Source organism: Cibotium barometz, chromosome 46, assembly GCF_041138505.1.
Source record: "Cibotium barometz isolate CiBa-2024 chromosome 46, ASM4113850v1, whole genome shotgun sequence".
Lineage (NCBI taxonomy): Eukaryota > Viridiplantae > Streptophyta > Polypodiopsida > Cyatheales > Cibotiaceae > Cibotium > Cibotium barometz.
Genome location: NC_141091.1, coordinates 17,397,746 through 17,469,834, shown reverse-complemented (window position 1 = coordinate 17,469,834; position 72,089 = coordinate 17,397,746).

The following is a 72,089-nucleotide window of genomic DNA, read 5'->3' as shown; positions in this document are numbered from 1 at the left end:
ATTTGAAGATGCAATCCTAGCTGTTTAAATATCTCGATCGAGATATTAAATGAATCTCGACCGTCAAACATACCTTGATCGTGGTAATGACTTAAAATCTAAGCCATCCATGTACCTCGAATGAGATACTGAATTCAAATCTCAGCCGACGATCCTTCACCAATCCTAAAATTAAGTGCATATCTTGGCCGTTTGTCTCACTAACCCTAAAATTAAGTGCATATCTTGGCCGTTTGTCTCACCAACCCTAAAATCTATAGCGTACATCTTGCAAACCCTAAAGTGCATGACGCCACCGAACCTTGTTCGAGGTTACAAAACTGAAAAACTTTTTTTTTGCCTCATTGTCCGAAGTCGTTTTCACTCTCCTTACTCTCTTGATTTAGATTAGCATTAGTGGGTCCATTAGCATTGTTTTATAGCTTCATTAGTGCTACTTAGCACTAAGCATTAGACCTTTGTGTTAGGCTTAGGTTTTAGCATCGAGTCACACGAGGAGGGCCACGAGGAGGGTCGCTCATCTATTGTGGACCTCATCTCGCGGAGATAGACCACAAGTTAGCAGCTATCCGTATAGGAGTGCTAGAGACACACCGTCTACATTACATATCGTGGCATACTTGGAGGCGATGATTTCGTCCCTTCATAGCCTTCACGATATTGTTTATGTAGATGAGTGGATAGCCCACCATCGCAGTGCTCCTATGTCACATGGCCTGACATATCATCAGGTCTGTGATCTTGGTCCAATTAGGGATGGAGCCTACTTAGATATTTTCCTCGAGAGTTGTGGGATGAGGCTTGGGGCGGGCAAGCCCCTTACTATTTCATGGTGCACATATCTATAGTCGATATGTTGCCGCATATGGGAGGATGTCGCCAGATTCCCATATACTTCGCAAAGCAATCATATGCGGAGTTTGTCTTAGGGGAGGAGGTGGATTACACTAGCCATCGGCCTGGGGAAGGTGTAGGCCAAGGCCGTCTCTAGAACCAAGGTAGGCGGCCTCCACCAGCCCTTCGTGTAGCTCCTACAGATCCGGTGTTTGTGCCTATGTTGACAGTCGAGGCTCTTGGCACCTAGGTTGGCATAGACATACGAAGTACCATGGAGAGCATCCAACACGTGGTGCACTTTCACGATCGATACCGACGACAAATGTCGAGGTATTTACATATTTATTACTTCCTAAGTTTTTTTAGTCATTTGTTTACATGTTTGTATGTACTTTTCTATATTTTTACATGAGCGGCATGGTTGATTGTGTCATGTAGCATCCCACACCTACCACTGAGAGACTCACTCAGGAGTTGGTAGAGGCGAGAGGAGAGATTCACCACCTTAGAGCTGTATTACAGACGACAGAGGTAACTGTTTACAGAGGCACGGCATGTGAGAGACTTTGACATCCAGCAGGTAGGTTTCTCTTGTACATAAAAGAGTTATAATTAAGGTCCTAAGTTATAAATTTCTTTAAGTAATACCTAATGAGTGAGACTAATCAATTATTTTTATGCTTTAATTTTTGCGTAGGCTCAGATTGAGGTAGAGAGTTCTAGAGAGTTGAGATGCAGCAGCACATGATTATGGAGTGGATTTCATAGCATAGGGCAGAGCAGTTGATGCTGCATGTTCGAGAGTTCCGCAGATCCTTAGACACGTGACAGTGCCCTACTTGCCTTTATATCCATGGCCTATTACTATACAGAGGTTTCTCGAGATGACCCCTCCCTCAGGATGCACCACCATTCCTCCGTGATGCTTGCTGTGCTCTCTGTAGTATCGAGGACATTGATAGTACTGGTGTGCATATGCTCTGGGATGTGGACATTTTTTCCATTTGCCTTACATCACCCAGGAGCTAGTGCGCTTCTCAGCATGTCCCTCTTACTGTGCACGCGTCGACCTAGCGACATACAGAGTTTTGGGCATTGACGATCTTCACCCAAGCTTCGCTCGAGTAGATGCTAGGACTGGTAGGCCCGCTTGATTTTACCTCAGCTAACTGACTTGGGACTCGACATGCCGCCGATGATAGAGATTAGGAGCCTGAGGTGCCTCCAGAGATTGAGTGGAGTGCACATGAGTTTGATGCATACCAGAGAGTCCTTCACAAGAGTCCTTCACGAGAGCCAGATCACAACATACATGCATGTGGGTGGTGCTGGTCCTAGTGGCGCCTCGGGTGATGGTGCTAGCAGGAGTGCTGCTTCTCGAGCAGCGTGTCCTTACAGAGCAGAGGAGCTTACACGCACAGACTGGCAGACACGTACCATTGCTAATTATAGATTTTGGGTTTATAGACAGAGACGTCTTGCAGTAGCACGACGTAGAGGGACGGTGAGGGCTATAGCAGCTTATGGGACTCGTGAGCTCCCGAGTACACCGGCACCAGCACATGATCTTGCCTTTGAGGCAGACCTCCCCGCAAATATTCGACGACGTGCGCCGGCACAGCCTAGTCCTCGACGCGCATAGCAGCCTCGACGCGCACGTCGACCAGCAGTTAGAGATGACGATTTTGATTGGGTTGCCGTTGATAGTGACTAAACTCAGACTAGCTGGGTTAGCTCACTTACATTGTACTTAGATTTATGGGAAGTGACTAACCTCAGACTAGCTGGGGTAGCTCATTTTCATTATGCCTTGATCTTTTGAGTTAGTGGCTAAACCCATAGTAGTTGGGTTAGCTCACATTCTGATGTACTTATTTGATGTTTATATCATTATGAGTTTTTTCATTATTGAGTATCATTACATTTTAGTTGATGTTCTTGGTTTTTTTATTTTTTTTAACACTTTGGCTATCATATTGTTTGTTGAAAATCCCCATGCCATCATACACCTAAACATGCTCCGATGGGGGGGACCAAACTTTGCAAGCATGTGGGGGGAGCCCACCCTCCCATATGCTTGCAAAGTTTGGTCAGAGCATGTTTGGGCTAGTAATTATCGCCCAGTGTGGATTTTTCAAGTCTCTTGGTGCTTAAGAGGCCATGGAAAATCCGGGCCTTCCCCATAATATCGTACCCAAACATGCTCGGATAGGAACCAAACTTTGCAAGAATGTGGGGGGGCCCACCCCCACATGCATGCAAAGTTTGGTCATAATCAGAGCATGTTTGGATTGGTAATTAGCACCCAGTGCAGAGTTTTCAAGTCTCTTGGTGCTTAAGAGGACATGGAAAATCCAGGCGGCCTTCCCTATACCATATTACCCAAACATGCTCCGATGGGGACTAAACTTTGCAAGCATGTGGGGGGGACCCACCCTCACATGCTTGCAAATTTTGGCCATAATCAGAGCACGTTTGGATTAGTAATTAGCACCCAGTGTGGATTTTTTAAGTCTCTTGGTACTTAAGAGGTCATGGAAAATCCGGGCCTTCCTCATACCATCATACCCAAACATGCTCCGATGGGGACCAAAATTTGCAAGCATGTGGGGGTGGTGCCTCCCACATTCTTAAAAAGTTTGGTCATGATTGCAGCATGTTCGGGATAGTAATTAGCGTGCCCAGTGCAGATTTTTCAAGTCTCTTGGTGCTTAAGAGGCCATGGAAAATCCGGGCCTTCCCCATACAATCGTACCACCCAAACATGCTCCAATGGGAACCAAACTTTGCAAGCATGTGGGAGGGGTCCACCCCCACATGCTTGCAAAGTTTGGTCACAATCCGAGCATGTTTGGATTGGTAATTAGTGCCCAGTGCGGATTTTTCAAGTCTCTTGGTGCTTAAGAGGCCATGGAAAATCTGGGCCTTCCCCATACCATCATACCCAAACATGCTCCGATGGGTACCAAACTTTGCAAGCATGTGGAGGTGGGCCTCTCCCACATGCTTGCAAAGTTTGGTTATGATTGGAGCATGTTCAGGTTAGTAATTAGCGCCCAGTGTAAATTTTTCAAGTCTCTTGGTGCTTAAGAGGCCATGGAGAATCCAGGCGGCCTTTCCCATACCATATTACCCAAACATGCTCCGATGGGGACCAAACTTTGCAAGCATGTGGGGGGGACCACCCCCACATGCTTGCAAAGTTTGATCACAATCAGAGCATGCTTGAATTAGTAATTAGCACCCAGTGCGAATTTTTCAAGTCTCTTGGTGCTTAAGAGGCCATAGAAAATCCGGGCATTCCCCATACCATCGTACCCAAACATGCTCCGATGGGGTCCAAACTTTTCAAGCATGTGGAGAGGGGGTCCACCCCCACATGCTTGCAAAGTTTGGTCACGATCAGAGCATGTTCGTGTTAGTAATTAGTGCCCCAGTGCTTATAAAGTTTGGTGATTTTCAACAAACAATATGGTGATGGTGATTTTCAACAAACGGTATGATAGCCAAAGTGTTAAAAAATAAAAAAACCATGAACATCAACTAAAATGCAATGATCCTCAATAATGAGAAAACTCATAATGATATGAACATCAACTAAGTACATCAGAATGTGAGCTAACACAGCCACTCTGGGTTTAGCCACTAACTCAAAAGATCAAGGTATTTTGAAACTGAGCTACCCTAGCTATTCTGAGATTAGTCACTCCCAATAAATCTAAGTACAATGTAAGTGAGCTAACCCAGCTAGTTTGAGTTTAGTCACTATCAAGATAGAGATCTAGTCAGTAGCACCCTCTCTAGCTCTCAACTGCTCTAGAATGCTCTCATGGTCATCCACTCGAAGCCGTAAACGAGGGCGAGAACTGTGTGTTCAGCTCTGTACTTGATCAAGAGTGAGCCTGGTAGCAACCACTAGATGAGAGAACTAAAATGCCTCTAACTCCCACTTCCACTACTGGAACTCAAGACTCCCTTGATGAAGTTGAATCTGCTGGTAGAACCGGCCTGCCACAATCATGCTATAGGCAAAAAGAAAACCCATGATCATCCACTGTATCCTGGACAAGGATGCACTTTGGCCTAGTGCAACTCATCAGATAGTAGTCTACTCCCTCACTATTTCCCTCGCCCCGACAATAACAGCAAATCCATGATCATCCACTGTATCCTGGTCAAGGATGCACTTTGGCCTAGTGCAACTCATCAGATAGTAGTCTACTCCCTCACTATTTCCCTCACCCTGGCAATAAGAGCAAATACATCACCCTCCTATAGCAAATCTGTCAAGTCATCATAGCTGACCCCATGAATGCAGGACCTGTGTGCTCATCGGACGTGTGAAGGACGCTCGGGGGAGAGGAATGTCGGTTTCCATGCATCTACCCATCCTCTCGAGGCACAATGTGACCGATCGCCGTCTATACATGCTCCACAAAAGCATGCAAACCATCGTGTGTAAATCGTGGGGGCCGCCATGCACGTGCTCCTGATGGAATGTAAGCCGAAGCTGCCAGGTACTATGTCACAATCATGGGAGGCTCTACTGTCAATCATGCCACCATCCACATGCCAAAAAAATCTCCTGACAATCCGAGCATCATGTTTGGGATACAATGATGCTGCACTCCCACACAAATGTTGGGAGCACCACTCGACTACGTGGCCCACATCTCTGAACCGCTTAGCATCCTGCCGCCGCAGCTGATGATGCCTTAGGGCACGTTTCACACATGAGCCCGCACCATCATGCTCTCCCTTCCCATGAGACCAATTTTAAAGAATGACCAAATCACTGGGATACTAGACTGCACATGCCACCTATAAATCTATAAAACAAAGTCTTAGTTATTGTTTTCTTTAAGATGTTCTAGTGAATTTAGTTTAATTGACAAATATAAGATAACCATAAGTACTACCTGTAGAGCCAATAGAATTATTGTGCGACTTGAACTGTGCGCCAATAGAATTATTGTGCGACTTGAACTGTGCGCCACACCCATCTGACCAAACCTATCACTGGCCACGTATGATCCCACAACCATCTGACCAAACCCATCGCTGGCCACGTATGATCCCACAATCTAGTAAAAAATCGTCATGGAGACGAAAACAGTGTTGCACAAAATGTGCATCATGTGAACGATCATCTCACTGATATAGAAATGATACTCTCGAATAATGACACGGTTCTCGGGGGTACTCGCTATCCCATCTACATGGGCCTCTGCATGTCGATAGCTAATGTGGACCATAATAGCAACCTGGTGAGGTAAGCAATAGAGACGATTATGACACAAAAAATTAAATAAGTAATATAGCTCAAACACGAAACACATATTATGAAATATAACCACCATTACCTGCTCTGAGAAGTAATACTTAGATTGTATCTCCTGAAAAGGTGTGAAGGTGCAGTTCTCTGCAAAATCAATCACAGAGACAACCACACCAATAGGAAACTCTGCCAAGCATGCTCGAAACTGACGATCCTGCCACTTGGCACAATGACTCTACTGTATATAGGGGTAGATCTCCTCCCTAAATGTGGCTCTGAAGTGACAACGTGGTGTATGCTTGCCATGAGCTGCAACTTCTTGGACTGTCCCACTCTGGAGCTGGTGTGTCACATACTCATAACATTGCCATGGCACTATCTCTTGATCACTTGCATCAAGATCTACCATCTATAGATGTGCAAGTGAACCACATGATGTGCAACTGCTGTCCACATAAGGGATCCTATGGAACTGGGCATCCTCCGTGCATGCACACAAAAGAGAGTGGATAAAATCACGAGGACTATGAGGCAACTCTCTATGCCCACTAATAGAACGGAACACATCATACAAAAGTTTGAACTCAACATGGTAGCAACAAGAACATAAGTCACGCTAATGTGAGTACCTCACAAACCAAGGCTTACACCCCTCAAATGACCTTTGCCCAATTTTAAGCTCTGGATACAATGCCACAAATTGAGAATACAACTCTGTTTGGGTCATTTCAAGAAAGCAAGCACTGTGCTCAATGAACACTCCTCTTGTCACTCTCTTACACAAAGTTTTCTTAAAAACTGGCAAGGCGCGACAATTCTCCTCCCAAAAACTTTCTATCAAGGCTCTAGTGGTTTCATCTAATAGGCGATCATGCCTAGCTACACGACCACTACTCGCCCACAAAGCACCAACCTCATTGGCATCTAATAGACCCAACTCTAAGTGCGTGTGGTGCTATGGAAAGGATGCGAGATGTGGCACTCACTAGACCCAACTCTAAGTGCGTGTGGTGCTAATTACCCTTCATTTGGGAGCTACTTAACTGATTAGACATGAGAAGACAATGTACACGATATGCATAGCTATATCATGTATGACACAAAACATGAGTTGCATAATCATTCAGATGGTATGCTTAGGGGTGATCTCAATATGTTGCATAATCATTCAGATGGTATGCTTAGGGGTGATCTCAATCTGTTGCCAAGAAATGATGCATAAATGTAATCCATATGCCAATGTGTTTTAGTCTATGGGGGAATTTCTATAAAGTAATCTACATGTAGAGTTAAGGATGGTAATCTGTGAGACACATTGTACTTCAAGGTAGTATTTGGTGCCAACTACGAGCGAGGTTTCTTGCTACTTTGCCAAGGAAAGGGGATGATTTGGATCTTGGGTTTCGACATATTCAAATCTATTCCCCTAATGGAGTGGTGAAAAGAATAAGTAAATTGCATCGGTCATATATGTCACTTTCTCTTATTTCCACGAGGAGAGGACGGGTGGTATGTATATATTCCACATGCTAATGTGCGTATGCATGCAACAATTAAGACTCATAAATGTGTCACTCAGAATTCAAGCCAAGGGACATAGCTCACTATGATCGATTGGTATGTTTCGGGGAGGATTTACAAGGTGGATTAAATTTTACATTTTGATGGTTTCTATATTTTTACATTAGTGTAATTAATATAGATTAAGTTAACTTAATTTTCCTATAATTTAGGCCACTAGGTGTTAGACTTGATTGGCTGGCCACATTTAATGCATGCAAGCTTTTAGGCATCTAGCCCAAAAAGTCCAAAAGCCTCTCAATATCCATCCTTGAGTAACTTTTGAGTGGCTAGATGCATTTAATGTGTGCAGGCCCGAGGTAAAGATTTTGGAAATACTTTTTTCTGGCAAGTAAATGTAAACCGTAAGTTGAAAAGTATAAAGTAAAAATTAAAAACGAGAAAAGGCAAAAGGGAAAAAGAGAAAAGGTAAAAGGTCTAGGGACAAAAACAAATATACAAATTTTGTGAAAAGTGCACGCACAAGTTTGCCTAATATATGTTTTAGGCTGTTTGCGATTGTGTTGATGTAACTTGTGTAACACCCCAAAATTTTATTTTTTTACATAGTTAAGGAGCTTCACTATGGGAGCCAACACCTAAGGGCATGACTGACCCAAAAAAAGTAAACTATGTTTGTGCCAAGAGGGTTAAGAAACACTAGAAACGTGTTTTGGAAAAACTTTGGACAATCCAAAAAAAAAGTAAAAAAAATAAATTTCAAAATTTCTCAAACTTGCTCGGGCATCCATAGGGGCTTCAAACGCCCCATATTCACACGCACCTAGGAGATCTACTCCCAAAGATGTTATTTACTTGCCTTGAGGTAGTCAAGCTACATAAATAGCCAATCCAAAAGCAATCCTAGGCCCAATAAACAACATTGGTGGTGGACAAGTTCTCAAAGCTCAAAAGTTCCTCCCTAATAACTTAATTTGAGTACCCAAAGTCACCAAACTTTGGTAATAGTCAGGGATTTCACTCACGTAAACGAAAACATGTGAACATGTTAATAACACAAAAAATCTTGTGATCACATGTTATATTCACAAAGCTTTCACAAGGACCTAAAAAATCGAGCATAAAAAATCTTCTTAGGTGGCCACTGACCTGCTATTATGTGAAGATGGTAACATGAGAACATGTGAATAGCTTATTCCCATGTGTAGCCAAGCTTTTAAGGGGTTCCCAAATGGCAAGTGACCTGTTATTTTGTGAACGGTAACATGAGAACATGTGAATAACTTGTTCACATGTGTTATTATCACAAAAAATCTTGTGATCACGTGAATATTAAATCCCTGGTAATAGTGACCTGGTTGCATCTCCCAAAGAAGAAGGAAACCGAAAGCCCCAACAAAAAGTGGCCCATTGAGAGGAAAAGCACTCTAAGAGAAACTTGCACACAACAAAAGTATGGATTCCCAAGAACCTTCTCTCAAAGCTTAAGGATTTTATAAGGGCATGACATCATTATGGATCCCCAAAAGAAAGCCTAGTGATGCTGCCAATAAATGAGCCATGTCAGTACCCCTAAATTTAAATTGACCCCATCAATTCTAGTGACAAGAATATCTCAAAGCCACTTTGGATTGAAAAGGTAAGTAATTCCAAGCCTTGTATGATTCCCTACTGAAGACAAGCATTGCACACTGCACCAAGAATGACCTCTTTAATGGGACCTCACAAGTTAAAAATAGCATTGAATGTGAGTTACTTCTTTACAAACATTTACCTCCCCAAAAATAATGCCATAATATCTCAAAACCACTTTGGACTGCAAAGCCAAAGTAATGCCAAGCCTTGTAAGGATTTCTTAAAGATAAGAATTACACTAAGAATGAACTCTTTGATGGGACCTCACAAGTTAAAAATTGCATTGAATGTGATCGAGTTATGTCTTTACATGCATTTACCTTGCCAAAAAATAATGCAGATGTGTAAAAACATATGCAAGACTCTTGACTATTTCAGATGTCTTTGAGTACTTCTTCTGGGTGTGGAAAGCAAGTAGTACAGGAGAGCATGCTAAAAAACACAAGAAAATGTACTTGGAGGATGTTTGATCATCAAGACAAAGCATGACCTTGGATGACATCACTTACTCTTTCCATTATAGCTCCTCGGAATGCTTCATGGTCTTTCAAGGGTGAAAAAACTTGAGGAATGAGGAATATGTACAATGGCATCAAAGATGTGGGAGGACTTTAACAATGTAATCATATTATGATATCTCCATGGTGTCTCCAATTGACTCCTCCCAATTGATTGGAGTGTCTACACTTTAGCGGGAAACAACTCCTCTACCATTTGCCTCACGAAGAAACTTATCACAAGTTCACCTTTTCTCTACGCTTGATATTTCTAGTTATACCCCGAAGAATCTTCCACATCAAGAAACTCACTAAGCCCAAAAGTACTAATAGAACAAGAATGGTCAACAACAAAGTGTATTTTTTTATTCCATTGAAGACGAAGACTTTAGAATATGTTGTACAGCCTTATCATTGCTTCTCTAGGTGCAAGGAATGGATAAGTATAACAAGATTCCCAAAAAGCTTATATGGATCATTTACCAAGGCAAATAGGATGATTGAAGAGTGGCATGTTTCCCAAGGAGCTAGAGATTTACTCCAAGAATTATAAGCATATTGTCTACAACCCCTACATCTTATACACATTTCTCATGAGATGGTAGTAGTCCAAATCATTGATGTGACTCAATAGTCTGAGTTTAACACCTCTGGTCCCCATTTTCAGTAACATCCATGGCCATAACCTCTTAATAAACTAGAGCACCCCCAACCACAAAATCAATGGCAATCATTCCCATTTCATTTTCCTCTACATTGCAACCCATCTTTATTGCTATATCTTCCACTCCACTATATCTTGATCTACCCCCCGCCACATCGTCATTTCCATTACCCATCACTACACCCTCCTCATCCACCATTCCCTAGTTTCCACACCTCCCACCATCACCACACCCTCTTCAACCACCATTCCCCTTATTTCCACACCTCCCATCTCTGTATCACCCTTATCGACCCCTATCTTGTTTACCACCACTCCACCTATCACTATTGATGATAGCCATAAACATCCACTTCCCACATTCATACGTCTAATCAAGATGAGATTGTCTTGTAAATGTCGTCCTTGAAATTCCATAATATGGACTCCCCCTTACCCATAGAGTATAAATAACCCTATTACAAAGAAAACCTCGCCAAATCATCATCATCATCATCATCATGGATTCCACACATGAAGGATACATTGTCTGTAGAACAGGTTCTAGCTCTTTACTATGCTTGAAAGGGTTGTAGACTATCTAAGTTCCACAAGCAAATGGCTAGCTTAGCTGATGGGGTGGAGGGGTAAGCTTGAGGTCATGATGATACAGTACAATGATGGAGTCATGCACTAGAAATCTTAGCTCTGCAGCAACAGAGTAGGAATTAGAAGGAATGAAGATTGAAACAAAAACATGGATAACTCAAATAAAAAGGGGGAAGAACTACAAAATAAATGTGACAACCTTGAAAATGAAATGAAACAAATATGCATGAGGCACAAGACACACTCACCACATAGAAAAGTCGGCCTTGATTCTAGAGGTGTCAAGTCTTATGAAAAGGTTAGCAAAGGTAGAAGAGAAAAAAAGACCAAACCAAGGATGGAAACCAAGAACATGTTGTGAAGAGAGGTGGAGTGGAGGCACTAGACACACTCACCACACAGAAAAGTCAACCTTAAATGTGGAGGTGTCAAGTCTTATGGAAAGGATGGCAAAGGTAGAAGAGGAAAAAGACCAAACAAAGGATGGAAACCAAGAAGCTATTGAAGAGAGGTGGAGTGGCAATGGAGAGAGCTTGGAGAGATAGCCATTCAGGTAATGCACCACCGTTGCTCCCAAGGACACCGTCCATACCGAGGGAATTTATTTTAATAAGAAAGGATATTTTTCCCTCCAAAGATATCTAAAAACTGAATTACCTCTCTCTAGGTCAAAACAGGTAGAAACAAGATCTTTTATTATTTTGAAAAGGGGATTGACAGGGGAAGAAACTGGTCATCTTGAGGATCTAGGGAGGAATCTTACAATATGGATCTATTGGTTGATCTTGCTGATCTTCAATGGAGAGTCTATCTGGATTTTCTTATGTGATTATATTGCTGGGTACTATGAGCTAGGAACTATTAAAAAGGCCTCTGAGTGAACAGGTGGTGAGCGTTCTAGTTGCCAATGATGCCATAGGTACATCGATGAAGGAATGATTGGAAAGCACGGGTGATTCCTCTAGGATAAATTTTCTCTAACGTAGTCAAAAGCCTTAATTAACTGAACTGATCTGACCGAACCCGTAAGTCCCATAGTCAGATCAAGGAAAAGATTGCACTTGGATCATAGAAACCAACACTTTTTCCCTCATTGAGAGGCACAGCCGTTGATTCTTTTCTATAGAGCAATTTTTGTCCGGGATTTACTTCATCTATCGTACCATAACAGAATTGGGTCTCAATTTAGGGATCCATCAGTCCAGCCTAACCCCATCTAGTCTCGTGGGTTAGCCAACCGCCCAACCATTGTAGTGATGGGATCCAATTAAGATTTTGGTTAGGTTTTGTCCTGGGTACCAGGGAAAAGAGTTCCCAGGCCCCCTAGCCGAGTATTCATGTAAACTTAAAATTAGTCATACCACTTACACACCCAATATGAAATTGCCTTTTTCATAGAATTAGCTGTGTTTAAAACAATCATTTAATGAAATCATAGAGTCACTGATCATAATCCTCAAATTCTCTGGTTGAATCCTTAATTCCAATCATTTAATGAAATCATAGAGTCACTGATCATAATCCTCAAATTCTCTGGTTGAATCCTTAATTCCAATCATTCCTTCATCAGTGTACCTATGGCATCATTGGCAACCAGAACGCTCACCACCTGTCTACTCAGGGGGCCTTTTCGATAGTTCCTAGCTCATAGTAAGTGGCAATATATTCACATATCAAAATGGAATCTCCATTGACGATCAGCAAGGTCAACCAGCAGATCCATATAAAAGAGCCATGGACTCATTCGTTGAGGACCAGCAAGGTTAATCAACCAGATCCATGCCCGAATTCAGAAAACAACTCTCACTCCTTATTCCAATATCTTCCTCGATGCCCGCGTGGGTATCGTCGGTGACCCAGAGAGCCCGAGCACCGTATGGTCGGCACCCTCTAGGATCCTTTGCAAGTGACCTAGCGCTTCACTCATAGGCCACTTCCTTGGTCCCTCCTCCATTGTACCAGAAGCTCACCATTTTAATCGAACCGAGGCCGATCAAGACCTCCGCCGACCTTGCTGCGCGAGACCTCCTCCATTGACTCTCCATCAGCTGTTGCAACTTTATCAAACTAGGTCTCCATGACCTCATTCACAAGATGGTCAAAATGCTTCCCCAGCATACTTGACATAAAACAGTCATTTAAAAACAAGTCATAAATACAATTTCTATAACCAACTCTCATCTTTCCACATTGTTCCACATCAATTCTCATTTATTTCATATGTAACCAATTCTCGTCTTTCCACATTGTTCCTTATCAATTCTCATTTATTTCATATGTAATCCCATTCTCATCACATCATTTTTCATTTCATCGTATCTTTTCTCATTTATCCGCATCAAATCTCATCCACTCACATCTACCTATATCCACATCTCATCACATCACATTCATTCACATCTCATCCATTCAGACCACATCACATTCACTCACATCACATCTCACATTGGAAAGTTCTTTTTGAATTTCTATTTTAGGGGAAACCATTTTAGACACTAGGAGGATTTTTATATCCAAAAATATCTCAATTTTGAATTACCTCCCTCTAGACATTTTCTCTCTCTAGGTCAAAACACGGTAAAATAGGATCTTAGTATGCGTTCGGCATATGAGGATCTCAGAGATGCCGCACCACCTTCTGCCAACTTACGCCATCTACAACTGTGGGACGCAACATGGAACGAGCAGAAGGGAACGAGCAGAAGGTGAAGAGAAAACGTATGAAAGTTCTTTCTGCAGACACACTTCCTAAAAGAGTGCGCATCGCCCAAGATATAGCCACTGCACCGTGCAGACAACTGGATGTGACAGGGACGGGCGCAATCATGCGTACCATTTTCAATGAGCGATGTACACACCTTATCGCGGCGTTTTGCACGAGGCCTTAATCGAGGGGCAAACAATAGGGTCAGGAGCTTTTGGCACAGTGAAGGAGTATAAGGTCCAGGGCATCTCATTTCTTCCAGAGCACGTTACTTTTTGCGGAAAGCTTTACAAGGGAGAAGGCAACTCAAGATTTGAGAGCTTTCAGGTAGAGCAGGGCATGCAGGTTCTACACCTGTCCATCGTGCGATGCATAGCCTTCACCAAGGAATCGCCGTGGATCACTATTTTTCCGTTATATAACGGTGGCTTGCTGGGTGACATGCTCTTGGAGATTTCTTTCAGATACAGTGAGTTTACCAGAGCGATGTACCGCTTGGATCAGGGATGGAAAAAGCCCCCGCCTGCTGAAATACAATTAAGCCAGGTGCAGCTCGCTCAGATAAAGGAGGTGGCTTTGAATATGCCTCACATAATGCATGCCCTGGTGGATGGCCTAGCAGCCGTACACATGGCTAGCATCATTCACACTGACCTACATCCCTTCAATGTTGTGCTAGATTTTACAAAGGATTTAAAAGCACGCATTGGTATCATTGACTGGAGCCTTCTACTAAGAGTGCCCAAAAAGCGAGTATCGCTCAATTTTGTATTCGAAGCCAGTAAAAATCCAGAAAAGGTGGCAGAGGCTCAAGCTTATGCCGACAGGGAGCGGAACAAGCGACCATGGATAGCTCCAGAGATTTTTGATCCTCTCTTGGAAGATGCATACACTCCTGCGAGCGATGTTTTCGCCTTGGGATATTTATTAGAGGTGTTATATGACTTTTGGAGGAAAGTGCAAGAGTTGTGGATGGGCGGCAGTACTCACGACAAAGTCACCATGGACGCAATTATATATAAAGTCAGAAATTGGATGTGCTTGCCTAATCGCGATGAGAGAAAATCTCTCTTGCAAGTAGCAGAATTTTTTAGATCACTTAAGACTAAACCAGCAAGGGCGCAACGTCCGCTGGTGGAGCTTTCTGTATCATTTAATCCTATTATGTAATTGAACATGGTGTTTGCCTTACTTTGAAGAATGACCAATGTTTTCTAGTGTGTGCAATGTTTTGAAGTATTTTTGAATTCAGTGGATACTTTCCGAGTCTTTGCATTTCATCTTTCATCCCGTGGTGTTTAAAATTAAGTTTTTGAGGATAATGATGAATTTGTCGTACGTTTTATTTTATAGTTCATTAAAAGCCTAAAGTCATCTTTATTTGTCCTCTATTCGTGCAGACATGGGAGATGCACAAGCGAACGAGCGCCACGAGCTGGCTAAGAAGTCGTACGAGCGCATGAAATCCCTTGCACACGGATTGACTGCTCGTGAAGCGACTAGAACGGTGTGCCGGTTGTCAAAATGGGCAACCTCTTCTTATGCCCAATGGAAAGACATCAACAAACAAATAACCACAGATATGATTAAACATATATGGCCATGCCCAGATGGCGAGAACAAGAAGGGAAGGTGGAAGGTGTCACGGTGCAATCAAGACGACATCAAAAATAATACCGAATGAATATTCTTAGAAGTGTACAGTCGTCCTCTCCACAATGCAGACGCTCCACTGTATTTTGCCAAGATGCTGTATGCCCAGTTTGTCCTGCAAACGCCTGTGGACTTTGCTTCTAGAGAGGTCACTATCAACACCCACGATTTGTGTGAAGAGACAGTGACCTTCACAAGAGAGGAGCTTACTCTCATGGTGGAAGGGGCTGACCTTCACAAGAGAGGAGCTTACTCTCATGGTGGAAGGAGCTGAACGCGGTCAAAGACAACCGAGGGGCAAAGCTCACAGAGAAGGAGCAAGAAGCAGTGAGATTGTCACAGGCCCAAACTCCCCCCCGGCCAACAGAGAGGTTAAAGAGCAGCTCACCCGGCTTAGCCAAGATGTGCACGTTTAAATCCTATGCATCAAGGGAATCATATTTCACATTTTTTGATGCATCCTGAGCTTGTGGGGGCTGCTAGCGGTGCTACTAGTTCCTCCACCTCGCAATGTCCCGTGTGCTACAAACCATTCGACGGTTGGAGCGGCCACTATGTTCTACCATGTGGCCACTACTATCACTTGATATGCTTGGTGAGATAGATGCAGAATGTGTCCACATGTGCATTGTGCGGCATAGCAATTAACCGTGGTATTTATGCTATGTTCGGTATGGCTAATGAATACAAACCACCGAGGTCACCCTCTTCTACTCCTAGTGTACTTTGCAATCTCTTTCAAGACGAAAGCTAAATGTACAAGCACTTCTTGCGTAATGGCAATCTTTGTGTAATGACAAATTGAAATCTTTCATTTGAGTTGATAATTCATATAATGAACTTAATTTTAAGGAACTTCAAGTTCCTTCTTCCCCTATGTCAACATCGTGCTCTAAAATCCTTTCACTGTCTACTCTCCCATCTGCTTGATTGAGCTCATCCGAGTCAATGCTCAGATTATCTTCTATCTCAAGGCTAGTGCACAACGTAGGTCCAACGTCAAAGTGCTCGTCTTCTACATCATCACAATCGTACATCCATCTGGGCATATCTTCTTCATATTCTTCTCTTTCAATGTGTCGCATGATTTTTTCATTGTAATACATGTAAACAAGTTTATCAGCTCGGTCTGTAAGAAGTCGATTGCGAATAGTGCTGTAATATATTTGTACATACTCCAGTTTCTTTCTGACCAAGCCTGAGTTCGAAGAACACTGGCCTAGAACCTTCATCGCAAGGTTGCGCAACAAAGCATAGTGCTCACCACCATTCATCATCCACCACTTCCATGCAGGTTGCTCTTTAGCCATTTGTTGAACAAGGGAGTTGGAAAATAGACCTTCTTTCAATTGAAAATAGGACATCTCTTTTATACATTTTACACGATCATCAACATTGTCATAAAAAGTGTTAACCACTGTGTAGAAATCCTAAACCACCTCAACGTTAGACATCAAATCCATATTCCAGTATTCAGGATCTAGCACATAAGCAGCACTGTGTAATGGTGTGTGCGCTCCAATCCATCTGGCATGGAAGTACTTCAATAGGACTTTTCTTTATCGATTGGAGAATGGTACACGCCAATGCTTTTCAACCACCGAATGCTCTAATTTCTCAAGACACTCTAAACTCCGCTGGACAGTCCACCATTGCATCCATACTTTTCCAAGATTAGGCGCTCTTTGATCAAGATTTCGTATCGCATACATAACAGGCATCATTAAGTGGTACGCATCCATTACACTGTTCCACCAGGTTTTCTTCGTGAGCGCCGTCTTCAAGACTTTGATTTTCTCTTTCACTCTTTTAGTCTGAGTGCTCTCCCAATCATGAAATGCCAAACATGTAAATGTTTCACAAACTGCATCTTTCTTTCAAAGAAGAGACTCGAAAGTATAGAAGTGAGTGCAAAACCTGGTCTCCCCGCAAGAAGCTTTAACATAACTAACATGTGAGGCCGAAAAATATCTAACAGTCTCTGTCTCTTGAGCATAAATCTCACAAGCTTGCGAACAGTATCGACGATTGAGGCAAACCATTTGGTATCATCACTTTTATACCAATCTTTCAATACAAGATTCAAACTATGAGTATTGCAGCCAGACGGGAAAACATGTGGATACTGCCGCTTTAAGATTTTGGATGCATTCTTGTTTTTTTTTGCATTGTCCATAACAATTTGGACTACATTTTTGGCACCCACTTCTTCTATCACAGAGGCAATGATACCAGCAATATACGCCCCAGATTTTATTGCACCAGCCGAATCCACGACACGCTTAAAAGTCTCACCTCTAGGTGAAACAACCATTATATTAATTAATGGATTTCTTTGTACATTGGACCATCCATAGCTGACTATACTACATCCAGAAAGCTCTATGTTGCTAAGAATTATTCTATGTACACGTTCTTTCACTTGAGCATATAGCATTTCTCCAATAGATGATACGAAGGCGGTGAAAACCCTGATCCAAATTCACCGATTTTCTTCCATGCTCTCTTCCAATGCTCACTCTCCACCATCACCATAGCACTCCCTGAAAAGTAGATCGCTTCAGCAAGGGCGAGCTGTGCATCATCAAACAGACCGTTACGTAAGCTTTCCTGCAATGAAGCTTGATGCATGGGTATGTTAAAGTGACGCTTGCAAGAAGATGCACTAGGTAGATTACTTTCTGGTTGCACATTAAAGTTTGGAGTACAAGTCGACGATGCTTCCGAAGTTTGATGATTAGAACAACAATGTTCTTCCTGCCTCGATACATTGGCAGTAGATGAGAACAGTTTCCTTGCATCTTTCTTCTGCATTTCGTCTCTTAAACGTTTGGCCACTGCAGGTGCAGAGGGGTGGGTACATCCTCGGCCTTTTTTCTTCACTCCACCTAAAAAGTGTTCTCTTAATCGAGGCGCCCCACTTGATTTTACTGCGTGGCATAGCTTACACTCCCAATCTATGAATCGGTTACCGATGTTAATTGCATATTGCCACTCTATCCCAGGTGCCTTTTTTTTTCTGCTATTCTGAATTTGGGCTCTATTAGAAGTATCGCTAGGTCCAATGTTTTCTTCCATCTCAAATAACCTATTCAAGCAAGCCTACAATAATGAATACACAAACGAAGTAACAACAAAGCCACTCACATATTACAAATTATATATCACCACAGAAACATAGAAGCCTTAAAAAACCAAGTGATTACAGACAAGCTAAAATGTAGCCAAGCAAAAATCTGAAACTAGTTTGAATCTATTTAAACCAGATAAGAAGGAAAACTATTACAGACTTAACTTAAAGAAATCAACGCTTTTTTCCTAACCGAAATCAAGCACAGCTCTTGATCTAGTCATTTGAGAAGTCTTCAGTTTTTTATTTAACTACTCGAATTCTAAGCGTATTCCTATTATTTTGATTTCATTATTAAAACTCCACTGATTCTAGCCTAACCCCATCCGGCCCATGGGTTAGCCACCACACCCAACCACTGGAATCGGTAGAACCAGAAAATTACTCACCCACCCATAATTGAATGCCTTTCTTAACTTTTGCTCTCGAATACAGATACACACACACTCCTCTTTAAAACTTTAACTTATAAAACAATCCATTGACAAAAAGTTATTGGTTACAGATATCATAACTCAAAATTTCCATCCACTCCCTTATTTCTTTTAAAAAAAAAGTATCACTCTAGACTCTCCATTGAGACCAGCTGGTTAGCAATGAGATCCAGTAACAAATTACAATAATCATTTGTCCATCATACAATCTTCCACGACATATGCATGGGTGTCCTAGGCACCGCGATCCTATGCATCGCTTGGTCAGAACCCTCCAGGATCCTCTGTAGGTGTCCTAACCTGGGCAGACTTTGTTGCGTGAGCTATCCTTTGAACACTCCTCGCCAGCTGCTGCTGCTGCACCCGAACTTCCCTTAGAAAAACATATACCAAATGCTCCCTTCAGCATTCTGGCGTAAGATAGTCCTTTAAGAAAACAGGGTTTCTATGCAAGTTTTGAGTTTGATTTTCATTTGAATACAAGAAGTATTTCTTGAATCAGTATCCCCAAAACTTCTTGATCGTAACTCTGAATTCCGTAACATAATTCCTCGAATTCTGTAACTTTGATCCACAGATCAATTCGAAGGGTCTCAAACTTAGTTTCAGATTTGGCGGGAGATTTGAGTGTATTTTTCTAAACTGGTTACATCTTCTTTCCTCGAAATTGATGAAAGAGTTTGGTCTTGGTCATAGTCTGATTCAGGGTTCGAGTCGAATAGGATTTTTCTTGAACTATCTTTCTCGAAAAGGGGTGATATTTCGGTTACTATTTTACTGAATTTCTTTCTTTCAATATTCAATTATCTCATTTCTAAATTAGTTACAAATTTCAATGAGGAATAAATTAATCATTTATCTCAATATTTTGACTTCGATAGATTTTTAAAATTTTCTTTTTACAAACCGTGTGAATATAAAATGATAGAATTTACTCTCTTAGAGTATTAAATTATTAATTTATCAATTTCTCATAGAATTTAAACATAGACTTTAAGAGAATTCTAATTTTTATATAAAAATTCTTTATGCATAAAAATCAACCTCAATGGGAATAACACTTTTATAAAAGAAAATCCTTTTATGCATCTATTTATGCATAAAATCAATTTTAATAGGAATAACACTTTTAAAATAAAAAGAATTTCTTTATGCATCTATTTATGCATAAAAATCAATTTTTACAAGAATAACGCTTTTATAATAAAATTTACTTTATACATCTTTCTATGCATAGAAATTAAATTCAATGAAAATAACACTTTTATAATAAAAAAATTTCCATTATGCATCTTTTTATGCATAGAAATTAAATTCAACGAAAATAACACTTTTATAATAAAAACATTTCCATTATGCATCTTTCTATGCATAGAAATTAAATTCAATGAAAATAAGACTTTTATAATAAAAAAATTTCCATTATGCATCTTTCTATGCATAGAAATCAAATTCAATGAAAATAACACTTTTATAATAAATTTTTTTGATTATGCATCTTTCTATGCATAGAAATTAAATTCAATGAAAATAACACTTTCATAAGAAAAAAATTTCTATTATGCATCTTTCTATGCATAGAAATTAAATTCAATGAAAGTAACACTTCTATAAATAAAATTTTTTTGATTATGCATCTTTCTATGCATAGAAATTAAATTAAATAAAAATAACACTTTTATAATAAGATAATTTTCATTATGCATCTTTCTATGCATAGAAATTAATTTTAATTAATATCACTGATATCCATGCATATTCATAGGTGAATATGTACATGGAGTAAATTAGAATATTTCTTTTAGAATGCACAAACGATGGGAATTACTCTTTTGGAATAACATAAAAATAAACTTTCTTTTCCACAAAAATCTAGAAAATTTTGCCATAACCTCCTTTGTATGGCTGACCATTTCTCATTTTTATCATTCTATTAACCCAATCAGATGTATAGGACTCTAATCTACACAATTTTCAATTTCCAAGAGAGTAAACAATAAGAAAAGTTTAATTAATCTTTTTATGAAATATTCTAGGAGAAAGAAAGGCTGAATTATAAAGAAGAGAAGGGGTGGCCTTTTCATCAAGGCATAGCATTAGAATTTACTTTAATCAACTATAAAACAAGAAAACCATAGATCTAAAATTAAAAAGTAAGAAAATTTAGCTTACATGGATTTGTAAGCTTTCCTTTGGCTTGAGGGATTGAGGGTTCTACTCTTGGTTTGAAGCAAGAGTGGCCACCAATTACTTTGGAGAGGATTAAGCCAAAAACAATTGAATTATCAAGAAAATTCAATGTAAATGACTCTGGGTAGTGTTGAAATATACAAGTGAATAGGGTGTGTGCGGGAACAAGCCCTTGGCTAGAGGCTGTAAAAGAGAATCTGTAAATGTGAGAGAACCTGTGAAAACGTGAGAAGAATCTGCTGGGAGAGAATAAAGGGTAGCATGAGAAGATTTAGGAAGTGTGGAGATATTCTGGGAAAAGTGAAGAGGTGGAGAGAATCAAGCAAAAGAGGTGGAGTGAATCAAGGAGAAATCAGTGGGATTAGATGCTTGGATGTAAACTCTATAAATTGAGGCATTGGCCTAATGAGAATTTGTTGGTTTTTGATTATCCATGCCTACATTAATCTATTAGTTAATTTCTCACTAATCATGTCTTAATTACCATCTAATCTCTTTGTTAATGATGTTGATTCTAGCATTTGATCCACCATAGCTCATTACATTGCTGTAATTTTAACATGGTATCAGAGCCTAGCCTAGAATCCATCAATTTATGAGCCCATTATCTTGCTAATCACTTGGCTAATTAGGATTAGTAAAAAATTAATATTTTCACCTCTTTTTCAACTAACCTCTGCACCCCTAGCCAATGGAGGAGCTCTCTCTCCCTTCACACATAACCATTGCCCAAGCCCTTTTAGGGACTCATACTAGACTCAAGGGCCTACACACAACTCAAAGCAATTGAAGAAATTCAGCGCAGAATGCCGGCGGCAGTGCGATTTGTAGGCACCAAATTTTTTTGGAAAAAAGCTCCATGCGATGTACCCGCTTCAAATTGGTCTAATTCCAACTAGTCCTGGGGGTTTTCAAGCATGCTCTACAAGGTGGTGATGTCAGAATTTGATTTGATCAAGTCCACATTGAGATCCAAGCTCTTCATCAAATCTGCAGGTGACTTTGGTAAAACAGAGATTAAGCATTCAGTGTTTGGTCAAATCTTGTGTTTCTAGCTTAATCCTCTACTAGACTAATTACTATTGATGGCCTTGAAAGGATTTGAGCTTATTTGAACTCTAAGGCCTCAGATCTGGGCTCCCCGCATACTCTGTTTTTTGCAGACAAAACAGAGGATTAATTTGCTAATCAATGATTAATCAGTACTAATCACTATATTTTGGTACAATTGAGGGTTCAAATTAACCATTAGGTATCTGATACAGATCCCTATAACTTTAGATTGCAATTCGGAGATGGTTTGGTACTCCAACCATTCCGTACAAATTGGTTACCCTTGATTTAATGTAATTTCTCGTGATTTTATGCTGATAAATCTGTTGTAATCATCTCCTAAACACCAGATTGAGTTGTTAAAGGGTAGACATTGCCCTTAAATCTTGAAATTGGATCAAGAGGTAAGACCCCCTTCACATCATCATGAGTACAGCACAAGAAATAGCCAAATTTAATGGGGAGCAGTTTTACACATGGTAGACAAAAACCATGTATCTGCTCATGAGGAAAAATCTGTGGGGGCTAGTTGAGGGAAGAGATGAATGCCCAGAGGTGAGAGGGGAGAATGAGTGGAAGAGCAGGAATGAAAAAGCATTGGGACTTATCGCACTCAGTTTAAATGATGAAATCATTCATCACATCACAGGGGTACAATGGGCAAAAGATGCATGGGATGAACTCAATAAATTATTTGGCACACAAGCTAAAAATTCAAAGATAAATCTGTTAATGCAATTCTACAAATTGGATATGAAGGAAAGTGAAACTTTAATCACACACTTGAACAGATATAAAAGCATTAAGCAACAACTAGCAGCTATTGGCAAAAAGGTAAAAGATGATAAGGCACTAGCAGTGCTTCTGAAGAGTGTGGACAAAGGTGAATATGAAAATATTGTAGCAACACTAAAGAATGTACCTGAATTGAAGCTACACGAGATAGAAGGAGCTCTACTAGCGCAAGAGAGTAGAGGCAAAGAGAAGAAATGGCTCGACTCAACAGCAGGAGAAGAAAAAGCATTCTTCACGCGAGGAGGATTCTCTCGAGGACGAGGACGAGGAAGAGGCAGAGTAGGAGAAAGGACCTTCACTTGCCACAACTATGGAAAGCCAGGACACATGGCAAGAGACTGCCAGCAAACCCAATGGAGAACGAACGACATCGGCAAACTTCATGGAGGCTCCTAAAAAGGAAGAGGAGTCGGATCATCTTTTCGTAGAGAGAGAGAGAGAGAAACCCCACAACCCAATGTAACCTGCCCCAACAGAGTAGAACCACCTCTGAGCCACCCGATGATGTAGGCCATGTGGTGGATATATGTGTGAGCACTTTAGTCAAGGTCACGGGCACTTATAGTAGCCTTGGACACATAGAGAGAGAGAGTGTCAAGGACTATGAGTTTAGGGACTTGAGGCACTGGTCGCAGACTATCAAGTAAGAGGGAAACTTGGTATAGGGTCCAGGTGTGCTAGCCTTATTCACTTGAGGGGAGGTGTTGAAATATACAAGTGAATAGGGTGTGTGCGGGAACAAGCCCTTGGCTAGAGGCTGTAAAAGAGAATTTGTAAATGTGAGAGAACCTGTGAAAACGTGAGAAGAATCTGCTGGGAGAGAATAAAGGGTAGCATGAGAAGATTTAGGAAGTGTGGAGATATTCTGGGAAAAGTGAAGAGGTGGAGAGAATCAAGCAAAAGAGGTGGAGTGAATCAAGGAGAAATCAGTGGGATTAGATGCTTGGATGTAAACTCTATAAATTGAGGCATTGGCCTAATGAGAATTTGCTGGTTTTTGATTATCCATGCCTACATTAAGCTATTAGTTAATTGCTCACTAATCACGTCTTAATTACCGTCTAATCTCTTTGTTAATGATGTTGATTCTAGTATTTGATCCACCATAGCTCATCACATTGCTGTAATTTTAACAGGTAGGAGTAGAGTAACAGTGCATAAACACCATTAAGCTTTCACAAAGGGGGAGGCTTCTATTTATAGGAAAAAGTGAGCCTCAAACCAAGCAAACTGATTTTAGAATTTTCCAGTTCAGTTTGGTCAATTTCTGATCATTTTTGGGTCAGTTCAGCTTACTTTTTGGAACTAGACTTGAAATAGGAGAGAGGAGAGATGAAATATCTCATTTAATTGATTTAAAATTGGGGATAATGATGAGAAAAAAGACACCTCCTTCATGAGGGCAGATCCCCACTCTGAGGTGTCAAAAATTCAGTTTCTTAATGTTTTCTTTGGTCCTTAGTCCACTCTATCTTATGTGAGTATTTACTCATTAAATGGCATGACTGTAAATTCATGGTGCCCATAGCAAGTATTGATGGCTGTCTTTGGGATATCTTGATTATTAATCCTTATCTGGTAATACCTTGATTTGATATCTATCTTTGTGAAGATCTGGGCTCCACTTAGCCGCCCTGTGTCTAACAGCTCATCAATTCTGGTGATAGGATACTTATTCTTAACTGTCATCTGATTGAGACCTCTGTAATCCACAAAGAGTCTTAGTGTTCCATCCTTCTTTTTTTGAAAGAGAACTGGCGCTCCCCAAGGTGAAACACTGGGTCTTACAAACCCTCTAATAGCTGCCTAAGTTGTTCCTCGAGTTCAATGGCTTGAGGGACTGGCATTTTGTACATACGCTAGGCTACTGGCTGAGCTCTGAGGGTCAATTCTATCACATGATCTACTTCCCGAATCGGAGGCATCTCAGTTAGCTCTGTTGTGGGAATAAATCATCATACTCACTTAACCATTCTCGTTCTTTAGCTTTTAACTTTATGTCTACCGGATTCATTTTGACAACATAAATAAGCTGCTTCTTTCTAAGTACTTTTAGTAACCTAGAAGCTTTTACTAATTGTAGATCTGGGGATCCGAAAATTCTAGTTCCTTGAACTTTGTTCCCATGAAGGTCACGAAAGAAAATAGTTCCATTATGATAGTGAATTTCCCATCTAGATTAAACTGAATACGATCTGTCTCATGGTGAGTGAAAAGAATCTTCCCACTAGCCAATTCAACTTACATAGGATTCCTTGATTTCTGTTCTAAGACTAGCTTATGCGAGCATCCTGAGGAAATAAATGAATGAGTACTACCTGAATCAATCAAAAGCTTAAATGGCTTACCCTTATACTTAGCTGGAGTATGGATGACACAAAATTGATGATTTGGCCATTGGTTTTCAATTGCGACATAAATCTAACCTCTTTCCTCTTCCACTACTTTTGCTATCGTAACTGCTCTACCTGCTTCAGATTGGGGCGGAACTCTTTCTCTTTGGTTATCCCAATTCTGGGAGGGAGTTCTGAGGTTACTCTGAATAGAGGAAGATGGCTGAGCTAGACACTACTACATGGTAGCCTAATACCGGCGCTTATACCGACGTCATTGAACGGGGTCTAAAAAAGCCCCGTCATCGGTATAAATGCCGGTATATGCATCGGAACGATGACGTCGGTATAAGCGTCGGGGAACTATACCGGCACCTATACCGGTGTCTATACCGACATTTCACCGACGCTAATACTGACGGCTATACCGGCGTCTATACTGGCCACTATACCAGCACTTATACCGGGGTGTATACCTATCCCTATACCGATGTTCACCGGCATCTATACCGACGGCAATACCGGCATGTATACCGATGAATATATCGGTGAATATACCGGGGAATATACCGATGCTGTACCAAATATTTTTTTTGGACAGAATAGTGTTGCTTGGCTATTGCCTGGCTGCCTGCAAACTGAACAGGATCAACAACAGTAAACAAACAGCACCATTCTGTCTAAAATAGAGCACAAAAACAACCGTGCTCGTTTTTTTATTTTCCAAATCGATAAACAAGAAATTAAATTAAACATCAATACTCAAGAATCTTTTGATCATATACCATTAGTTTGAAGGTCATCTTACATCATGGTAATGCCTCCCAATTGACGGTCTCTCCTTCTTCTTCAAGCATCTCAAATAAGGCCACAAGGCCATGTTTGTGAGCGTACTTCTCCTCTCGCCTACTTGGTGGGCGATTCATGGCCAACTCCTACACAAATGATTAACAATTATAACTTTTAAAAATCAACATTTAGTCCACATACATACATTTACATAAATAAAATTGCTATAAATACTTACGAATTCATGGCGCATGGTTTTGTAACCACCACTCCCAAGATGAGAAGCCCCTACTGTTTGGAGTCTTGCCCTTGCCGCCTCTCTTTGTTGTTGAAACCTCTCTGGTGTCTCTGTGAGCTCCTGAGCAATGGCTGCCCACTCCCTGTCATCTAGCTAAACAGGTTTCTCTTTCCCCTCTCTAAATGCATCCCTCGCCTCTGACCTACGATGCCCCATCAAAATGCGAGCTGTATACTGTATCCACTCATTAGAGACGACATTCATAGGGTCAGATGGCTGAAACTCTTGCTTTATCTTTGTATTTATATAATTTTTCTTTCCCTTATCTTGCTGATCCCATTTAGTCATGACAGAGTCGTGAAACTGTATAGTGCACAATTGTCGAATGCGTGTCTTCATTGCCTTCCCTGCACTATTCATTATTGGTGCCCCATCCCTAATTGTGTATATCTTGCTGTTGTCATGGTCATGTGCACCCCAGGGAGTGGAAGGTGACCCTACTATCAACAGATGAGAGCGAAGGACGACGCTCACGTGGTGGTGGTGTCACAGCATCTGTGGCACTACCACCACAACAACCTCCCCCTGAAGCGACGTCTATGTGAAGAGGTGGTAGATCGAGCTGTAAGAGGAGTGGAAGGCTGTGTGGTATGAGGTGTGGGAGCTGCTGTCGTACCCACGGGTGTGGAAACTGGCGTCGAGAAGCCAGATGGTGAGGCAGATGTCCCTGCTCTAGAACCCCAATAACTCTGAGCCATGGCTCTCTGCTCTGGAGTCATGGACGAAAGAAAACCATATAACTGCTGGGGATTCATGCCTTGCAGTGTAGGATTAAATGAGAAATCAAGACTGTAGTCGTAGGGCGGTGAGTCATCACCCATGGCCTGTTGGACAAAAAACCATATGACAAACTTGTGCGAAATGAAAATTACACGGTAAACAATGAAAGAACCATATGACAAACATTAAAAATGATAAACAACAATGGTAAAACTATATCAACTTGCACCTACAGTAGTGATTATGACGGTAAACATTAACAATGGTAAACAATGAAAGGACCTTCAATGTCATAAAATCATTATAAATATGTCATAACTATTTGCATAATCATTAAGATACATCATTTTAAAAATCATTATCTATTCTATCATCCTCATTAAGAACAGTAGCCCCAAAGAGATCTATGTCTATGTACATTTCAGCATCCTCATCATTAAAAATCCCTTGATGAAGGATGTCCTCATCATCTATGTCTTCTTCCTCAACATGTTTTTCAGCTTCATTGGTTTGCACCTCTTCATTTGGATCTTGCTCTAGTTGCTCCTCTTCATTTGCTTGCTCCTCTTCATTGTTGATATCGGCTTGTTCTTGCTGCTCTCCACCACCCTGTGCATCCACATCACCCTGTTGTAGCTCAAATTCTTCAAAAATTTGCTTACTACGGGGGGCGACTTGAACCACAAATAGCCAGCGTGGATCTTTTGGATCCGCTTTAAAGACAACCTGCTCACAATGCTCTGGGCGCACAAAAGTATCTTGCTGATCGGTCCATACCTTTGTGGAGTCCACTTGGATGAGGCCACTCTTGTCTCTACGTACAGTTGCATGTGGCCCATTCGTGATTACCTTGAACCACTTCACATCAAAGATAAACAACTCAAAACTTCTGAAGCCAACCTTTAATATATCTTGAATGGTTCCAAAGTAATCAAGCATTCCAGTAATTGTGTTATCATCACTTGCACTTGCACGACTTTCTTGAACAAACTGCGCTGTGACACCACAATCAAAGGTTGCTCTTCTTTGGTCTATTCGTTCTACTCAAAAATGACGTCCATGTGACCAAAACGCCCCATATTTGTGATACTACAAATAGCACATAAAGATTGTTGATGGAGAAATAAACACTGAGACATGTGTTGAAAGAACGGTAGAGGAGGAGGAGACACACACACAGGAGCAAACCCTAATGTATATTTCAAACCCTAACCATAGAGGGAAGCCATGTCCACTCTCACACAAAGCATAATGCACTAATCCATAATCCACACAACACACAATGAGTTGTGTCCACACTCTACTAACCCTAGCTAATGTCCACACACTATGACCAGCTGGACACGCGGTCATTTATGTCTCACACATGTTCCTACCTAATCTGCCAGCACATAGCGTAGCTGGCTCACACTCACATCGAGCTTGAATCTCAACAGCCCCTCTCAAGCTCATGATGTACTGCCGCGTGTCCACACTCTACTAACCCTAGCTAATGTCCACACACTATGACCAGCTGGAGACGCGGTCATTTATGTCTCACACATGTTCCTACCTAATCTGCCAGTACATAGCGTAGCTAGCTCACACTCACATCGAGCTTGAATCTCAACAGCCCCTCTCAAGCTCATGATGTACTGCCGATGAAGATATAGATGAGCTTGGGATATCAAGACTCTCAACACTCCCCCTCAAGCTCATCCCATGTACTCCCAGCATAGTCCGGAAGTACTCAAACTTCTCCCTGCTAAGTGGCTTCGTAAAGATGTCTGCCACCTGCTCATCAGTCTTCACATAGTGAAGATCAACTGTACCATCCAGCACCTTCTCTCTGACAAAGTGATAATGGACCTCTATGTGTTTGGTCCTCGCATGAAACACTGGATTCTTTGCCAACTGTATACTGCTCATGTTGTCACAATGAATGACAACTTTCCCATCAAGAGGCTCACATAAATCTGCCAAGAGACTCTTTAACCATATAGCCTCACAAGTAGCAATGGCTGCACCCCTGTACTCAGCCTCTGTACTGGATAAAGCAACTGTAGGTTGCTTTTTGCTACTCCAACTCACCACGGCACTTCCAAGTGTAAAAGCATATCCACTAGTAGACCTCCTGTCATATGCGCTACCTGCCCAATCAGCATCTGTGTAGCCATGTATGTCCAAGCTTTTACCACTCTCATAAAATAAACCATAATGTGCTATGGTCTTCACATATCTCATGATGCGTCTCACTGCATCCAAATGTGGTTTCCTGGGGCTCTGCATAAACTGGCTGACTAGCCCCACAGCATAACTCAAATCCGGGCGTGTGATAGTCATATATATGAGACTACCAACCATCTTCCTGTACATAGAAGGATCATCCAATTCCTCGCCATAATCAGCCCGCAACTTCACATTTTGCTCCAATGGTGTGCTCATAGGCTTACACCCTGTCATGCCATACTTTGCCAACATATCCAATGCATATTGGCTCTGTACTAACCAAGTACCTGCATGATCTTTCACCACTTCAATGCCAAGGAAATATCTCAACTCACCAAGATCTTTCATGTCAAATTGCCCACTCAAAGCTTTCTTGACATACATCACATCTGCACCATGATCACCTGTGATAATCAAATCATCCACATAGATGACTAGTAAAACAATCCCATGCTGTGTCTTCTTCACATAGAGTGAAGAATCTGCTGTAGAAATCTGAAAACCAAGTGAGATAAGATATCTGCTCATCTTATCACTCCAAGCACGAGGTGCTTGCTTCAGACCATACAATGCCTTTTTCAACCTGCATACGTGAGTGGGATATCTAGGGTGTACATACCCTTCTGGCTGTGCCATGTACACTTCCTCTTGTAGATCTCCATTCAGAAATGCATTCTTTACATCCATCTGATGCATTTCCCAGCCATTAGCTGCAGCCATAGCAATGACTGCTCTCACTGTGCCTATCTTAGCCACTGGACTAAACGTCTCATCATAATCCAATCCTTGGGTCTGTGCATAACCCTTTGCTACCAATCTTGCTTTATGTCTCTCAATAGAACCATCAGATTTGCACTTCACTTTGTAAACCCATTTACATCCAATAACGTTCTTGTCCTTTGGTAGTGCAACCAAGTCCCATGTATCATTATGGACCAATGCGTCCATCTCAACATCCATTGCTTTTTCCCATACATGCTCTCCAATAGCCTCTGTATAGCATGTAGGTTCCACATGCTTCACCATAGATGTCATATATGCATAGTGCATAGCAAAATCTCTATATGTCAATCTGTCAACAGGATATCTGACTCTCTGGGATCTCCACAATGCCTGCGGGTCACTCTGTACACCTGTAACTCTAGCATGTGGTGGCACATATCTGTCCTGTCTAGCACCAGCAGGTGTGTGTAAAACAGGTATGCCAAGCTTCTCATCCAAACTCTCAGAACTAGATGACTCATAACCTGTGATTCCAATTCCTTCAACTTTCTTTTTGCCTTTATCCATAGCACTACTCCCAGTGCTTACACTCTCATGCCTCAAACGTCCTGACCATGGACGTACACTGCTACTCTCAGCTTCTGCTGCTGGCCCAGACATAGTAGTAGAACTAGAACTTGCTTGTGGTGGTAAGTTCACATGAACATCAGCCTCAAGTGACTCAATAACACCCTCATCTTTTGCTTTATACCAACTAGCAAGCTCATCAAACACCACATCACGTGAGATGACCACTTATCTAGTTTGTGGATTATAACACTTGTAGGCTTTTCGATCCTGTGCATATCCAACAAATATACATTTCTCTGCCTTAGGATCCAACTTCCTTCTTCTTTCATCAGGCACATGTACATAAGCTATGCATCCAAAAACTTTAAGATGTCCAATGTCTGGCCTGTAACCTGTGAGCCGCATCTCTGGCGTGCTTCCATGAATGGTTGCTGTAGGTGTTTTGTTCAATATATAAACTGCAGTAGCACATGCTTCTGCCCAATAGTAATCTGGCATGCTCTTTTCATTAAGCATTGCCCTTGCCACTTCACATATGACTCTATTCTTCCTCTCAGCCACACCATTCTGCTGAGGTGTATACCTGCAAGTCAATTGTCTTCTTATTCCATGCTTCCTCAAGAAATGCTCAAAAGCTTTTGAGGTGTATTCACCACCTCCATCTGTCCTCAGACATTTAATCCAACAGCCATATTGCTTTTCTGCAAAAGCTTTGAAATCCATGAACTTTTCCAACACTTCACTCTTTTCTCTCAGAAAGTATATCCATGTCATCCTGCTGAAATCATCTATGAATGTAACATAGTATAAACTGCCTTTGATAGATGGGTTTTGTGCAGGACCCCATACATCACTGTGTACTATCTCAAGTGGCCTGTTACTCATATTTCCTTCTCTAGGAAACCTCAACCTTGCCTGCTTCCCAAATTGACAGGCTTCACAAACATGCATATGTCCATCATATTTGAACCTAGGCAATCCATTGACAATGCCTCTTGTTTGCATATTCTTTAATCTCTGTATATTGACATGTCCAATCCTCTTATGCCACATATCAATATCCTGTACCACATTCCGGCTCTTTGAGAACATGGCTGATTTTAGCTCAGGAATTCCAGCATCCAGCTTAAACAGTCTTCCTGCTTTCTTGCCTTTAGCAATCACTCTACATCCATGTTTGAAGTCTTCAATGAAGCATCCATGCTCGTTGAAACGAACCTGTAATCCCTGTTCCACCATTTGACCAACTGAGGCCAAGCTTTTAGTGATCGAAGGCACATACAGCACATCTGACATAGACTTTGTCTGACCATTATGCATGACCAATGGTACACTTCCAACATGTGTAATGACATGCTGGGTATCATCACCTGTTTCCACATAGCCTTTGACATCCATTGGCTTCATGTGCTCAAACCATTCACCATGACATGTCATATGGTTTGATGCTCCTGAGTCCATATACCATGTATCATCATTCTCAGCATTTGTTGTCATAGAACCCACAACATGCTTCATGGCAAACAAATGATTTGCAGTTCCATCATTGCTACTTGATGCATAGTTACCACCATGTTGTGCATAGTTTCCACCATAATGACCACCACGTTGTGCTCTTCCCCCTCTCAAATCATTCTGTTTGCGGAAACAATCTCTCGCCATATGACCATATTTGCCACAATAATGGCATTCCACATCTTGCATAGAATTTTGTTGGCCTTGCCAACGTCCTCGACCACGGGGGTTACCTCTGCCTCTTTGTGGTGCATATCCACGACCACCTCGAGCACCATATGAAGGCTGAAAATTCTGTTGTGGAGGCCTGTCCTGCCATCCACGACCATTACCACCACGTCCTCGTGATGCGAATCTCCCCCTACCTCTAAAGCCTCTCTGCGAGTAGAAAGCCTGATTTCTGCCATCATCATGGCTAGTAGATGCATCCAGAAATGAATCACTGAGCTTGATTTCCTCAACCAATAAGAGTGAAACCAACTCATCGAAGTCGGGTAAACCTGTACTCCTCACTGAGATAGATGTATCAAAAGATTTGTATTCCTTGCCAAGACCACGCAAGGTAATATCCACCAAATCATCATCAGGCATGGGGGCATTTATTGTGGCCAATGCATCTGCAAACTTCTTGATTTCTTGCACATAATCATGTATGCTCCTTTTATTCCTTTTCACATTGTGTATCTGCTGTCGCAATTGAGACTTACGAGCACTCGTATCTGTATCAAACATCTTGACCAAAGTATCCCATGCATCTTTGGGATTCTCAGCATCCTGAATGTGTATGAGCATAGCATCAGAAATGCATATAGACAAATAATGCAGCACTTTGAATGCTCTCTCTGACCATTGCTTATGAGCAATAAGCTGCTGCTGCTGCTGTGTAGGTTGCCGAGGTAGCTCAGGCTCTGGCTCAGCACCTGTAATGAGATTCCAAAATCCTTTTCCTTTCAAGAAACTCTTTATCCTGTACTTCCATGCCTTGAAGTTCTTCCTATCCAGCTTTTCACCAACAATCTGAACTGGATTGTCCGACATGTTGCTCAATGCGTACACCTTCCGCACACTTCAAATCTATAAATGAGCCTTTCTCAGCTCAACCACACTCCAATGAATGTTCCAGATACTCCAAGATAGCCAACGAACTCCAAATTTGATGTAGAAAATCAACCTGTAATCATCCAAGATGAACTGACTCACTCAGTGCGGGATACCCTGAATTGACACGCCTTCCAAGGCTCCAAATCACAATGTAATGGTGCAATCAAGTCTAGGCAACTTGCATTGACACCTAACGAACCTCAATGTTGAGTATCAACTCCATCTGACATGTGTAGTTATCAATTTTTGAAAACCCCTTTCTCTGTTTTGGGAAAAACCAGAAAAACCAGAAAAACTAGTAGAAAATTTGCTCTAATTCCTTCAATATTTGTCCAAATTGGGTAACCAGGCATTCATTAGCTTAGCATTAGTGTCCATCAACTCCATGTAAGAGGAATTTGTCCAATTGTAAAACACCGAGGATTAATTGCTCAATTAAAAATGCTCTGTTTCTCTGCAACCAGTGGACAGCCTATTTTAATCAGCTCATTCCCAGCTCAATTAAGCATCATTGACCAAACAAATCACATAGCCCTCTTTTGCAAGGTGTAAAGCATCCAACTGCTAAGGAATTTGTGGAAGATATCAAGTACCAAATGAGAAATCAATCTCCTCGTGGGCAAAATGATCAAAAATTGCTCTGTTTTCACAGTTCTGGCTGCGCCGCCTGCAATTAGGGGATTTGGGAGTTGTTTAAGTGTTGATTGAAGATGGGTTTGAGTCCCCAACACACGTAGGCATATGTGTAATCCACCAATGGTTCAATTTTTGCCAAAATCTCACTCCAAATGCATCAATTTTGGGCTTCCTCTTCTCTGTTTTGTGAGAGCTCAAAAAACCAGTAATTTCACTCAATCAAATGCATGGAAATTGCTCCAAAAATTGTTCAAGGCTTGCACATGGGTTGCTAATATATCCCTCTTTGTCAAATACATATGTCTTTTGCCAGAATCACGCGTATTTCCACCATACAAATATGTTCCCAAGCTTTAATGGAAAGCTTCAAAAACCAGAATTTTTTCTTTGCTTTGATTTGCTCTATTTTTCTTTGCTTTTGCCTGTTTCACCTGCAATCCGCTCAAGGATGTTTAGAAGACCTTACCCGGTAGGCCAAGCTTTCAGATCTGATAGTATTTGGTGTGCTCCAAGCTTCATAGCTCCAATGGCAAGCTTCACAGCTTCTTCTTCTCCCTCTTCACTCACTCACTCATAAACCCTAATAAACAGCACAAGGCTCTGATACCTTGTTGAAAGAACGGTAGAGGAGGAGGATACACACACACAAGAGCAAACCCTAATGTATATTTCAAACCCTAACCATAGAGGGAAGCCATGTCCACTCTCACACAAAGCATAATGCACTAATCCATAATCCACACAACACACAATGAGTTGTGTCCACACTCTACTAACCCTAGCTAATGTCCACACACTATGACCAGCTGGACACGCGGTCATTTATGTTTTCCCCAGCCGTGAGGGAGATTTTAAAAATAACATTTAAAGCGTCAAACGGGCTTCTTTTTCCCAGCCGTTGAGGGAGACTTTAAAAATATTAAAAAAAGCGTCAAACGGGCTTCTTTTCCCCAGCCGTTGAGGGAGATTTTAAAAATAACTTATACATTAGCTTATCTTCTCTCCATACAAAATTAAGAAGGTAATTAGAACAAGGATGGAGAGAGAAGCTATCTCTATTCATAAATAGCTATTTATAAAGGCCTTATGCAAAAATCTATATGCATAGATTCTGTAAATAGAGCCTACACATTGAGCTCTATGCATAGAAGCCTACATCTAAAGCTGAACGCATAGAGCCTTATGCATAAAGCCTATGCATAATGATCTATACATAAGCTTATATGTAATGCTCTATACGTAAGTCTTATGCAAGCTTTATGAATAAGGTTTATGCAATCGTATGCATAGTAAGGCTTGCAAGCCTTAAGTATAAGCTTGCATAATAAGGTTGCAAGACTTATGCATAAGCTCTATGCGTAAGCCATATGCATAAGTCTTATGCATAATCTCTATGCTATAAGCCTTACATGCACTATGCTAACCCTTAATCCCATTACCCACAATGGTGTAATAAACATGATCTTGTCTTACATGGATAAGAGATCTTACCTTGATAACATATATAAACTCTATGAATAAAGAGAATACCTTATGCATAGAAAAACAGAGCATAAGAAATATATGTTATATGTATAAGAGCGTATAAACATTCAAAAAGCTTATGCTCTCCATCCATGCAAGGCACTCTACATCAAAAAAAGCTTTATGCATAAAAACATAACGCATGTGAAGCCTTATGCATAAAGCTCATCCATAAGATTTATACATAAAACATTATGTATTAAGCTTTATGCATAGATCTTAATTCATGCATTCAGCTAGATTCATATAGCTCTATGCATAAACTCTATGTATAGAGCTTGCATAAGCTTACAAGCCCTATGTATAGAGCTTTCATAATCTTACAACCTCTATGTATAAAGCCTATACATAGAGCATATGCATTAAGCTTTTACAAGAGGCTATGCATAGAGCTTTCAACAAGAAGGCTATGCAAGCTCTATGTACAATGTCCATGCAAGCTTTCAAGAAACCTATGCATAGAAAGTTTATAAGCTTGCAAACTCTATGCATAGAGCTTATGCATAGAGATTTCACAAGCTCGCAAGCTCTATGAATAGAGCTTATGCATAAAGCTTGCAAGAAGGCTATGCATAAAGATTGCAAGCTTATGATAGGTTTTATGCATAGATCTTGAATTAATCCTATGTATAAGCTTGCAAGAACCCTAAACTAACCCTAAACCATAAAACAAGGATGCAATAATACGTAGAAAAAAGCATAAACAAGGAAAATCGAAAGAGGGTCTACCTCTTTTTTGCGAAGCTGAAGGAGAGGATTGGTGAAAGATTGGTGAAAGAGCTGCAAAATAAAAAATTAAACAAAGTAATTAGTAAATTAAACATAAGAATAAGAACCAATACAAAGTAATACAAAACCCTAAAATCTCTATGCATGCATTAGGAGATCTATGCATACATAGAGAGCTCTCAACATGCATAGAGAGATAAAAAAAACACAAAACCCTAAACGTCCTATATCCTAAATTAAAAAGCAAAAGCAAGAGCATATTAGTAAAAGTGGAGAAGGAGAAGAGGAGAAAAGAGGAAAGAAGGAGAAAAGAGGAAAGAGGAGAAGAGGAGAAAAGAGGAAACGCATACCTTCTCTGCAATGCCGCGGAAAACGGAGAACAATACGCTCTCGGCTGTAAAAAACTTACGAGCGTCAGTATGTCCTTCGGTATAAGCGCTGGTATATACTTCGGAATGTGCGTCGGTATCAGCAACGGTATATGCTTCGGTATGCGCTCCGGTATACGTGTCGGTATACAAAAATTTCAAATTACCCCGCCCGACTTGTCTCCTCCAAGATTACGACGGGCATACCGACGTTTGACATTTGCGTCGGTATTTTAACGTCGGTATGCCCTCAAGCTCTAGTAGTGAGAGTCCTCCTAGGATTTCCCTGATTTTGGCGCGACGGACCCTGATTCGACTGATACTACGAAGGGGCTGGTCTCTGCACTTTGGGTCCTTGACTTCCCTGTCCTCTTGACATGGCAGGAGTCAAGCAATCTTTAAGCTGGTGAAACCAAAACCCTAACACCCAAAACACCTATTCTCACTTCTAAGCTCATCCCTATGAGTCCTTGAAAAAGGTGGGACTCTTGAGAAAGTGTTATGAGGGAAGGGTCTTCCTTCACTTCTGAATCTCCCAGCGTCTTGATTCTGATTTGGGCCTTGCTGCCTCTTTGGGGGTGGAAAGTTTGAAGCACTTCTCGGGGTTTGGAACCTTTTAAAGTTTGAGGGTGCAGGCTTTGGCGGTGGGACCTTAACAAACAAATGCCTTGGCAAAGTCCTTTGCCATTCTAACAGCTTTTGCCATTGAGACTGGTTTGGCATTTTTCACTAAAATGTCCAATGGCTCGTTCATCCCTCGAATGAATCTGGCCATCAGCTGCTCTTCATCCAAAAGTGGAGAATATTTGAGGAGAAGGGAAAATGCATGATGGTATTCTTCAATTGTCCAGCTATCCTGCTGTAGTTCCAAGAACTCATTCATTTTGGTTTCCAGGAAGCTCGGGGGACAGAACCTCTTCTTGAGGTAAGCTTTAGGATGTGACCAGGTCTGGGTATTTTGACAGTTTGTCTCACAATGGTTCCTCCATGATGCGACCCTTCATCATCGGTAAGAGGATTTGGCTGCCTAACCACGGGCCGCGCGCCTCATGATTTTGAGATAAAAGGAGACTTTTGTCAACTTAACTTTGTCATCAAATTTATGACTATTTAATTTTTGAGATTTATTTCTTAAACAAATAAATATTCCATCATAATTCTTAAAAACAAGATTCACTCTGATAATTTTATTAGCCAATATTCACAACCACGAAATCAATTTGGAATCTTTTGCAAAACATCATTTATTATCAAAAGTTTTTGATATATACATAGAGCGTCTCGGCTCTAAAAGTCACTGCCTCAATCGTGTATGCATAAAAAGGCCATACTGCAATAGAGACATGCTATGATATACACGATTCATCACTGATAATGGTGCTGTAATTCTTCTCCTAGGAATAAAGTAGCTAAGAAGTCTAAAAATTCGACAAGAAATTCTAAAATTTCGAGGTGAATGATTATAGAGTTGGACATAATGAATAACTCCTAGCCTTATCAAGATCATGGCTAGCGAGATATTCTGTTTGAGTCTCTGACACTGATTGGTATTGGACGTTAATACTTCGCCCTCCGAAGAATCACATATGCTGACATCGCTCTACTGGATCAAGAAAGTATAGATCCTCAAAGTGACGAGCAAGCCTCACTCTGCTTTCTCGGGTTGTGCAGAGTTGATGAGATTTTCAAAGGCAAATGTGATCATATCCTGACTCTCAGAAAGTCCAGGAATGCTAGACAGATTTGGGGTATCCATCTAAAAATCAAGTTCAATTATGAGTTTTCAATTTATGAATTCATTTCAAACATAATCTTAGCAGGTGAAGACATTATTTCCCAGATTTACTTTAAAATTTTAGGCAATTTCTACAGCTGTTTCATAAGTTTACAACAGTGCTCTGATACCAGCTGTCAGACCCCTCTGCCCCCTCCGCACACCGGATTCCCGGTTGCTAGTAGTGGAAATAGCTTCTTTTTGCACGGGGCAAGGTTTCCTTCTCAGGGCCTCGCCCTCGAATGTTTGGACACGAGACTAATCTGGATGTCATTTCAAAACGAAAACCAAGAAAATTTCCCTTGCCCAGAAAACGAGGACGATTCCACCTTTTTTATTTTCTTAAAACGAATTTTCTAACGAGGTCAAGAGGCTAAACTATCTTTCACCAAACTAGATAGAAGGAAAACTATTACAGACTTAACTTGAAGAAACATTAGGGGAAGGTTGAGGTCTATAGGGGCCCTTTAAGATGCCATGTGATTAAAAGGTTATTAAGGAAAAGGGCCAATCATGTGATGCCATGTATACAAAAATGTTGGGTGATTAAAGGTGGTCAAAAGATTCTCTAGAAGATGCCTTTTTGTACTTTTCATTCCCAAAAAGTGGGAGGGAAAGTTTTTAAAATTTCAAACATCCATAACTTCTACATATGAGCTCAAAATTTGTCGAAGATTAGAGATCCAGAATCTACTCCTCGCTGAGCTCTTTCCATAGATATGTCACATGATATGGTTTTGCCCACTCAATTTTAAATTCAATTTTGGCGAGAAACTTTGAAATTCAAACTTCTAGCCATTTGAAGAATAAGAAGGTATCTAAAGTCAAAGAAACTTAACATTTTAACAAAAAGTCATTAAAATCATAATATGGCAGCTTAAAGGGCCCCTATAGATCTCAACCTCCCCCTAATGTCAATGCTTTTTTCCTAACCGAAATCAGGCACAACCGTTGATCTAATCCTTTGAGAAGTCTTCAGGAATTTATTTAACTACTCGAATTCTAAGCGTATTCCTATTATTTTGATTTCATGATTAAAACTCCACTGATTCCAGCCTAACCCCATCCGGCCCATGGGTTAGCCACCACACCAACCACTAGAATCGGTAGAACCAGACAATTACTCACCCACCCATAATTGAATGCCTTTCTTAACTTTTGCTTTCGAATATAGATACACACACACACACTCCTCTTTAAAACTTTAACTTATAAAACAATCCATTGACTTACAGATATCATAACTCAAAATTTCCATCCAGTCCCTTGTTTCTAAAAAAAACAGTATCACTCTGGACTCTTTGTTGAGACCAACTGGTCAACAACGAGATCCAGTAACAAATTATAATAATCATTTGTCAGCAACAACAACGAGATCCAATAACAAATTACAATAATCATTTGTCCATCATACAATCTTCCACGACATACACATGGGTGTCCTAGGCACCGCGAGCCCGTGCATCGACTGGTCAGAACCCTCCAGGATCCTCCTTAGGTGTCCTGGCACTTCAGTCAAGGACCACTTTGTCGGCCCTTATCCATCGTACCGGGAAGTGCACCATTTTAACCGTACCGAGGCTAGTCAAGGCCTAGGCAGGCTTTGCCACGCCTGAGCTGTCCTTTGAACACTCCACGCCTGAGCTGTCCTTTGAACACTCCAGCTATTGCAACCAAACTTCCCTTAGAAAAATATATACCAAATGCTCCCTCCAGCATTCTCACGTAAGCATTAGGAACTCAATGCAGTCTTTTTTAGCCCTTTTATTTGCCATTGCCTAATGGAGGTGATTAAGAAATAGACAAATAGGGAGATTACATGTGGACTGAAACCAATGGTTTGTAAGAGCCTAGAAGGTAGTGGTCAAACTTAGAACAATAGGTTGAATAGGCTCTGTTTTAATTTTTAAAATCACCTAAAACTCAAAAAATTTATATATATACGAATTTTTTCTCTATTTTTTATAGAAAAGGATAGCTGCAGCCATCATTAAGTAAGGTCTCTAAAGTGATAGAGGCCCAAAAACGAGCTCCCATCATTATCTTGCATTCAATGCACATTCCCCTTCACTTTCCACTCTTCCTCTCTCCCATCTTCCCTCCAAAACACTCTCTCTTCCCCGTTTCTCATAGCAGGGCATTTTTCACTCTCTAGACTACTTCTTTTAGCTATCTACCTCTTGATCTACCTCTCTCTTCACTCACAAACCTAGATCTATAGCTATGGAAGCTTGATCTGCAACCTCCTCTCAGAAGCTATGGAAGTTTGATCCTTACTTACATTTCCTTACTTCATCCTTCTACCTTGTCCAACCTCCTTTTACAGAGTGTAACAGCAGAGCCAAGCTATGGAAGCTTGAGTTGCAAATGCTTTGGCTCTCATAATCTTACTCATTGTCTCCTCTCACCCACTCTAATATCCTCTTTCAAAGTGCAGTAATAGCACAGCCAAGCCCTTGGAACTTGCTCTACAACTCCTTCTCTTATGTACATCTCCCTAGTCTAAGTTTTTTCCTCACCATTCTATTTTCCCTTTGCCATCAAGGTTTATAATCTCCCTAATATATACATCTGATGTCTTCTTCTAAAGCTCGAAGGCCTACGATCAGTATTCAATCTCTCTCTTGTAGCAGTGGTCAAGATGAGGATGGGCACTGGAACATCAAACGGTACGAGAAGTGGAATTGGATTATGATGCAACCTAGTACAAGAGGAACCCACAAGGTGTCAAAGCGATACGTTGATATACAAAGTCACCATTGGAAAGGGCGGATATTGGAGCTCAAACAAGATCGTGATGGAAAAAAGCTAGCCAAGGTCCAACATGTTTACAAGGCAACAAATCTGACACTAGCAGACCGTGACCAACGTCAACGATTTCTTGCAAATTGTATCTTGGGTTCCTCTGCGTCGATATTTTTTCCTCAAACTATGGTGAGTGGGAGCCTATGGAGGCAATTTCAGGAACCTTTGAAGCATACCATGTGGAGCTTGGTAGTTTAATCTTTGGAGGGTGTCCAGCTGCACAACTTCTTGCACAAAACATCTTCTTCTATGAGAATACATATGTAGTTTCCATGACAACAAATGGTACTGGAAAATTAGTTCCAGAACCTACACCAACTCTCACATCTATTGAATGGCCAATTTCAAACAATGCTTCAGTGGGCCATGGCTTGTTTGTAGATCGAAAGCAAGGTGCAAAATGCTATGAAGAGCACATATGGATCTCACAAAGCAACCATAACCTGCTTTATACCTCTACACCTCTTTGTGTACCCATTCCGTACAAGTGACACACATCGCACCCCAACTTTATGGATTGCAAAGGGGGAGAGAGCTCTCACTTGTTTCTTATCACCTGCATGGGATAAAAAAAGTTATTCAACACAATGGAGACACCATCAGATGTGCAGTAATAGTTGAGAAGGTTGTGATGTGCTACTATATTGCCAAGCAACAGTTGTCCATTTCGTTTCCTTATAGGTGATGGAAGCTTACAAATGGAGAATGGGAGGCATTAGACTCTGACACAACCTCTACAGAACAGGTTGTGCTACATATATCCATGTAAGGTGGGGATGTAGAAGATGTTGCTGTGAATGATGACTGGTCCCTTGCCAACTTATGTGATTACTTAGTTCTTCGATTCTCACTGAGTGGTGATTTTGCTTTGATAATCAATGGGAGAGTAGTGCGCAAAAGGCAAGAACGATCTTTTCTTTGTAGAGAAATTACTTTCCCTGGCTGTGTAGCTATCAAATAACCACTGGGGATATGTAATCTTGGATTGAAGTAAATACAATTTCAAGTTTTTTGCCTCACTGTCTTATTAAGGTTTTTCAATTGTCTTGTGCAAGTTTTATTTTTTTGTGACAGTGTAAGGTTGGTCACACAAGCATCTGTGGCTTGAGCCACTAGTAAATTAGAAATGACCTTGTGATGGAAGGATACGTTCTTGCTTTCGCATACCATTTTTTTAAAATTTTTTTGTACTTTAAAATTTTAAATGTTTTTAAAAATTTTATAACAAGGTCGCCCATTTATAAACGATACTTTACTCATTTTCATAAATTGACAATTACCGTTCTCTCCTAACACTTGCTCTCAATTTTGCACACCTTTTTGTATCACACACTCTCTCTTTCTTGCAATCACTCATAGTCATGGCACCTCTACTTGACGCACTTATTGCACAGCTAGGAAATCTTGAGCTACTTCATAGGGTTGACAAGATCGTCCCTATGTTTGAGGGAGCAATTAATGTGCGTGCAACAATGCATCTACACGCGGATGCTTTTACAGATGTCATTGAGTATATGGATCAACACATCAGCACGTACTCCATCATGTTTGAGGGTGATGAGGGCCTATGGGTTCCGGTTGACCTCATCAAGTACATGTTCAGGGAAGATAAGAATTTTAGATTTCGCCTACACTACTACATGATAGCCGAATACCGGCGCTTATACCGACGTAATTAAACGGGGTCTAAAAAAGCCTCGTCATCGGTATAAACGCCGGTATCTGTGCCGGAACCATGACGTCGGTATAAGCATCGGGGATTAATGCCGGCGCTTATACCAACACCTATACCGGCGTGTATACCGACACCTATACCGGTGCAACTATGGGTAAAAATACCAGCGTTACTATCGGCAAATATACTACTGATATACCGGTGACAGTACCATCAGATATACTGGCAGATATACTGGCGAATATATCGGTGCAAATATCGGCACCTGTACTAAGGAATATACCGACGCTACAGCAGAATTTTTTATATAGACAGAATGGTGTTACCTGGCTGCCTCTGCAATAAACAGGACTCAACAGCAATAAACAGACAGCACCATTCTGTCTAAAATAGAGCACAAAAACAACCGTGCTCGTTTTTTAATTTTTCAAATAAACAAGAAATTAAACATTAATAGTCAAGAATATTTTGATCATATACCAATAGTTTGAAGGTCTTACATTATGGTAATGCCTCCCAATTGATGGTCTCTCCTTCTTCTTCAAGCATCTCAAATAAGGCCACAAGGCCATGTTTGTGAGCGTACTTCTCTTCTCGCCTACTTGGTGGGCGATTCATGGCCAACTCCTACATAAACAATTAACAATTACAACTTTTAGAAATCAACATTTAGCCCACATACATACATTTAGATAAACAAAATTGCTACAAATACTTACGAATTCATGGCACATGGTTTCGTAACCACCAAGCCCCTACTGTTTGGAGTCTTATCCTTGCCACCTCTCTTTGTTGTTGAAACCTCTCTGGTGTCTCTGTGAGCTCCTGAGCTATGGCTTCCCACTCCCTATCATCTAGCCAAACAGGTTTCTCTTTCCCCTCTCTAAATGCATCCCTCGTCTCTAACCTACGATGCCCCATCCAAATGCGAGCTGTATATTGTATCCACTCATTAGAGACGACATTCATAGGGTCAGATGGCTGAAACTCTTGCTTTATCTTTGTATTCATGTAATTTTTCTTCTCCTTATCTTGCTGATCCCATTTAGTCATAACAGAGTTGTGAAACTGTATAGTGCACAATTGTCAAATTCGTGTCTTCATTGCCTTCCCTGCACTATTCATTATAGGTGCCCCATCCCTAATTGTGTATATCTTGCTGTTGTCATGGTCATATGCACCCCAAGGAGTGGAAGGTGAACCTATGGGTGTGCTATCAACATATGAGAGTGAAGGACGACGCTCACGTGGTGGTGGTGTCACAGCATCTGTGGCACTACCACCACAACAACCTCCCCCTGAAGACCTACTACGTGAGCGACGTCTATGTGAAGAGGTGGTATCTTAAGTATCTTGAATCAAGTCGAGGACCACATACAGGACATGCATTATAACCCGATATAGACAAACCTGAGCATTCTCCATAGCCAGGCCAATCATGCATTGTCCACATGAGAATACCTTGCATAGTTGCAAGTCTTTGGCCACTCTGCTGCTTTGACATGTCCTTTACTTCAATTCCGTTCCACAAGGTGCATAACTCATCAGTAAGTGGTGCCAAATATATATCCATGTTCTTCACCTTGTACTTTCCTGGAACTATTAATGAGAGCAACAAATGACCTTTCTTTATTTCTAACCATGGCGGAAGATTATAATTCACAAGGCAAACAGGCCATGTGCTCCATGAAGAGCTCCTTAAACCAAAAGGGTTTACACCATCCATTGCTAGGCCAAGACGGAGGTTACGAGGATCTTCCCTAAAAGCCGGCCATTTCTCTTCAATGTGTCTCCATGCGGGTGAATCAGCAGGCACACGCATCACTTCATCTGTGGATCGAGTTGTGGCATGCCATGTCATCAAGCTTGCTATAGATTTGCACCTGAACATGCTTTTTATTCTTGGGATGATTGGAAAGTGCCTAAGAACCTTTACCGAGACAACTTCCCCCTGAACGTCTTCTCTGTATCTGTTAGAGCCGAGGCAACAATCATTGCAACAAGCATGAATATTATTGTAATCCATGCCTATGGATTTCAATAACTTCTTGGCATCTACACGAGATGGAGGCATCTCGTTGCCGTATGGCAATATCTGGTCTTTCAAAAGCCTGCAAGTATGGCAATATCTGATTGTTACTATTAAGATTTAGTCAAATACAAGTTAAAAATTTATCATTTCAACATTAGGTGTAATCTCCAAAAATCCCTTACTTGAAGAGTTCAGTGACACTTGTATTAGACCATCCAAAAATTGACTGTAAATTTAGCATCGTAGAAGATGAACGCAATACAGATATCTTGGCACCATTGTATGGTGGAAGGCATGCAAGTTTACGCATGGCCTCTTCCTCTGGTTCATAATTTGACCGTTGAGAATGTCATGGTTGATGATCTTCATGTTCATGCTCCTCGAAGAGAACTTCTTGTTGCTTGATAAAGGCATCCACATTTCCTCCATTGGACCTTCTTCCATTCCCTGACCTTCTTCCATTCCCTCGGGTGCTGTTAATTGAGCTCCATCTGTCACTCCCTCCTTCGATATTCTCATCCTTTGTTGGAGACAAGAATTCATAGGCGCAATGTTATCAAGATGCGGCTGCACACTTGCTTGGTTGTACGATTGAAACCATAAATTTTGTAAGCGCTCCATTGGAAATATGCCAGCGTCATGAATACGCTGGTTGCAAATCCTTCATTTTCGAAAGATTTGGTACTTACATCGCATGCATGGACACGCTATTCTCTCTTCAAGATTGAGAGGCTCCATCTAGCAGGATAACATGTATATGTAGCTCATTAAATGCAAATCATTATGCATTACACAAAGCATTATGTAAACCATAAAACAGGGCTTCGTTTCCCCAGCCGTGAGGGAGATTTTAAAAATAACATTTAAAGTGTCAAACGGACTTCTTTTCCCCAGCCGTTGAGGGAGATTTTAAAAATATCAAAAAAAGCGTCAAACGGGCTTCTTTTCCCCAGCCATTGAGGGAGATTTTAAAAATAACTTTTAAAGCGTCAAATGGGCTTCTTTTCCCCAGCTGTTGAGGGAGATCAAGTATACAGTAGCGATGTTTAGGCATATACATTAGCTTATGGATATGTGCTTTAGGCAATTACATTAGAGTATATACATATACACACGTTCACATGCATGTCTTAGACATTAGATTTCAAGTCGAAAAAGAGACTGAAACGCCTTGGGTATGTGCCAAAAAGAAAATCTCTCTCTCTCTCTCTCTCTCTCTCTCTCTCTTGCAAAGTGTGTGTGTGTGTGTATAAAGACAAATAAGCACATACATTAATTTCTTATGCACTCACATATATGCTAATATTATTAGCATATATGTGCATAAAACAACAAGCTTGCATACTCAATTTCAATTAAAAATTACAAATTGAGAACAAATTAAAAACAACAAGCTTGCATAGTCAATTTCTATTAAAAATTACAAATTGAGAACAAAAAGAGAAGTAATATTAATAAAACAACATAATTGGTAATATGCTTACCTCTCAAATGGGTTGTTGCAAGATCAGGGTGTCCAGTTTTGTCCAGTTTATGCTGGACTGGGTCAATTCTTGGACAACAAATTTGGAGGGAAAAGGTACTTCAAAACGAGATCAAGAAACTAATAGAAAATACACATACACTCAAATTTACCCCCAATATAACTTATATTAATATAAATTAGTCCAATTTATCAAAATTAACCAAAAATATGATAAAACAATAAAAAAATGATCTTTCCATACTTAGAGTGATCTAAATTTTTTTCCATAGATGCACCAATACAAGTACACTAGTCCCTATAGGTTTTAGATGATTTACATCAAAAATGTAATTTTACTAATTATATTATTAGTATTTACAGGCCTTCTGATAGCCTGGAAGAATTTTAGAAAAGAGATCATTAAAAATTGAACCATTGGATTTGCAATTTTGACTAACCACCACATTCCACCAATGTCTCACTATCTACCACTCTTTTGATCTGCAAGATTATGCATTTTTAAGTGATAGTTATTGTGGGTGCAAAAAGTGGCATATATCATAACACTTTAAAGACCTTGAAATATTTAAAGAAAATAGACAAATACCTTAAAAATTTCTCAAAAAATCAAGTTAAGCTCTATATTATATGAAGATCTAAGATGCAAAGTGGAAATCTCATATGAATTTATATGTGAAAGATATTAGCATTTTATGGAACCAGCCCAAATTTGGGACATGGTGTATACATTGAGCTTGTACCTAAGGAAATGAGGACTTTTAACTATCTAGTGCTTAAATAGATTATGCAACTATATTCCCAACTTTTCATGTAACGTTCCAACAAAAGAACTTGAAAGGAAATTCCTTCGTTAGCTAGGAGAGATTGGCCACTAAATGTAAATAAATGCCTGTTTTTTTACTATTTACAGGGTGCCTGAGTGGACAAAACTGGGCACCCTGATCCTGCAACCACCCAAATGTGGATTGGATAGTGCGTGTTCGAAGCAGATCTGCAAGGTAGGACACACGTGGAAGAAACAAACCTACACACACATTGCATACATTAGTAATAGATTCACATACACAAGCTCTCTCACTCTCTACATCTCTCACAACACACACATACAAATCTTCTCTCCATACATAATCAAGAAGGTAAGAAGAAGGATGGAGAGAGGGGAATGAGATATACACACACATCACACATTTAACCTAATCTTCATTTACCCTAATCTCTCCACACACACACACACACACATAAGAAGATGAGGAAAGAGGGAGAGGCAAAACGGCATAAGAAGATGAGGAGATGGGGAGAGGCAAACCGTCCAAGGAGAGAGAGAGAGAGGGAGATCTACACACACATTTCACTAACTCTCTCCACACACACACACACACACACACACACACACACAACAAGAGTGGGTTGAATGGAAAAAGGCGAAATCTTGAGGGAGATGGACGGATGCATACCTTCTCTAGATGCAGTTCGACGCCACGCAAAACAGAGAACAATAGGTTCTCGGCTGTGAAAAACTTACTGGCATCGATATATCCGTCGGTATATCTGTCGGTATATCTGTCGGTATATTTGTCGATATATGCGTCAGTATATCCATCGGTATATTCGTCGGTATACGTGTTGGTATAAGCGTCAGTATATGAACTTTTGAAAATTACCCGCCCGACTTTTCGCCTCCAAGTTTAGGACGGGCATACCGACGTTCGACATTTGCGTCGGTATTCTAACGTCGGTATGCCCTAAACCTCTAGTAGTGCTATCAAGGTTTTTTAAATCCCTCATAGAAAAGGACTACAGGAATGAGGAGGAAGACTTGCTCTTGGATCTACAAATGGGCAACATCTGCATTTCCTTCATGAGCTGGGACATGGTTTTGGTCCTTCTGTTACAAGAGGGTGTGGCGAAAGAAAGTGGCAAGGAAAAAGAAAAGGGCAAAGCAAAGCTAATGGAGCAGGTCCAAGAGGCCCATGCTGAGGAAGATAATGTTACAGAACAGTGGGACGCCTCAATGGCATTGGTGGCTCTACAAGAGAATGTCCCCGAGGAGGTTCCGGACCTACTTCTAGAGGGCGATGAAGTACTTGAGGAGGTCCTAGACCTTGTTGTCATGTCTTTGCATCCAATCATTATTGATGGGAAAGAATTTTTGTTTCTGGATGACATTGCAAAGACACTCGGGTTTCGCGAGGACGAGGCACTGTCTATTATTGCCATGAATGCTGGGGGTCAAGACAAAGGGAAAGTGAAAATCTCTTTTGAAGATGACAACCTCACAAAAGCGCTTGCATACGATATTGGTAGCAGTTCCTTGGAAGATGTAGTGGCCAAAGCACTCGTTAAAATAAAGCAAGATGTGCAATTCTATGAGAGCATACATGCCTTTGAACCACACATGCCCTTGATTGCTGGCGATGCTCAAGACCAAGGAAGCATAAACTTGACAAATGAGCAACTAGTTACAAGTGACGATGCAACTGAGGTATGTCCTAACTTCTTAGTTGTAAAGCAAATGATTTTTAGTTGTATCATTTCACGCTTCCTAACTTCTATATTGACATGTTGATAGATTGCTTTTGAAGTGGACAAGTTTGCTATGCGCGTAGGAGGAACGCGGCCAAAGTCAGAGGGTCGAGATGCATCTCTTTGGCACTACATACCTGCCCTCAAAGCTAACATAGTGTGGGTTTTTCATTTAGACTATTTAGAGATCGCCTATGCCGAGCTCCTAAAATGTAAAGAACTTAGTGCAGTCTTGTCGGAGGACCCCTTAGCCTCAAACATAAATAAATGTATTTTGGTACCTAGGGAAGCTACCTTGTATTGCTTTACGGGCAAGCATCCCGACTCAGTTTTAAGCCATTGTGCCCTTGCTCAAGCTCAAGGAATCAACGAGCCGAGTGATATATTCCAAAGCTTAGGCCAGAAACCAGCCTCTAAAACTCTCTCTCTTGAGCTCTTCCAAGAGCTTATTAAAAAGATATAATGCAAACTTCTCTTCCAAGTTTAATAAAAAAAATTTGTTGTGCATTGTAAGTTGTGATTTTTCCTGGCATACTTGTGATATACCATTTCAAGCCTTGCAATTTCAAGCTTTTGTTCATGTGTTAATAGAAAATATTGTTTAGGATTCATTTTAAATGTGATCGTGATTAAAAAAAGTATTCGGGATTAGGTTAGAGTGGTACAAAAAGATGTTGTATTTATAGATGTATACACACTCACATATATGTATATATATATATATGTGTGTGTCGGTGTGTGTGTGTGTGTGTGTGTGCGCACATATATGTGTGTGTGGGGGGGGGTGTGTGTGTGTGTGTGTGCGTACCTATATATATATATATCTAAGATATATAGGATATATATATATATATATATATATATATACATATATATATATATGTATATATATATATATGTGTGTGTGTGTGTATATATATATATATACACATGTGTGTGTGTGTGTGTGTGTGTATGTGTGTGTGTTTTTTCCTGTGTGTATAGTGCTTTTATATTTTTTTTAATGAAATGTTCATTGGCACTGAGCATACAAAAAAAATTGGACTCAACAAAGAATTTAACACAACTCAAAAAGCTTCCATTAATGTTTGAAAATGTTACAAAGGATTTTGGGAACATTACAAAAGTTTGTAGGGAGAATTACAAAGTGGGTTAGCCTATTGAGGTAGAAGGCTATGCTCTAAACATAGGCGTAGGGCTAGGGCCATATCTACAGGCTTCAAAGTGACTCTCTTGGCATGTGCCATACACAGCACTGAGTCTTCAAAAACGGAAACTACAATATCTTCAGCAGCTTCTTGAAGAGCTTCAAGAGCTGTGCTCTGTATGCGGTCAGCCCTGTCAGTAAATTTTTCCATTGTTTCTCTCACCAGTCTTGAGAGAAGGGTACCTTGGGGAGGAGAAGATCTGTGCTTTTCTCATATTTCCTAATCTCTCGTAGCGCGACTATCCCTGGCCTCCTTCTTGTAACCGGTGGAGGCGGTGGTGGTCTTTGATTCTCCCACGGTGGTTGTTCAGACCTGAACTTCTTTTTCTTTTGTGCACGCTCTTCTTCTTCTAGCTGGTCTCGAAACTTGCCCTCCATTATTTTGCCACACGTCTTGACTGGACATCGGGATGTTGTGGCTGCTTGTGGCTGTGCTTGGCTTGCCCTCCTTGCGTCCTCTTTGGGCTGCTGTCTCTTTTGCATTTCTTTCTCCCAAGCGGCCCTCACAAGAGCAAACTCTTTGTCAATGATATCTTTCATGATGCCATAGGACGAGAGCTCGACCTCCCTATTCTGTAGGATAACCTCTAGCTTCTCTAGGGTGTCGGCCTCAATAACAATCTCGAGTGGTTGCCCTTGACCTTCCTCAGCTTCTTTTCGATGTCGCTCTTCTTTCGCTTCTCTACTACGCTCTGCTTCTTCAGCTTCCTTCCTGCGCTGCGCTTCTTTGGCCTCCTTCCTGCGCTCTTCTTCTCTCATCTCCTTTGCCTCTTGCTCTGTTACGATAGGTAGATTTGTCCTTTTTGCTGTAGTAGGTAGTGGGCCGAGTTGATCGAAAAACCGCTTGTCTTGCTCCTATTCTTCTGGCATGGCCTAGGTATGTACGTGTGCGAGAGATAGTGGGAGAGCAAGAGAGAGTAGAGCACAAAGAAGAAAATGAAATGTGGTGGTTATAAATGAAAAATGACTTAAATATATCTATAAATATATTTTTTTAAAACTTTTACAAAATTTAAAAACACAAAAAGATTATAATCAGAGAGTTTAAGCCCATGAGGAACCGCACCGACGCTTGCTTTTGCAACCCACTACCGTAGTCTCTCCCTAGTATTTGATCGGTTGTATCCTTCAGTTCTTCTTGCATTAACAGTTTTCATTATTTGACGCCTAAGAGACAAATTACCGCGATATTTCTGCCTTTTTTTGCCAACGAGAACGCGATAGAACTAGTTGAACATTTCATGGAGCGCATTACTCTTGACTTTGCCACCACCATGGTGAGTGCCCTTAAAATACACGGCCTTTGCTTGGTAATGTGATTTCTCCATGCCTTGATTGCTCCAAAGTGCTAAAGAGCCATATCTATCGAGAAAGTATGGCCCATGTGCATACAATATATGCTGCATAGAAAATTACAAAAAGTCAACAAACAGTATGAAGAATATACTACAAGGACACAAGAAATATAACACTACCATGTAGTGAGTAATATGTTTTTCTCCCCATGCCTTGACCATTGCTTCTGTAAATCTACAAGTGGCTTGTTTAAGTGCCTCAATACCATGGTCATCCAGGTGAGGTCGCTCTAGAAGATCGACCATTTTATCACACGCCTCCCATACACGTGCATGTTTTAGGCCAAGCCTGGCATCATTTCCTCGATATGTTGTAACATCACATATCTTCTTCCAAATTTCAAAGTTAGTGTGGCTATGAGAACCCAAGTGGTTTAATAGCAAGTGTCTTGCCTTTGATCCACCCATGCAAATTTTATTAGGGTTGTCTTGTGTAGGGTTTGATTTTCTGTCCTTTGTCAAGACCACTGCTCCAGCATGTAGTCCAATAGAGGAAAGTACACCCTCTAGTGCACGTATTGACTCTTCTCGTCGATCTTCGGGCTCCATGTTCCAGACATAGTTTATGTGGAGCATCAATAGCTTATCCAAAATCCTAAGTCTTGCATGTAATGTGCACACATGCACTTGGCATAGTGGAATGTCCAAGATTGGGTTCCAAGCATTGTCCTCCTGGTCACGACTAGGTGGCTTGCTCTGGTCACAACTTAATATGCCATTATGCCATACCTTTGATCCTTTCCTCTGTTTAGCATAAAAAACGATTGCTTTTTTTACACCCACCTGTTTTTGACTTTTGCCTTTGCTAGGTTGTTTCCCTTTTACTCTTGAGTCTACTTCTGCTGTCTTGGAATGACAACAGTAAACACATGAGAATATAGTATTCGCACCTATTTTACAACCCAACATACACTTTAATGTTTTTAGATCGCCACCCAAGTGCCATTTAACGTTAAAGCAGCCTATCTCGGGAACATCAAGCGTTTGACCATTGACCTAACAAGAGACGACATGTTGAATGCCAGACCGTTCAAAATACCACCTCAAGGTATCATGGTTCTCTTTTGGGAGGACCCATGCTACTGCCACCACAGATGTTCTTCTCTGATTGAATGCCGTAGTAGTCTTGCTTATGCCCTTGACCCCTATTATTGCTATCTTCACTTGCATCCAACTCTTGGGTCTCTAAAGGCTTTCCTCTAAGTGCTCGGCTCATCAAGGTTAAACTAACACGCTCCAGTCTTGACCTTTAACCACTTGACATTCATCTAGCTTCAAGACAAACACAGCATTTCCACCTGTCTCTTCAAGTGTGAGGCCATAGTACTGAATCATTGCTTTTTGTAGCACTTCCATGTCAATGTAGACATTGTTATATGCATTGTATTCAAAGGGTTTTTTTGTTGGCATTGGCATAATATCCTCCACCCACTTGTACCCATTAAACATGGATGCAATATCACCATTAGCACACTTCTTTGCCATCTGTAAGCTATAAAGTGTTGGAAGCAAGGATTGCGTAACTCCCTTTGCTCGCAACCCTAAAGTGATTGACCTATACATTGCTCTGCAACCTTTCTGGCTAATACCTGCTGAGTCACATATATCAAGCATCTCTTTGGGTGTGACAATTTCTTTGATTTCCTTCAAGAAATGTCGACGAAGGGTCTCCCGCAGCTTATCATTACCAGAACTTGTTATCATTTCCATGATATCCTTCTCCTGAAGGACATGCTGAAGAAGGAAGACATTAACATTGTCTTGAGCATTGTTACATCCTAGTATAGCTGTTGCACATGCCCTACAATCGCACCCATGAGAGATGCTTTATTCATTAATTGCTTCTCAAAGTTGCTATAATTCCTATAAAATTTTTTACCTGGTTGTTTGAATACGCCTCTTGCATGCGCCCTGCTATCTTAGAAAGTAACCCAACAGCTTTACATTTTCTTTGCCTTGCATGATATCCAATGGGAAGGTGAGTGAAATGGTGAACACGACGCCAAAGATTACGAGTGGAGTGTTGAAGACGAACATAATTATTGGTAAATTGATTTATTGTGCGCACACGATCCGCTAAATTATTCTTCTGCACCTCAAGCTCCTCTGAGAGCTCTTTTATCCTCTGCATCAAACTATTGATCTGCTTAGTCGACGCCGCTTGAAGCTGGTCGAAGGCAAATTGTGTTTACCTCTTTCCAGCTGCCTCATCTAGCCACAACATGTGTAATCTCCTGCAATAGCCAAGAAGGCCATTGAAACCATCACCAAACAAACTTCAAAAAACTTGTAATGCTTTTGAATGGTGGAGGGGCACCAGATATTGGATCTGGTGGATAAAGATTTCCATCAATCCAAAGATCTATGGCCTTTGCTCCTTGCATTCAAAGCTGATCGTATGAAATATTGGGTGCGACATGCCTACTGCGTAGGGTTGCGTATTCTGTCTCCAAATCAACTTGAAGGCGGAACTTAGAAGGCTTATTGGTGATGTCTTGTAGTGCCATCTACAAGAAAGTAGGCTTGGGTTGAATAGGAGTGGAAGGAGTAGGCTTGTAATCTTGGGTTGAATAGGAGTGGAAGGAGTAGGATATGGAATCAAAAAATAATGGGAAGAATGGAGATAAGGGTTGCTTCTCTAGAGCTGCATTGTGGATAGAGAAAAAAGCTGCAAAGGGAGTCAAAGAAACATAGAGAGGGTTGGCAATGGTGAGAAGGAAATGCAAAGGAGACAATGCATCATGGGAAGCTTCTTTAGTGTGCAAGCTATGGCTGCTAAGCAATATAGAGAGAGAATACATCATGGAAAGGTTCTTCTGTGCAAGTCATGGCTACTACTGTGGGTTTGGAGAGAGGACCAAGTATTGTAGAGAGAATGCTCATGGGGTAAGCTTCTTCCTTGCAAGCCATGGCTACTACTGTGGGTTTGGAGAGAGAAGGCTCATTTAGGAGTACAGATCTGCTAGCTATGGAGAGAGGACCAAGTATTGTAGCTCATGGTAAGCTTCTTCCTTGCAAGCCATGGCTACGACTATGGATTTGGAGAGAGAAGTCTCATTTAGGAGTACAAATCTACTAGCTATGGCCTTTGGAGTAGAGAAAGAAGCTTTTTTCCATGGAGAGGGAGTGCAGGGCATTTTAGAGAGAGGATGTGGAGAGAGAAAGAGATCTGGTGCACACACAAAAAGGGGGGGAAGAAAGTGACGAATTTTTGGAATGTTTGGAGTTCGAAAAGGTAGAGAGAGGCTATGATAACTGACTGACAGCCCAAAAGTAAGCTTTAAAGTCACCTAGGTGGCTAGATCTAAGAAGATCTCCTTTTTTTCATTTTTCTTATTTTTTGTGAAAAATCAAACATATGCTTTTAGGACTAGGCCTCTAGGCTTGGTCAAAGATGGATTAGCATTTTAAGCATTTCACTAAATGTCCAAATTAAAGGGCCCAAGAAGACTCCATTGGGATATCTTGATCATTAATCCTTATCTGGTAATACCCTGATTTGATATCTAGCTTTGTGAAGATCTGGGCTCCACTTAGCCCTGTGTCTAACAGCTCATCAATTCTGGTACCGGATTCATTTTGACAACATAAATAAGCTGCTTCTTTCTAAGTACTTTCAGTAACCTAGAAGCTTTTACTAATTGCAAATTTGGGGATCCGAAAATTCTAGTTCCTTGAACTTTGTTCCCATGGTCACGAAAGAAAATAGTTCCATTATGACAGTGAATGTCAGCTTGATTTTTGTGGAGTCAATCCATTCCAAGGATTCCGTCAAAAACTCCCAAAGGTAAGACTCTGAACTGGTAGCCAGCTACATTCCCATCTAGATTAAACTGAATACGATCTGTCTCATGGTGAGTGAAAAGAATCTTCCCACTAGCCAATTCAACTTGCATAGGATTCCTTGATTTCTGTTCTAAGACTAGCTTATGCAAGCATCCTGAGGAAATAAATGAATGATTACTACCTGAATCAATCAAAAGCTTAAATGGCTTATATACTTAGCTAGAGTATGGATGACATAGAATTGACGATTTGGCCATTAGTTTTCAATTGTGACATAAATCTAACCTCTTTCCTCTTCCACTACTTTTGCTATCGTAACTGCTCTACCTGCTTCAGATTGGGGCATAACTCTTTCTCTTTGGTTACCCCAGTTCTGGGAGGGAGTTCTGAGATTACTCTGAATAGAGGAAGATGGCTGAGCTGGAGTCCTCCTGGGATTGCCTTGATTTTGGCGCGATGGACCTTGATTTGACTGATACTACGAAGGGGCTGGTCTCTGCACTTTCGGTCCTTGACTTCCCTGTCCTCTTGACATGGCAGGAGTCAGGCATTCTTTAAGTTGGTGACCGAAACCTTGACACCCAAAACACCTACTCTCACTTCTAAGCTCATCCCTATGAGTCCTTGAAAAAGGTGGGGCTCTTGAGAAAGTGTTCTGAGGGAAGGGTCTTCCTTCACTTCTGAATCTCCCAGCATCTTGATTCTGATTTGGGCCTTGCTGCCTCTTTGGGGGTGGAAAGTTTGAAGCACGTCTTGGGGTTTGGAACCTTTTAAAGTTTGAGGGTGCAGGCTTTGGCGGCGGGACCTTAACAAACAAATGCCTTGGCAAAGTCCTTTGCCATTCTGACAGCTTTTGCCATTGAGACTGGTTTGGCATTTTTCACTAAAATGTCCAATGGCTCGTTCATCCCTCCAATGAATCTGGCCATCAGCTGCTCTTCATCCAAAAGTGGAGAATATTTGAGGAGAAGGGAAAATGCCTGATGGTATTCTTCAATTGTCCGGCTATCCTGCTGTAGTTCTAAGAACTCATTCATTTTGGTTTCCAGGAAGCTCGGGGGACAGAACATCTTCCTGAGGTAAGCTTTCGGATGTGACCAGGTCTGGGTATTTTGACGGTTTGTCTCACAATGGTTCCTCCATGATGCGACCCTTCATTCGGTAAGAGGATTTGGCTGCCTAACACGGGCCGCACGCCTCATGATTCTGATAAAAGGAGATTTTTGTCAACTTAACTTTGTCATCAGATTTATGACTATTTAATTTTTGAGATTTATTTCTTAAATAAATAAATATTCCATCATAATTCTTAAAAACAAGATTCACTCTGATAATTTTATTAGCATTGCAATATTCACAACCACGAAATCAATTTGGAATCTTTTACAAAACATCATTTATTATCAAAAGTTTTTGATATATACATAGAGCGTCTCGGCTCTAAAAGTCACTGCCTCAATCGCGTATGCATAAAAAGGCCATACTACAATGGAGACATGCTATGATATACACGATTCATCACACTAATAATGGTGCTGTAATTCTTCTCCTAGGAATAAATCGGCTAAGAAGTCTAAAAATTCAATAAGAAATTATAAAATTCTGGGGTGAATGATTATAGAGTTGGACATAATGAGTAACTCCTAGCCTTATCAAGATCATGGCTAGCGAGATATTCTGTTTGAGTCTCTGACGCTGATTGGTATTGGACGTTAATACTTTGCCCTCCGAAGAATCACATATGCTGACATCGCTCTACTGGATCAGGAAAGTATAGATCCTCAAAGTGACGAGCAAGCCTCACTCTACTTTCTCGGGTTGCGCGGAGTTGATGAGATTTTCAAAGGCAAATGTGATCATATCCTGACTCTCGGAAAGTCCAGGAATGCTAGACAGATTTGGGGTATCCATCTAAAAATCAAGTTCAATTATGAGTTTTTAATTTATGAATTCATTTCAAACATAATCTTAGCAGGTGAAAACATTATTTCTCAGATTTACTTTAAAATTTTAGGCAATTTCTACAGTTGTTTCATAAGTTTACAATAGTGCTCTGATACCAAACCCCTCTGCCCCCTCTACGCACCGGATTCCCGGTTGCTAGTAGTGCAAATAGCTTCTTTTTGCGTGGGGCAAGGTTTCCTTCTCACGGCCTCGCCCTCGAATGTTTGGACACGAGACTAATCTGGATGTCATTCCGAAACCGAAACTGGGAAAATTTTCCTTGCCCAAAAAACGGGGACGATTGCACCTTTTTTATTTTCTTAACGAATTTTCTAACGAGGTCAAGAAGCTAAACTATCTTTCACCAAACTAGATAGAAGGAAAACTATTACAGCAGACAACTTGAAGAAACATTAGGGGAAGGTTGAGGTCTATAGGGGCCCTTTAAGATGCCATGTGATTAAAAGGTTATTAAGGAAAAGGGCCAATCATGTGATGCCATGTATACAAAAATGTTGGGTGATTAAAGGTGGTCCAAAAGATTCTCTAGAAGATGCCTTTTTGTACTTTTCATTCCCAAAAAGTGGGGGGGAAAGTTTTTGAAATTTCGAACATCCATAACTTCTACATATGAGCTCAAAATTTGTCGAAGATTAGAGATCCAGAATCTACTCCTCGCTGAGCTCTTTCCACAGATATGTCACATGATATGGTTTTGCCCACTCAATTTTAAATTCAATTTTGGCGGGAAACTTTGAAATTCAAACTTCTAGCCATTTGAAGAATAAGAAGGTATCTAAAGTCAAAGAAACTTAACATTTTAACAAAAAGTCATTAAAATCATAATATGGCAGCTTAAAGGGCCCCTATAGACCTCAACCTTCCCCTAATGTCAATGCTTTTTTCCTAACCGAAATCAGGCACAACCGTTGATCTAATCATTTGAGAAGTCTTCAGGTTTTTATTTAACTACTCGAATTCTAAGCGTATTCCTATTATTTTGATTTCATTATTAAAACTCCACTAATTCCAGCCTAACCCCATCCAGCCCATGGGTTAGCCACCACACCAACCACTGGAATCGGTAGAACCAGACAATTACTCACCCACCCATAATTGAATGCCTTTCTTGACTTTTGCTTTCGAATATAGATACACACACACTCCTCTTTAAAACTTTAACTTATAAAACAATCCATTGACTTACAGATATCATAACTCAAAATTTCCATCCAGTCCCTTGTTTCTTAAAAAAAACAGTATCACTCTAGACTCTCTGTTGAGAGCAACTCGTCAACAACGAGATTCAATAACAAATTATAATAATCATTTGTCAGCAACGAGATCCAATAACAAATTACAATAATCATTTGTCCATCATGCAATCTTCCACGACATACGCATGGGTGTCCTAGGCACCGCGAGCCCGTGCATCGCCTGGTCAGAACCCTCTAGGATCCTCCTTAGGTGTCCTGGCACTTCACTCAGGGACCGCTTCATTGGCCCTTGTCCATCGTACCGGAAGAGCACCATTTTAACCGTACCAAGGCTGGTCAAGGCCTAGGCAGGCTTTGTCACGCCTGAGCTGTCCTTCCGCGCCAGCTGTTGCAACCAAACTTCCCTTAGAAAAAATGCTCCCTCTAGCATTCTCACGTAAGATAGTCCTTTCAGGAAACATGGTTTCTATGCAAGTTTTTAGTTTGATTTTCATTTGAATACAAGGAGTATTTCTTGAATCAGTATCCCCAAAACTTCTTGATCATAACTCTGAATTCCATAACATAATTCCTCGAATTCTGTAACTTTGATCCACAGATCAATTCGAAGGGTCTCAAACTTAGTTTCAGATTTAGTGGGAGATTTGAGTGTATTTTTCTAAACTGGTCACATCTTCTTTCCTCAAAACTGACGAAGGAGTTTGGTCTTAGTCATAGTCTGATTTAGGGTTCGAGTCGAATAGGATTTTTCCTGAACTATCTTTCTCGAAAAGGGGTGATATTTCAGTTACTATTTTACTGAATTTCTTTATTTGAATATTCACTTAACTGATTTCTAAATTAGTTACGAATTCCAATGAGGAATAAATTAATTATTTATCTCAATATTTTGACTTCGATAGATTTCCAGAATTTTCTTTTTACAAACCGTGTGAATATAAAACGATAGACTTTACTCTCTTAGAGTATTTAATTATTCATTTATCAATTTCTCATAGAATTTAAACATAGACTTTAAGAGAATTCTAATTTTGATATAAAAATTCTTTATGCATCTATTTATGCATAAAAATCAACTTCAATGGGAATAACACTTTTATAAAAGAAAATTCTTTTATGCATCTATTTATGCATAAAATCAATTTTAATAGGAATACCACTTTTATAATAAAAATAATTTCTTTATGCATCTATTTATGCATAAAAATCAATTTTTACAAGAAAAATGCTTTTATAATAAAATTTCCTTTATGCATAGAAATTCAATTCAATGAAAATAGCACTTTTATAATAAAAAAATTTCCATTATGCATCTTTCTATACATAGAAATTAAATTCAATGAAAAAAACACTTTTATAATAAAACATTTTCCATTATGCGTCTTTCTATGCATAGAAAATAAATTCAATGAAAATAACACTTTTATAATAAAAAAATTTCCATTATGCATCTTTCTTTGCATAGAAATTAAATTCAATGAAAATAACACTTTAATAATAAAAAAATTTCCATTATGCATCTTTCTATGCATAGAAATAAAATTCAATGGAAATAACACTTTTATAATAAAATAATTTTCATTATGCATCTTTCTATGCATAGAAATTAATTTTAATAATTAATATCAGTGATATCCATGCATATTCATAGGTGAATATATACATGGAGTAAATTAGAATATTTCTTTTAGAATGCACAAACGGTGGGAATTACTCTTTTGGAATAACATAAAAATAAACTTTCTTTTCCACAAAATTCTAGAAAATTTTGCCATAACCTCCTTTTTATGGTGGCTGACCATTTCTCATCTTTATCATTCTATTAACCCCAATTAGATGTATAGGACTCTAATCTACACAATTTTTAATTTCTCATCTTTATCATTCTATTAACCCCAATTAGATGTATAGGACTCTAATCTACACAATTTTTAATTTCCAAGAGAGTAAACAATAAGGAAAGTTTAATTAATCTTTTTGTTAAGCATTCTAGGATAAAGAAAGGCTGAATTGTAAAGAAGAGAAGGGGGTGGCCTTTTCATCAAGGCATAACATTAGAATTTACCTTAATCAACTATAAAACAAGAAAATCAAGAAAACCATAGATTTAAAATTAAAAAGTAAGAAAATTTAGCTTACATGGAGTTGTAAGCTTTCCTTTGGCTTAAGGGATTGAGGGTTCTACTCTTGTTTGAAGCAAGAGTGGCCACCAATTACTTTGGAGAGGATTAAGCCACAAACAATTGAATTATCAAGAAAATTCAATGTAAATGGCTCTGGGTAGGAGTATAGTAATAGTGCATAAACACCATTAAGCTTCCACAAAGGGGAAGGCTTCTCTTTATAGGAAAAAATGAGCCTCAAACCAGGCAAACTAATTCTAGAATTTTTCAGATCAGTTTGGTCAATTTTTGACCATTTTTGGGTTAGTTCATCTTACTTTTTGGAACTAGACTTGTAATAGGAGAGAGGAGAGATGAAATATCTCATTTAATTGATTTAAAATTGGGGGTATTGATGAGAAAAAAGGTGCCTCCTTCATGAGGGGAGATCCCCACTCTGAGGTATCAAAAATTCAGTTTTTTAATGTTTTCTTTGGTCCATAGTCCACTCTTCATCTTATGTACGTATTTACTCATTTTTGGGGGGTTTTTCTTTTATTCTTCAATTTATCTCCTCCTCCCTACATTTGGATTAATCTTATTGGTCCATCAGAACCTTAATACAAATTTTTTTAAAAATATGGACCCTTAGGCTAAGGTCTTTTGAGCAGATTATAATTTATATAATGCACCTTGGGAATTTCTTTTTAAACTTCTATTTCGGGGGAATTTATTTTAAAAAGAAATGATATTTTTCCATCCAAAGATATCTAAAAATTGAATTACCTCTCTCTAGAATATTTTTTCTCTCTAAAACAGGTAAAAACAAGATCTTTTATTATTCTGAAAAGGGGATTGATTACAGGGGAAGAAACTGGTCATCTTGAGGGGCTGGGGAGGAATCTTACAATATGTATCTATTTGTTGATCTTGCTGATCTTCAATGGAGAGTCCATCTGGATTTTCTTATGTGATTATATTGCCGGGTACTACGAGCTAGGATCTATTGAAAAGGCCCTTGAGTGAATAGGTGGTGAGCGTTCTAGTTTCCAATGATGCCATAGGTACATTGATGAAGGTCAAAATGCTTTCCCAACATTCTTGACATAAAAAAGTCATTTAAAAATAGGTCATAAATACAGTTCCTGTAACAAACTCTCGTCTTTCCACATTGTTCCACATCAATTCTCATTTATTTCATATGTAATCCCATTCTCATCACATCATTTTCCATTTCATCACATCTTTTCTCATTTATCCGCATGAGATCTCATCCACTCGCATCTACCCATATCCATATCTCATCACATCACATTCATTCACATCTCATCCATTTAGACCACATTACATTCACTCACATCACATCTCATTCATTTTACCTCACATTCATTCATTCACATCTATCACGATTCACATCTATCCCGATTCACATCTCATTCATTCACATCTATCCCGATTCACATCCCATCCCATCACATTCATTCATATCCATCATAATCACATTCATTCCTGTTCATCACATTCACATTCATTCATATTCATCACATTCACATTTATGACACATCACATCTCTTTCCATCACATCACATTCTTTCACATACACATCTATATCCATTCTTTCAATTCTTTCACATATACATTCACATCCATTCTTCACTTATACATTTACATCCATTTTTATCCATATCATCCACTCATATCCCATATCATTCATTTGCATCCTGATTCACAACATGACATCACATCTCATCCATTCATTCACATCTATCTGATTCACATCACATCTTATCACATCTACTCACCTCACATCTCATCACCTCTATTCACATCACAACCACCCATCCATTCATTCACACTTATCTGATTCTCATCACATCTCGTTACATCTATTCACCTCACATCTCATCACCTCTATTCATATCACATCCATCCATCCATTCACATCACATCTCATCACATCTATTCACCTCACATCTCATCACCTCTATTCAAATCACATCTCATCACATCTCATCACCTCTATTCAAATCACATCCATCCATTCACATCTATCTGATTCTCATCACATCTTATCACATCTATTCACCTCACATCTCATCTCACCTCTATTCACATCACATCCATCCATCCATTCACATCTATCTGATTCACATCACATCTCATCACATCTATTCACTGACATCTCATCACCTCTATTCACATCACATCCATCCATCCATTCACATCTAGCTGATTCTCATCACATCTATTCACTTCACATCTCATAACCTCTATTCACACCACATCCATCCATCCATTCACATCTATTCACACCACATCTCATCACCTCTATTCACACCACATCCATCCATTCACATCTATCTGATTCTCATCACATCTATTCACCTCACATCTCATCACCTCTATTCACATCACATCCATCCATCCATCCACATCTATCTGATTCTCATCACATCTCATTACATCTATTCATAGAATTTAAACATAGAATTTAAGAAAATTCTAATTTTTGATATAAAGATTCTTTACTCATCTATTTATGCATAAAAATCAACTTCATCAGTGAGAGCAACACTTTTAGAAAAATCCTTTCATGCATCTATTTATGCATAATTCAAATTTAAGGAAAATAACACTTTTGAAATAAAATTAAATCCTTTATGCATCTTTCTAGGCATAAAATCAATTTTAATGAGAATAACACTTTTGAAATAAAAATAAATCCTTTATGCATCTTTCTATGCATAACTTCAATTTTAATGAGAATAACACTTTTGAAATAAAAATAAATCCTTTATGCATCTTTCTATGCATAAATTCAATTTTAATGAGAATGACACTTTTGAAATAAAAATAAATCTTTTATGCATCTTTCTATACATAAATTCAATTTTAATGAGAATGATACTTTTGAAATAAAAATAAATCTTTTATGCATCATCTATGCATAAATTTAATTTTAATGAAAACAATACTTTTATAATAAAATTTTCCATTATGCATCTTTCTATGCATAGAATTTAAATTCAATGAAAACAACACTTTTATAATAAAAAGATTTCCAATATGCATCTTTCTATGCATAGAAATTAATTTCAATAATTAATATAAATGATATCCATGCATATTCATAGGTGAATATGTACATGGAGTAAATAAAAATATTTTTTTTAGAATGCACAAATGGTGGGAATTACTCTTTTTGAATAACTTAAAAATAACTTTATTTTCCACAAAATTTAAGAAACTTTTGCCATAACCTCCTTTGTATGGCTGACCATTTCTCAATTTTTACATTCTAATATCAATTTAGAATTAATCCCAATTTGAAGTAAAGTACTCTAATCTACTCAACTTTCACTTCTTAAAGAGTAAACAATAAGAAAAGTTAAAATCAATTTATTTGTTACTCATTTTAGGATAAAGAAAGGCTGAATTCTTAAGGAAGAGAAGGGGGTGGCCTTTTCATCAAGGCATAACACCCAGATTCACTTTAGTCAACTAAAAAAGCAAAGAAATCAGAAAACCCTAGATTAGAAATTAAAAAGTAGAAATTTTAGCTTACATGGAGTTTTGTAAGCTTTCCTTTGGCTTGAGGGATTGAGGGTTCTACTCTTGTTTGGATCAAGAGTGGCCACCAATTCTTTTGGAGAGGATTTAGTCAAAAACAATTGAATTATCAAATGAGTTCAATGTATTTGGCTCTAGGAAGGAGTAGAGTAACAGTGCATAAACACTATTAATCTTTTACAAAGAGGGAGGCTTCTATTTATAGGAAAAAATGGGGGGAGGCTTCTATTTACAAAGGGGGAGGCTTCTATTTATAGGAAAAAATGAGCCTCTAACCAAACAAACCGATTCTAGAATTTTCGAGATCAGTTTGTTAATGTTTGACCATTTTTGGGTCAGTTTAGCTTACTTTTTGGATCTAGTTGAAACAAGAGAGAGGAGAGATGAAAATATCTCATTATTTATGAGTTTAAAACTCCTCTACACATGTGAAATAGGCGCCTCCTTCATGAGGGGAGATCCCCACATTGAGGTGTCAAAAATGCATCATTTCCTCTAAATATATCTTCTTTTTTAAGTAATAAACTTTATCCTTAGTCAACTCTTCAAGGCTTATGTGAGCATTTACTTATTTTTGGGGGATTTTCTTTTATTCTTCAATTTATCTCCTCCCTATATTTGGATTAATCTTATTGGTCCATAGGAACCTTAATTGGAGCATAATTCAAAAATTTCTGAAAATCTAGACCCTTAGGCTAAGGTCCTTTATACCTATTTTAAATTAATTGCAATTGCACATTGGAAAGTTCTTTTTGAATTTCTATTTCAAGGGAAACCATTTTAGACATCAGGAGGATTTTTATATCCAAAAATATCTCAATTTTGAATTACCTCCCTCTAGCCCATAATTCCTCGCATCAAACACATGTTCAAGTGCAAATCCATAGCAGAGCTCATGTCATGGCATTCCTCACATCGATCGGATGATGGCATGTGGAGAATTCCCGCAGACACTCCTGCTTGGAAGCATATTGAAGATGAGTGGCCCAGCTTTAAAACAGAGCCCAGAAACTTGAGACTTGGCCTAGGTATGGATGGAGTGAATCCATTTGGTTTCAAAAGCACCGCATACAGCGTGTGGCCAGTTGTGTTGGTGAATTACAACCTTCCACCATCAATGGCAATCAAGAGAAGGGACATCTTATGTTATCCCTTCTAATTCCAGGGAAACATAAAGTCAAGCATATGGATGTTTATCTCGAACCGTTGATTGATGAGTTGGAGGAACTATGGAGAGGTGTTGCAGTGGTGGACATTAGTAGGCCTCCCTCCTCTCGACACTTCAACTTAAAAGCATTGTTGATGTGGACAATGCATGACTTTCCAGGATACAGCGATTGTTCTGGTAAGAATTCTAATTACCTCCCTACTCTAATACTATTGGCTATATTAATTATAAATATTGACTTTATTATTCTAACTTTTATTTATATTTTAACAGGTTTGAAAACATCGGGTAAACATGCATGTCCTATTTGTGGCCCTTCGTTTAGTACATGAGTATGCTGACGATTTGTGTAAGACCATATTCGATAATCATCATCGATTTCTCCCCTCAGATCATCCTAAATATGTTGCTAGTAAGAGTAACATTCCTCCACAAACACTTCGTGCAAAAGATTGGAAGCGTATTTGGGAGTCTACAAATATTCTTCCTCCAGATGGCATGAACAGGTATAGTAATGTTTTTCAATCTTGTTTTGTGTAGTCTCTAATTGGATTAAAGGTCACATAGAGCAATCCCTTGTGTAGGTACTCCATTTTTTTTCGGCTACCATATTGGACCCATCTTAAGATCAACCATCTTCTTGATCCCATGCACATCTTCAAGAATGTGGGATCTGGTATTTGGGAACATGTTATTGGTAAACGAGACAATGTTAGCATACGTGAGGACTTGCGGGTCACAGGACGTATGCGTCAAGCGTGGCCATGAGAGGAGGGTGGGCACGTTCTTCTTCCACCTGCACCATGGATTATATCAAAGAAAGAGGAGAAGCAGGTAAAGCAGGCCATCACCACTTTGCGTACTCCCACTGGATGCATGAGATCATTGAAGGGAGCCTTTACAACCACTAATAAAAGAGGCATTGAGCAACTATATGGGTTGAAGTCCCACGATTGGCACAAGATGCTCCAAGTAAGTGTTTTCCAAGTCTTGTACGTTGAAATTAAATTTTGTAATGCCATAAACCATACATACATGTGCTCTTATGTGTGCAGTTCATACTACCTACTAGCATCGACCATTGTGCAAATAAGAGTTTGAAAAAATGTATTTATAAGATGGGCGAGCTTGTGAGGTATGTAAAACCCATGTCAGATCACCCTTCATTATACCTTGCAAAATGAACGTACATGAGGTATAACGTACTATTTATTTATTTTTCAGATATGTTAGTTCCAAAGCAATTGATCCAGCCACGTTGGATGATGCGCGTGTTATGGCGGTGGAGGTGGTTTGTTTGGTAGAGGAGACTTTTCCGCGAACCATTCTCACAAGTCAACTACATCTCACTGTGCATTTAGTGGACGAAATCGCTTTATGTGGCACTGTGCATGCACGTTGGATGTTCTTCCTAGAGCGCTTCATGAAGACCCTAAAAGACTTTGTGAGGCAAAGTGCAAGGCCTGAAGGAAGCATGGCCGAGGGTTGGTTGATACAAGAGTCTCTTGTATATATTTCAAAATTTCTTGGTCAGGTGGACAGCTCTTTGCCACGACTATGGAGCAATGAAGAGGACTTGAGGATGACCTCTATTGTGCCTCAAGGAAAAGGACATAGTAAAGTAATTGACAGAACATTGATTGATGATCTCAATTTTACTTGCATCCTTAATAGTGATGTGATGAGCAGATGGGTTACAAGATATGAGGATGCAAAGACAAAAAGGCAAGCAGAAAGAGCTCTCTTTTGGAGGCAACATGGCTCTCGTAAGGCGTACCCTAAGCATCTAGCAACACTTCCGAATGATATCCACGTTGATTGGTTGCATGAGGAAATGGAGAGAGCAAAGAGCGACGAGGGGCTACATATCATGGCGGAAGAATGTGAGTATGCACGAGGATGCATGTTAAAGGTACATAGAACTAATGTTTTGCATTAGTTGTAAGTGATTTGCTTTTAATATTTATTCCATTGCTTACACAAATATTGCTTCTATTTTGGTCCAGTGCACTATGTTCAATGCTATATTGTGTGAAGGCAAGCACTTTCGAACACAAAGAATTGATGAAAAGAGGAATACACAAGATTGCGGTGTCATTAGTAGCTTTGAGGGAGCTAATGGAAAAATGGATGATTATTGTGGCACAATCCAAGACATATTTAGGCTTGACTTTCGTCGCTTCTTTGTGTATGTTTTGGATGTCAAATGGCAAATGAACGTGGTGGAAAAAGGGCCTAATGCAATGATAAAACGCCATGCAAGTGGCTATGTAACTATTGACTCTACAAAGTTTTGGCAAACAAAGAAAGATAGGCTCATATTGCCATAACAATGTGAGCAGGTATGCATTTTTTTACTAATGTGTTTCATGTACATATATATCTAAGCTCGCGTACCCCTTGACTTTTGATATGCTAATTAATTACTGCGGTATGTGTATTTGAGTAGGTTATCTATCTACCAATGGTGCATGACATTAAATGGTGGTACGTCATCCCTATTGCACCACGTTCCAAAGTGATGTATAATACATTCACTGATATGGAGCATATGGAGGATGTAACAAGCCGCAATGAAGATGATGTCGAACATGCCAATGAAGATGTTGTGATCGATGATCAAGAAATAAGAGATGATCATGATAATGAGGATGAGCATGCCATTTCTCATGATCATGAGAATGACCCTACCATTGAGGATGATGGTGATGTTGATGAGGATGATCAGGACATCGATACCATTATCAATGGACAGAATATCGATAGTGGAATAAATTTAATCGTAGCCTTACAAATTGATCAAATGGATATTGATGTTGATCGTTTGGCAAGGATGGATCTTATTGAAGATGAGATCTAACCCTAACCAATCCGTCACTGTATCGTTCTAAATTGATGACATTTCTATTGTATGTATTGTCTTTTAATTATCATCTCATGATTTATTTTTGAATATATTTCATTGTTGTAAATGCATGTAGTGGGATTGTGTAATGATATATACTGTAATGTACTATGAGATGGTTTAAAGAAAATAGTTTTTAATTTTGTAAAGGAATTCAGTTTTTTTTTTACCAAGCGTGTATTGATGCATATATTAATGCGTGTATTGATGCGTGTATTATTGCGTGTATATACACGCGCTTATACACGCGCTGATAGATGCCAATATACACACAAATTTAAATGCCAAAATACACGTGTCCGATTCTATTCAAATACATGCGTGACCATACACGCGCCCTAATTTATCGCGTGTATGAAACGCGTGTATGGCAGCATTGTCTTGTAGTGCTTTATCTACATCATTAAGGACATTGCCCTGCATGCCTTCTCTGTAGCTTCATCTTGGATATTCTCATATTTTGTACCATTCAAATTATAGAACTCTTCTTCAGCATATCCTTCAAAGGCATCTTGTCAATGTTGTGTATGTGGGCCCTGATTGGAAGTTACAGAGCTTCTCTTATTAAGTCCTCTATGATGAGAAGTTCTTTAGTAGTGTCATCTTCCTTGGTGATTCTCCCTCTTTTGGTCTGCTTGTCATATGCCTTCAAGTACTCTGCACAGAGTTCTGTGTCGATATTCCAGGGGAGTATCTCTGCATTCTTTCGAGATCAATTTTGTCTAACTTGGCCTTCACTTCAGCATCATCCAGTATCCGTAGACACTCTGGGGTGTGGTACTAGAGAGTTACCTTTTCATGGGTTGTAACAGTTTCCTTCCGGATGAGGGTCCCATGAAATGGTTGGGCATAAGGACCCAATAAATTTAGCTTTGGTTTCTATGTCCCCATCATTTCTGGCTAGCTGGGGATCCAATGGCACTGCTTGCTTGAGTCGTTGATGGGTTCTTGTGGGGTTTTGACTCTGAGGCCGACATCTATATCAGGAACATAAGATCAGTCGAATGACTGGTGGGGTTGATATCATTCTCTTTTTCTTTTTCCTTAAGAAAAAAAGTAAGTTAGTGGGAATAGGTTATTATTGTTGAAGAGAGTGTTAGTATATGTGTAATCCATTGGTCTTTTAATAGTCAATTCATGGCAGAGTAGGAGTTAGTATGTGAATGTGCAGGCCGTGAAAGTGCAGGAAGAGTTTTTGTGAAAGGCTCAGGAGTGAAAGTGTTAGTTGCGTGAAAGTGTTAGTAATGAAAGTGTATTTCGTGAAAGGCACTAGCCGCCGTGAAAGGCTTAGGCGTGAAAGGCTCAGGCCATGAAGGACTATGGCCACCATGAAAGTGTAGGAATTGTTCCGTGAAATGCTCTGGCCACCATGAAAGGCTCAAGCGCATGAAAAACTTTTACATGAAAGTGCAGGAATTTTTTCGTGAACGGCACTGGCCGTGAAAGGCTCAGAAGTGAACAGCTTTTATGTGAAAGTTTTCGTGAACAGCACTAGCCGTGAATGGCTCAGGCATGAAAGTGCAGACATAATTTCCATGAGAGTGCAGACATAACTTCCTTGAGATTGTAACATTATATTCAATCATTTGATTTGGTGTATGTGGAGACACCAATCTTTTATTAAAAAAATTGGATTGAATTACTCGTGAAAAACCCAATCATTTGTGTCAACACTCAATGTGTACTGTGTTTTGAAGGATGCAAAATGGAAACAAAAACAACAACCAAAACAGAAAAAGAAAAGTAAAGAAAAACGAGTATCAAGCTTCCACCTTGAAAGACGAGTATCAAGCTTCCACCTTGAAAGAGTAGTCAACAAATCGATGGAGAGAGATGGCGAGCTCGAAAGAATGCACAGGGATGCGAATGCAATGTTCACTCCAATCACACGATGCAAAATTACAAAAAAGGAAAGAAAAACGATTTTATAACGTAGCTATCGGATAGGGCAGCTATCTTAATGCAGAATGCCACGTGGTGCTGCATAATTGGTTGCCAAAAAATTACTATTTCATGGCGTGAACTATTTTGAACTCTTTCATGACATGAAACTCTATAAGGTGGTTCACGACGTGAATGGCTATAATGTGGTTTGTGACGTGAATCCTTTTTTCTGCAGTGTCACGTGGAATGCATAAGATTGAATTTTTCTCATTTTTTTCCTTTGTGTGTGTGGTGAAGCAGTCACACATGCACATGATGAGTGAATGATGCATTGCTTACCTTGTACGCATTTGTGTACTCATTGGATACCTTTTGTTTATCGCCATCAGAACCAAGGGGGGTCACTTGGGCACTTTTGGGCATTTTTGTTGATGCAATCGTTTTAGTTCCATGTGGGAGTTTTTTATTGTTCCTTCCACCCAACTGAACAATTTTGTTGTGTGGTTGTGGAGGGCTTCCATCTACATCTCCTCGTCGCTAAATTTCTTTATTTTTACCCTTCATATGCTTCCTGACACTCCTCAGTCCACTCAAAGACAATGAGAAGCTTGTACAAAGGTCTGGCTATCTCAGCATAAAAAATTATGAAGCATCGATAATACCCCACATGACCCATAAACCTTTGCACTCCTTTGTAGTTGGTAGGCGGTGGCAGCTCCAATATGAATTTGACCTTGCTATTGTCAGTAGATATACCATTCTTTGAGACAATGTGTCCCAATATCACACCATGATTGACCCAAGAAATGACACTTCAAGGGGTTCAATGATATATGATACAATTGACATCACTCGAACACTTTCCTTAAGCATGCCATATGGTCTACCCATCGAGAGTGTGTACATAGATCATCAGATAATACCTCCAACCACTTTTGCAAGTAGTCCTCCTCAAAGTCTATGCACATCAATTGTTGAAAGGTTGCTGGGGTTTTTGTGAGGCTGAACGGCATAACCTTGTATGCAAATGTCTCCCACATTGTGTTGAAAGTTGTCGTGCTGGTCCTTTGGTGCTATGGACACCTGATTGTAGCCGGAGAATTCATCCAAGAATCTGTACGCTTCTGTCCCAGCCACTCTTTCCAAAACATGTTTTTATAAGGCAATGGATAATGATCTTCCTAGTGGCTGCATCATTAACCTTAAGATCAATACATACCATAAGCTTCCCATTCTTTTTTGGCACTATGATGATTGCTGACAAGCAATCCATATGTTCAATTTCATAGATTAAATCCATAGCAATGAGCTTGTCAATTTCCTCCTTTATAATTGCCGCATACTTAGGATTCATCTAGTATGGTTTCTGCTGGTTGGTCTTGATCCTTCCATGATTGGAATCGTATGTTGTACCACCTCAGGTGGTACCCCCTTCATCTCCTGGTAATTCTAGGCAAAACAATCCTTAAATTCCTTGTGATGAGGAGAGCAATGAGCTCTTCTTCCAAAGTCAAATCTTTAGCAATGTATACGGGCCGAGCTTCTTCCCTTGGTCCTGCAATATCCACCTCCTTGACTTCTGTTGGGCCATCGTACAATGTGGATAGCCCATCCCTTTTCACCCTTGTAGCTGTGTCAGTCGGACCGCCCTCTGTTTGTCAACAGTGTAGTTCTTGAAGTGGTCGGGTACTGAAAGCAAGTCTGGCTTATCCTCATTGTCACTTTTGGCTTTAGCCATGATCTTTTTAGCCTCACGTTCTGCCTCTACTAGGGCTTTATTATGTTTTCGATGCCCAGCTTTTGTAAGCTTGGGTGCATCTAGCTCTTGAAGGACGACCTTCTCTTTGTACCTTCCCTCCAATGCCATCTTACTCAACTCCTCGCCCCAATCCTTTGAGAACTCATCGTGTACCTTAGTGGCATCAAGGTATCTCTTACGTCTATCCATAGGGTTGGTTAATTGCATAACAGTTGCCCCAATGGTATTTGGACAGGCATGGATAACACAGGCGCGAGACTTCCTATGTCTGTAGTTTCTTTGGAGATAGAGGGTTCTTCCCATATAGGTGTATTCTTTCCATGTAGGTGTCTTGTATTCTTCCATAGGGAAGAAATGCATGGACTCCTCTAACCCATTTTCCTCCTCAAGCATCCTGTACAGTG